Below are 71,456 nucleotides of genomic sequence, written 5' to 3' on the forward strand. Positions count from 1 at the left end.
CCCCACTCTGGATCCAAGGTTTCGCAGATAGAATCAAAGCCAAAGCTGCGGGGTGGACTGCTAGATTGCTGTCATTTCACGGAAGGGTGGTTCATGCTTAATTAATTCTAAGCAGTATACCAGTTCATGATATGTCTGTGTACAAGTGCCCAAAATGCTGTATGAAAAAATCCGAGCAGTTATTAGGAACTTTGTATGGTTCGGCGATCCTGAGAAAAAGAAGGGGCGTGACGTTGGAAGTGGGAAAATGTGTCCAAGCCTATCGAAGAAGGAGGCGTAGGCCTAAGAAGACTAAGTGAGATCAATTAATCTCTACTTATGAAACTTGCTTGGCATCTCATTACTCAAAAGAATGACTGGGGTGCTTTTATGTTGATTTTTTTTACCATGAAGGATGGTTGAGTTCTCACAAATCATTTTCGGACTGGCCTGGGATAAAGTGGGCACTTTCTGAACTCAAGCCTCATTTTGGATGGGTGGTTGGACAAGGTAAAGATATTGACCTATGGAAGGAGTCTTGGGCTGGTAAAGCTGTGTATGATTGTGTAACGCCCCCAAACCCACTATATCCTAGCTGACTAGCCCAAGATATAATGAGTCGAAGGACCCAGTTATTTAACTGTCTCGACAAATGCCAGAGCAGTTAAGCAACCGGTTTACAAAATGAAACCATTACAATAAGTCAAATATGGGTGATAACTATCAAATAAATAAAACAAAGAGTTCAAGCTCTAACCCAATAAAGTCTCAACTCGTCTCTCCGCGTGATCAAGGATCAAACACCTGCAAAATCTGTAAGGGCGTAAAAACCACGCGCCCAGCAAGTAATATCCACAAACTAGTCTTTTCAAATCTAAATAAAATATACCAAGCATATCAACTAAAACCAAGCCAACACCCACTTAGTTCCAAATACTAACCAGTAGAAATATTTATCAACTATATAAGATATATATACGATGTGGAAAACAAGTGAACTCAACAAGTGCAACGTATGCAAATGATCCCAAACACTTATACATAGTATATAGCTCAAAACTCAGAAAGTGCCTCATCGTCATCAAATAATAATTTATGCATCAAAACAAGTCAGGATAAAGAACTAAAAGCACAACAACACAAATAAAACCAATTTCAGTTTAATCATATGAGTTCAACATACCATAAACAAACTCAGCAGGAAAAGGAATTACACGCACTTTAATTATAGTAATCCACGCTTCCAATCTCAATTTAAAATGCACAGTAAAAGTGTCGACATCCAAGTCGAAACTAGACTTGGTCATAATTTATTTAAACGAAAGAAAAGCTTGTAGATATACTTGCCTTCTCGCCGATATAACGTAAACTTCTTGGTACTCGGTATTGGATTTCATCGACCCATCTGTGATGATTGGTTCTTCCTCCAACTTTAGCTAATAGCTCCAAATCAGCAATTTACACATTGAATTGAGTAAGAACGCGTCACAATTAAGCATCCAACAACCTGGTCACAAATTGCCAATTTCATCTCTTTATTTTATCACCAGAAGGTGGCAGAATTTCACTCAAAAAGAACTGAAATTCATAAGCAATCCTAGTAAAATTACCCACTGATCCATATACCTTTATAAAGCTCTTTGAATCTATTTTCCAACGGTCCAAACGGCGACTAAAACCAATCACTATGTGGAAAGATACAACTGTTTTGGTGAAAGGTGCCAAATCTGCTCCAAAACCGATTTTCTTATCATTTCTTTTTCTTGAGTGATAATATATCATATATATTAGAATCACACGATCATGAATTCAGGGTATTTCACCTTCCCATCATCTTCTCCATGATCTCTAATTTATGGCTGGATTTCCCCCAATAGATTCATTCGAAAGGGAGCAAGAAAGCTTATACGTCTCAATATGTGATGAAGAAAGAGTGTAAGCTTTTCCAGTACTAACCTTGATTGTAAATCTGATCTTCCCCCACCACCTCACTATGCACATATATTCCCCAAAGAGAGTTACGAGATGAATCCAGGGGATTCAATCTTCAAACTTATCGGGTTGTAACAGTCGGTTCATGGGTCAAACTAAAACCGTGGGTTGTTCACTAATACCAAACTCTTATTTAATGGGCCTGTTTTAACTATTCAAAGCCCACTCGAAGTTTAATACCAAACCCAAAAATATGGGGTTTTACATATTGCTTGCCATAAAGGAGCTGAGAAGGATTGTAGCAGACATCATCTAAAATAACAATTGGGATATTCCCGAACATATAAAGTCTAGCTCGTCTACACGGTTTATAAAGTAGTAGAGATAATTTGACATTTATAAGTTATAGACACACTACATGCACGTTACTTATACAAATTAGTAACTAAATAGAATTTGCATTACTGGGTTGATCTTTCACTGTACTAGCTTTGTTATTTCACCATCACAATGTTAGTGCGGATGGTTATATAGACATTGTATCGGGCACCTTAAACAAATCGATTATGGAAGGTTTCGTGGACCCAACGCCAAATCAATCATTGCATAAGAAGGTTATTTCTTTGTAGAATAGCCTTGTGAAGAGCTGTTAAAAATTTGCTCTTATATCACGTGTCAGGATATGGAAGGTCGAAGCCAACTCCAAACAAAATGAGAATATAATGTGGCAAACAAAGAAGAAGAGTATGTGTTCGATCTTTGATGGTGTAAACAACGTTTGAATCGATAAGGCAATTCCTTTTTTGGCTTCTCTTAATGTTTCATTGGCCAACCACTACAAATCAACGTCGAGTTTGGAGATGTTGAATCCTCAGCGGCAGATAGTTTGTTTATTACTGTGTTGTTTCGCATTCCACTTATCTACTACACAACATTTTGATATATACTTACATGGTTTTTTTTTGTAGGGCAAGACTAGAAAGGCCACTATAATTGGAGTATAGTGAGGGACATCCTCAACTATATCAAAGACAAGATTACAACGCCTGACAAAGGTCATAAAAATATACAACCTATAAAACATGAGAGGGGAGAATTACTTAGAATCCAGAAATGATAGTGTCCCAGTGAAAGACCAAATCCTGGAATATGATGCAGGCCAGTATACATAAATTTACCTTGGACTTGGCATCCTACCTCAGCCCAACTCCTTTAGGGAGGAGAGGAAAATGTGGACGCATAATGATAAGGAACGCCATATATGAGGCCATCAGAATGAAAGAACAAATTCATCTTAGGAAGTGTGCGTACTAGGATGAGAGATCTTTTAGGGAGCGTTGAACTTTTTTTGCCGAGTTAGGGTGAACACTGATTACTAGTGGTGAATGAAGCTTTCTGATTAGCTTATGTGCGCCTATGGATTTCCATCAGGTTATCTTTTGCACTACCTATTAAATGTCATTTTACGTGTTTGATCTGAAATTGTTAGGTCACTACATTATCATTCTGATTTTGCAAGCATATATGGATTATTTTGATGTCCTCGCTACTAGTTTAGGAAACAAACTGTAAAAGATGTGTCCCCATTTAACAGCGCACCAGCGAGCTCCAATCCTCGCTACTAGTTTAGGAAACACACAACTTTCTTTTCGACTTTTCATCAATTCCATCTTGTGAGTTGTTCTAGATATCTTGTTCATCCCAAAGGTGTCCCTCCAAAGTAATATTGTTTCTTTGATTGAATAGTTGACATTGAATAGTTGACATCAACTTAAAACTGGGGGTAACCATTGGTTGACATTGAATAGTTGGAATATCTATCCAACTGCCGTAGAACATGGTTGTTTCTCCAGTGAAATGCCAACAATTGGGGGCGACTGCAATACGTTTAACGCTCAAAAGTTTCTCCATCTCATTAGTATTGAGTGTTTTCATACCATTGGTGTTGCCTGAACTAAGCAGTGAACAAAAACAACGATCAATTTCATGGTCGAACAAACAGTCTTAGGCATTCATGCCAAGCAAACAACCTTTGGTTGCTTTCTTTTCACAATCTTCACCTCTGTCTATAACTTCCACTGTCGCATCCTTTTTGAACCAGTTTTTGTTATTATTCTTCACCACAAGGAACTAGTTCCATCCGGCAAAGAGGGGGCGGTGTATGTGCCACCATATTTGCACCCTTATAAACAACCATCGTTGGGTACCATTATAGTGTCACTCACTACTAGGCACGATGCCCAAGATTATGGCATGCCAGTGCCGCCCAAAATTATGGCGTGCCTGCGCTGTCCAAAATTATGGCATGCCAGTCCTGCCTAAAATTATGGCGTGCCGGCCCTGCCCAAAATTATGGCGTGCCTGCCCTGTCCAAAATTATGGCGTGCCGGCCCTACCCAAAATTATGGCGTGCCTGCCCTGCCCAAAATTATGGCGCCATAAGCTAGATATAGCAGGTTTAGATTTAGAAAATATATTTGTCAAGATATGCTTCCATATTAAGACTTTACATAATTACATAAGATTTTCTAGCAATTAAGGAAATGATATTTCTCATTATTATCCTATAAATACCCCATTCCTTTGAAACAAAGAACTACGTTCATTTAAGAAACTTGATTCCAGAGAACGATTTGGATACATAGGCAGCCATTGAAGGTACAATCTCAACAATTCTACAACCATCTCCCTAACAAGATCGTTAGTGTGTTCGGGTGAGTTCTTACCCAAACAGCTAGGTCATTGGCAATTGACTATAAGATTGAATATCTTGGTCTTTTTGTTTGATGTATCTGTTAGGAATATACAACTTAATTGTACTTACTCTTTACCAATTACCAAACTATATAAACCTTTTGTCATGTAAGTGTCTTGTACTTCTTAATTAAATCCTAGCCTAGTATAGATACATTATATCCTTAAGACAGATTTTCCCCCTCACGGTGCTTGAAGGTTGATGGGAAACTATCTCCCAAGATAGAATGGATTTCCTTCTATAGAAAGCTAGCACTTCAATTCTATAGAATCAGCGAACACAATATAGTATTTGACTAAGAACAGAGGGAGAAGAGAAAGATCAGAACTTTGTGTGATCTGGTGTGTCTTTCTCTCCAAATTCATCCACTATTTATAGGTTAGTGGTGTCTCTTTGAAACAACAGAGTGATTCTAGGGAAAAAGTAAGCAACTCTTTGAAAAGTCACATGTTTCGAAAAGACACACCATTTTGGTATAAAGCACTGTTTCGAACCAGTGCCTATTTCGAAAGGTCATACCTTTTCGGCATGATGCACTATTTCGAACCAGTGCACATTTTGAAAGGTTGCACCTTTACGGCATAATGCACTATTTCGAACAAGTGCATCCTTTTGAAAATGTTTTTCTCACTTTACGTACTGTTTCAAGAAAAACCCATTTCATCTCAAGTGGGGTAACTTGGGAGACAAATTACTCATTCATATCACAAATCTATTTTTCTAACAATCCCCCACATGAATGAAAATTTGGTTTATTCTATCATAAACATTGGATTTCTGTTCTTTTACAAATGAAAAGATATCGCATCAGGTCAAGTAGCATGGGAGGCCTTGAACTTGCCTTAGTGAAAGACGGTCGGATTTAATTGGATGATCAATAAACCTCAATTAATGTCCTTGAACTGTCAGCCGTTTGTATAAACCTAGACAATCATCTTCACGCAGTACCTTTTCGAATACTGTTGGTTCTCACGTTTGTGTTCATTTTGGCCTTGAACACTTCTTGGTTTCAGAGACTGCTTTTGAGACATTTGCCTTAAAATTCTTATAGAAGCGACCCCACTTCACACTCACATAGGTGATTTCTATAAAGAGTATCCTGCAATACTCCACTTGGATAACATAACTTTCCAAGATATAGTAAATCATTAAAAGCTTGACTTATCCTGATTCTCGCGACAGATATGCACTGTCTTATATAGGAACGGGTTAGAGTATAATATTACTCTCCAGTGTTAACTGAGTCGCAAACATAATTCAGTTGGCCCATTGAACCTAGATCTTGGGATCTCCAGTCAACTAGGTTGGTTTTTCCATTATGAGGACTCTTGGTTGATTATCTCAAAGGCTTTAAGCCCATTCCCGTTGATAATCTTTCCACTTGCTCTCTTGTTAAACATTTTGTAAGCGGATCCGCAATGTTATCTTTTGACCTTACATAGTCGATTGAGATAACTCCATTTGAGAGCAATTATCTAACGGTGTTATGTCTATGATGTATGTGTCGAGATTTTCCGTTATACATGCTACTATGTGCTCTACCAATAACAGATTGGCTGTCACAGTATATACACACTGCTGGCACAGGTTTAGTCCAGTTTGGAATATCCTCTAAGAAATTTTGAAACCACTCTCCTTCTTCTCCAGCCTTGTCCAATGCAATGAATTCTGATTCCATAGTGGACCTCGCTATGCACGTTTGTTTTGAGGATTTCCAAGAAATAGCTGCACCTCCAAGTGTAAAGACATATCCACTTGTGGACTTTGAGTCTTTAGTGTTAGATATCCAATTAGCATCACAGTACCCTTCTGGAACGGCTGGATATCTTGTATAGTTAATTCCTAGAATAACATCAGCGACACCTAAATCTTTTATGTCAAATTTACTAAACAACATTTGTTTGGTAGATTTTATGACATCAATGTTACTACCCAAAATTAGCATATCGTCTACATAGAGACAAACAATGACACATCCATTTTGAGTGCTTTTGACATAGACACACTTGTCACACTCATTTATTTTGAAACCGTTTGACAACATTGCATTGTCAAATTTCTCATGTCATTGCTTAGGTGCTTGCTTTAATCCATATAAGGATTTAACAAGCTTGCAAACTTTCCTTTCTTGTCCAGGAGCAATAAACCCTTCGGGTTGTTCCATGTATATTTCTTCATCTAACTCACCATTCAAGAATGTCGTCTTTACATTCATTTGATGTATCTCAAATCTATGTATTGATGCTATTACTATTAGCATCCTTATGGAAGTTATCCTTGTAACTAGAGAATAAGTGTCAAAATAATTCAATCCTTCCTTTTGTCTAAAGCCCTTAACCACAAGTCTAACTTTATACTTGTCGATTGATCCATCAGTCTTAAATTTCTTTGTGAATATCCACTTATATCCCAAAGTCTTGGAACCTGGTGGTAAATCCACCAATTCCCATGTATGATTTTGCATTATGGATTCAATCTCGCTATTTATTGCTTCTTTCCAATAAGTAGCTTCTGGAGATGACATTGCCTCCTTGAACGTTTGAGGATTATTTTCCAACAAGTATGTTAGAAAATCAGGTTCAAAAGACGTTGACGTCCTTAACCTTTTGCTACGTCTAGGTTCCTCCTCAATTTCACTTTGTGTAGGATGGTTATTAGTTGTAGCGTCTAAAGTTCTCTTTGTTGAACTTGGCTCTATAGATATGTTATACGGAAACGTATTTTCAAAGAATGAAGCATTCCTTGACTCAATAATCGTATTAACATGTATATCTTGAATCTCTGATTTATGAAGGAGAAAACAATATGCACTACTATTGTTTGCATATCAAATGAATACACAATCAATAGTCTTGGGTCCTATCTTCACCTTCTTAAGTTTAGGGACTTCCACTTTAGCAAGATACCCCCACACTTTTAAGAATTCGTAGGAAGTCTGATGACCTTTCCATAATTTGTATGGTGTTTTAAGCGTCTTCTTGTTAGGAATCTTGTTGAGAATGTAATTGGTAGAAAGCAAAGCTTCCCCCCACAAATTCTGTGGTAAACCAAAACTTAACAACATAGCATTCATCATCTCTTTTAGAGTTCGGTTTTTGCGTTCTGCAATACCATTTGATTGAGGTGAATAAGGAGCTATAGTTTGATGAATGATTCCATGTTCAGAATAGAAACCTTCAAAAGGTGATTCATATTCACCTCCTCTATCACTCCTTATTGCCTTAATCTTTTTGCTTAGTTGATTTTCAACTTCATTTTTATAGTGTTTGAATACTTCAATTGCCTCATCTTTACTTCTCAACAAGTAAACATAACTATATCTAGTGCTATCATCAATAAAAGTAATGAAATAGTTTTTACCACCTCTAGTTTGCATGTACTTAAGATCACATATATCTGTGTGTATTAAGTCTAGAGGCTCAGTACTTCTTTCAATGGAATGAAATGATGATCTGGTTAACTTGGATTCTACACAAGTTTCACATTTATGGTGTGGGTCTATTTTTATCTTTGGTATATAGTCCAAATTAATTAATCTACGCAAAGTATCATAATTAACATGTCCTAATCTACCATGTCATACATGTGAAGACTCAATCAAGTTAACAGAAGATTCAACTTTATTGGCGCTCTTTGGCGCAATAGTAAAATAAGACATCCTAAAGAGCCCATTATGAAGATAGCCCTTTCCCACGAATACATCATTCTTAGTTAGTACAAATTTATCATAAACAAAGACTAACTTAAAGCCATTCTTGCTCAGCACCGACCCAGAAACCAAGTTCTTGCGAATGTCAGGCACATAGAGCACCTCATTTAGAGTTAGTTCCTTCCCATAAGTCAACCTCATCACCACCTTTCCTTTGCCTTCAACCTTGGACATAGAAAAGTTTCCTATAAAGAGTTGTTCTTCCTTTTCAATAGTATGATAAGTGGTGAACATCGACTTGTTGGAGCATATGTGGCGAGTAGTACCAGTATCCACCCACCATTCCCTTTCATTTCCAATCATAAGACATTCAGAAACCATGGCAGATAGGTTCATGTCATTAACATTATCAGAAAGTGTGTCCATTGTCACATTTGCTTCAGTCTTTTGCTTTTTGTACTTCTTTGGCTTGCGACATTCACTTGCCTTATGTCCAGCCTTCCCACAGTTGTAGCACTTGCTCTTGAACTTAGTAGGCGTTCTACTCTCTTCACCTTGACCTTTTTCTTGGCGCTTCCTCTTTCCCTTAGCACTTGATCCTTCCACAACATTGGCCTTTGCCACCATGGGATCTTTGCCCTTCTTCTCAGATAGGCGGTTATCTTCCTTTATCCTTAGACGGACAATCAGTTCTTCAAGATTCATATCTTTGCGTTTATGCTTAAGATAGTTCTTAAAATCCTTCCAAGTTGGTGGTAATTTCTCAATCATAGCAGCCACTTAGAAAGATTCTCCTAGGGTCATTCCTTTAGCAATGACATCATGGAGGATTACTTGAAGTTCTTGGACTTGACTTATGACGGTCTTACTATCCGTCATTTTGAAATCAAGAAATCTGCCAACTATGAATTTCTTCATGCCAGCATCTTCACTCTTGTATTTCTTGTCCAACGAATCCCAAAGTTCCTTAGCAGTCTTGAACACACTATACACATTGTATAATGAGTCAGCCAACCCACTACGAACATAATTTTTACACAAGAAATCAACATGAAACCAAGCATCTTTAGCCAAAACCTTCTCCTTGTCGGTTTCATCAGGGCTTACATCAGAAGCCTTATCCCATAGAAACCTTGCCAAGTTAAGGGTGGTCAGATAGAAAAACATCTTCTGTTGCCAGTGCTTGAAATCAGTTCCATTGAACTTTTCAGGATTCTCCCCATGAGGAACAGAATGGGAAATAGCAGTAGAGACAGTAACAACAGGAGTAACTGGTAGTGTTGCCATATTCTGAAATACAACTACACTTTGTTGTTCCCTTAAACCAAAAAAGAAAAGAAAATAGAAACAAATTCTGTTCGGTAAAGAAGAAGAAGAAAAAGAAATCTGTCTTAAGTTGTTAGGAATATACAACTTAATTGTACTTACTCTTTACCAATTACTAAACTATACAAACCTTTTGTCTTGTAAGTGTCTTGTACTTCTTAATTAAATCCGAGCCTAGTGTCTCCCAAGATAGAACGGATTTCCTTCTATCAAAAGCTAGCACTTCAATTCTATAGAATCAGCGAACACAACATAGTATTTAACTAAGAACAGAGGGAGAAGAGAAAGATCAGAACTTTGTGTGATCTGGTGTGTCTATCTCTCCAAATTCATCCACTATTTATAGGTGAGTGGTGCCTCTTTGAAACAACACAGTGACTCTTGGGAAAAAGTAAGCAATTCTTTGAAAAGTCACATGTTTCGAAAAGACACACAATTTCGGCATAAAGCACTGTTTCGAACCAGTGCCTATTTCGAAAGGTCACACCTTTTCGGCATGATGCACTATTTTGAACTAGTGCACATTTCAAAAGGTCACACCTTTTCGGCATAATGCACTATTTCAAACATGTGCATCCTTTTGAAAATGTTTTTCTCACTTTACGTACTATTTCAAGAAAAACCCATTTCATCTCAAGTAGGGTAACTTGGGAGACAAATTACTCATTCATATCACAAATCTATTTTTCTAACAGTATCGTGATGGGAATTTGTATGTTTGCTATGAGTTCTATGCGCATACTACTTAGTCTGTTTTTCATGTGTCTGGGCTGAATGATTTGCTTATATAAGTGTGATGAACAGGTAAAATATCACTTCCATTATGTGGAGATTGCCTTAGTACAGCTGGACGTGTATTTAATTTTTTATATTTATCTGCATTTGTGAAAGTTGTTTACTCAATGTATGCCACTTAGATTAGCTAATTGTAGTACGTCCCATTTTCTATTCACTTTACAGAGGTCCAAGCAAACAATCTCAATATCATATAGGGTTAACGAATATTACCCCCCTAGATGAGAAATTAGGGTCTCCTCCCTAAATACATACAAAAAAAAACACGGTTAACCCTAATTGCCTATCTAGTAAGGGGGAAATCTTAATTGACTCATCTAGAGGGAGGGGGGGGGGGGAGACTAGTACTAGTTAACCCTATCAGATAATGGTACATATGTCAGTGGTATAATCCTACTTTGTATTCCTCGCTCCTTCTGTATGCTCATATCCTCGTCCTTATAGTCTCTCTTGCAGGTCATCCTTGTCCTGGCCAAATGATAAATGATATGACAGCTGCTGAAGAGTTCATATAACACTTAATATGGCAATGCGCCAAGGCTAAATGGAAATAGGACCACGTATTGGTTACTTGAAACATTTAGGTTCACAGTGCATTAATAATTTTGCAGATTACTCGAGACATTTAGCTTCTAGCTAGTTCAAGAATCTGGATTTCTGATAATTCGATTGTCTTATGTTCAAGGTTTTTTGAGTATATGCTTGATTGCTTCTTTGAATGCATGCACACTAGAGGTTTGAATGCGTGAGTGGGGATCGGAAGTGGTGGGCCTTTTGGTGCCAGCAATTTGATGCATTATCCAAGAATCTGTCTAGGTTGCACTTGCACTATGGTATCAGTCTATCAGATCTCATCCGTCTGAGTTGTATTGACTGTCCAGTTGGCAACCATTTTTTTTCTCAGTAAGCAAAAATTTGTATTGATGAAAGGTGGTTGGGGGGGAGTACATGAAGAGTTACTTACTTAGCACTATAAGAACTTAACAAAACCTATAATAAACATGTTCTGGAACCTCTCATTTGGTTATCCATGGGGGTTTTACACTAAAAATAACTTGATCATTGTCTTGCAAACTGATCGCGTACTTTGCCAATTGATTTGCTGTGAAATTGGCTTCTCTCCAAACTGGAGTCAATTTGTAGTAGTCTAAAAGATTTATGCATCTCTGCCATCTCTGCTTCATACACCAAGGTACACTTAAAGTTCCAAAAGCATTAACCGCAGATGTCGAGTCTGACTCCACCTAGACTTTTCTCCAATTTATCTTAATATCATACTCCACCGCCTCTAAAATTGCTAAACATTCAGCTATGAAATTCGTCTGATGTCCAATATTCCTGCAAAGAAACGCTAGAAACACACATTCATAATTTCTAAAGCACACACCATAGCCCAAAGGGCCAGGATTACCACAAGAAGCCCCATCGACATTAACTTTTATGATGTCGCCCTCGGGTGGCGTGGGTACCATTTGCAATCCTTGATCCTAGGTGCCCTCCCTAGCTTATCTTGCAAACCCCAATTCTTCAAGATACGAGACTCACTACCCCCTTTTTCATCTGACCTGTAGCAAGGCAGTAAGAGAAATAGATAATAGTCCTCAATTGTGCTTTTCTTTGACATAGACTCAGCTGTTCCCCTTCAAAGATGGCAACCATTTGAGATCGTATTCATTACAGAATTTGTAACCCTACTATACTATTTTTTTTAAAAAAAATCCTTATTTTCAAAAGAGGACCAGTTTTTCAAAATGTATAGATTCTTAAAAAGTAAATTAAATCTTTTGCCTCTTTAGTGTTCATAATATCCAATGTAATGACAGGAATAAATTGGCTAGCAAGCACCATAGTTTTTTTTTTCACTAAAACAAGTACAAGGAATTGACAAAAGTGGCTCCTGAAACTGAAACATGCATGCATGGACAAGCCTGAAATTCCATTGCTTAAATGTAATATTAACGAACTTTGAATTTCACTGGAAACATGCATGGACAAGCATGAGATTCCTTTGTATAACACCCCTATTTTTATTCTCCTTTTTAATTATATATATATATATATATAAAGTTAAATAATAATAATAATAATAGATAAAAATAAAAATGATAAAGATTAGAAAGAGATAAGGTAAAGAGGATAAACCCCATTTCCTATTTTAAGGGGTTTTTGAAAAAAGGGTGTTTACACAGGAGTTTACAAGGAGAGTTTTAAATAGGGAGAGAGAGAGAGAGAGAGAGTTTTACAAAGAGTGGAAAAAGGAGAGAATGGCGAAGATTATTATGATTGTTTTTCTGATGATTGTTACGTGATGTTTTTCGTTCTCAAGTTTTTAGTCATTCACCTCTCTCGTAAACACAATCGAGGTGAGTAGATATTTTTTTTTATCTTTCACTGAACCTAGATTTTTACTTCTATTTAAAAATGGTCAAATATATATAAGGTTTCTGCTCAGTATTCTTCTACTCATTTCTGCGTTATATGCTGTCAAATTTGAAATACATATTGTTGATCATATGGTCGAATATATGGTTTAACTACTATCCCTATTACCATTTTTGAATTGTTATAAATTATTAATGGAGATATACTGCCCCAAAATGTTTATATTATATGAATTTCGCAGGTTATTATATTGTCTTTAGTTGTGTGAACTAAATTGTTTGGATGATCAAATGGGTTGTTGATTTATGTCGGTTGGTGATTGGTTGTTGATTGAGTTGGGTGTTTTGAATTTTGGTGTGGTGGAACTGTTGAAGCTCTGTAAAGGTGTTAATGGAGTTGACCTAGATTTAGATTTTGTGTAAGTGATGGGAATCAAGTTTTGATTATATTATTGTTATGTCCCATAGGTCAGTTGGGTAATATTTAATGGACTAAATATTATCCAACTGCCCTATGGACTAAATATTACCCAACTTCCCTATGGGACTTAACAATTATAGTGTGGGGTTTTATTAGTCACCCAAAACCGAACTGTTTCGGTGGTGGTTGGTGGTGTGTAGAGGGGTTGCGGGGTTGCGGGGTTGTTGAAGCTCCTAAGGTTTGTTAATGGCGTAAAAAGCTATTTTGGGAGCAGTGAGGGATTTGAGTTTTGATTACACTAATAGGTTGGGTTTTTGAGGGGGAACACAAACAAACCGTTTCATGGTGTTTGGTGGTCGCGTTGTGGTCGTTGATTCGGTGGAGATGAGCTGATGAGATGAGGAAGAAGGAGGAGGTGGTGGTGGTGGTGATTCTGTTTTTTTGCTGTTGGGCTTGGGCCGAAATTTGAATGGTGGGTTTGAGTTGTTTTATAAACTTTTAGGCTTAAGTAATTTATGGTTTTGGGCCTTGAGTTGTTGGGCTGGTTTATATTATTTTTGTGGGCGGGGTCATTTTTATTTTAAGTGGACTGAATTCTATTAATTTAGATGGGCTTTGGGTTAGAGTTTGTTTTTGGACCAAATCTGTGCTTGGTTTGGAATCGAGTTTTCACCTAGTTAGGTTCAGATTCAAACTCTTGCCAAATTAAATATAAAAAAAAGAGTTTTCTGAGTCTTCTTTCCAACCCAATTGGCTTCGTCGCATTCCGAGGTCTGTGGTGGTAGATATGCTATTTGGAAGTTTGGTTGACAGAAAATAGTGCGTCAGAAATCAGTTTCTGTGCACTATGTTCAAGTCCAGTTTTATTTTAGTTAGAGTTTGAACTAGATTTTTACGAAAACATGAAAAAGTAAGATTTGGAAGTCTTCTTTCTATTCCAATTGGCCTCATCACATTTTGAGGCATGTGGAATTAGTTATGGTGTCTGGAAGTTTGTCTGGCAGAAAACAGTGCATCAGAAATCAGTTTCTGCGCATTGTGTTCGAGCTTAGTTTTCGAACATTTAGAATGATATTGAGTATTTTTTTTGTAAAACATAAGAAAGTAAGTTCTGTGTGATAGCTTTTCAACTCAAAAAGTCTCGATGCATTTGCACACCTGTGGAAAGCGTTGTGTCATTCAGAAGATAGTTCGTCAGAGATCTATTTTGCTAAAAATTAGGATTTTTACCAACTTAAAACTATTTTTACTCCTAGATAGAATGTCATTGGGACTTCGAGTTCTACATGAAAAAAGTAAGTATACCTATCCTAGTTTTCAAATAATCAAGTGGGGTATCATTTAGATGGCTATAGGAAAATTTATTATTTTGGCAAGTTACCTAGATAACCTACCATGTTTTCTTTTTAGGGGAGCTCTAGTTAATTTTTATTATTGTAATGAGATAAATGATTTTACTTAGACATATGAGTGTCTTGAATCTTGATTGCTTAATTTCACATTTGTATTATATTCCAAGTACAATTGTTGCATATACACTAAATATTAATATAGATTTATGTTATCTCACGTGACATGTTACCTTAAATTTTGTGTTTAATATATATATAATTGAGGAATGAAAGGAAAATGAAGTGTGCAACCTTAAAACATGAATTCTTATTGTTTTTGGACTTTGACTATGTGACTGATAAGAACTACGAAGGCTTGATTCCAATATTAAAAGATTTGGATACGTAGGCAGCTTTGAGCAAAAGTGCAGTCACTATATTATATATTAGTTATTGTGATAACTATATGTGAACAATGTTAGTACTTAATTGTGTACGTAATTGTGGTTGTTTAAAATGTATTAACGGAACATTTAACTAATGCTTTATTCCTGATTGAACATTTTGATATCTATGATTTATATAATTGATAATGAGGTGAGTTGATTAGTTATTGTATTTGGAATATTTAGTAATGAATTATTGTTTGAGACGATGTTTGTTTTGTAATAAAAATATTATAATAAATGAGAACTCTTGAGTGTTAAAAACTGGTGTAAAAGTATCCGGTGAAAATTTAATGTGTTGCCCACATCTTTAGATCTCTTCATGCCTCTTTGATGAAAAGAAATGTTTATGACTAATGATGTCATATGAAAAGCTGCTTTAAAGAGGAACTAAGGCATTCGCCTTGCGGGTGGACTGTATTCCTTGAGTGTACGGGAATATATAGGTCTGAATTCCTTGAATGTGGCGGGAATAACCTAAGGTATTCATTGAATGTGCCATGAATGACCTATTAGTGTTATGATGAGTATTCCTTGAATGTGGCGGGAATGACCCAAGGTATTCATTGAATGTGCCATGAATGACCTGATATTTTGTTATGCCCAAAAGAGGCTTTGTGTATGTGTATGGAAAGCCCAGAGATGGCTGTGACTCACAAGTTACGAGTTTACAAGATGAAAATATGTTTCCTGGAGGCGATATCCCCGCTTGGGACATATGTCTTGTAGTGGTACTCGGTGTGAGTGAGGCACACAGATATGTGTGATTTGGCAAATGTGTGTAATGCAAATCGTATAGTAGGAACTAAAGGTTGGGTTGTGTCTTTTAATAAATGAGTCAACGAGATAATTAATAAGCAAAGTAAAATATTGATTTTACATGTGACTGAGTTATTACATATGAATATTTATGTATTATGATGTACATGATTTCTTACAAGGAAATGTATACGTGGTTTGTGTGAGTTGATACTCACGAGGGATGAATGTACTCCCTAGTTGTGATATATTTCCTCATTCTCATAAGTAGACGAGTGGTTTTTAAGAAAAATATTGACTTTAAGTATGAGCGAGTTGTTGGATATGATTGGTGATATATTATGATATGATGTATATAATTTCTTACTAAGAAATGTGAATATGGTTAGCGTTATATGATGGATATGGTGGTGTGATATGAATGTTAGTTAATATTGATGATATATTATAATATGATGGATATGGTGGTGTAATATGAATGTTAATTAATATTTGTGATATATTATGATATAATGGATATGGTGGTGTGGCATAAATGTTAATATTCGCGATATATTATTCCAGATTATATATACCCATGATGGTTGTAGTGAGAGTGAAATAGATGTATTCTATAAATGATTATGTTTGGGAAATCTAACTTTGTTTTGCAGGAAGGTAGGACTTATTAACTTTTTATGCAGAGACGTTGTCCTACCCTAAGACGACGTGTTGGCTTAAAGGTAAAGTGTATCAAACTCATATTTAAATAATGTTATCATATGTGTATGTAATAAATTAAATATAAGTAGAAATTATATTGTGAGTTATTTTGAAAAGTGAGTATGATGAATACTGTTAAATGAGATTTCTTGAAAATGTATATTGGGGGTTGAAATTTTACTTGGGAAGAAACTGCATGCCATTTTGAGAATACGGAAATAACTTGTCTACTAAGTTGAAATTATTGAATAGTATATTTCTTTATTCGAAAGATATTAACGTATTGCTATTTTATATTTTTAGTCTTACTCATACCAGCAAATTCAATTTGCTGACCCATGTTTGCTTTGTTTTGCAACGTGAGGTGTGTTCTTGGAAACATAGATGGTGGAGTGCATTGGATGAGGACACGTGAGTTAGAGTTGCTCTTGGATTCTTATGGTTTAAGGTTTTTCTGAAGTGTACGGTTTTATTTTGAGACAGATGTAATAGAGTTGGTTAGTTTCTTTGTAATTTAATAATGTGATTGAAGGATTGTCGCTTTTGGTTTTAAATTTGATCTCAGATTTTAATATCATGGTTGATAATATGTTATTAGAGTTTCGTTCCATCCTGGATTTTCATATGATTGAATAGGGTGACGATTGAGATAATTATATCTTGGATAATTCCCAATTTTAAATTATCAGAAAATTTGGAGTGTGACACTTTGCTTAAACGTAATTGTAATAAACTTTGAATTTCACTAAGAACCATTTACCTTGTGTGACCTACTGCAAAGGAAAATCACTCCAATGCATATGTGAGAAATATGCACCAGAATTGACCACAAAGTACATTATCAATAAATTTCTGCCAAGAAGTAGAACCGGCCTTGTTCTTAAAAAAGAAGAACATACATAACCAAAAAGCCCTAAAATTTCATTTCAATTATAAACCGGCCACATCATATTACATATGCATATTCTACAAATATTCAAGGTCACTTGTAACCGCACATTTCAGACTTTCTTTGTACACAAAATAAAACGACATCCACTACTACCTAGAGTGAACTCAACCACCAAAGCCAGAAGCATCCTGCCCTGCCTCTTAAGAGCATAAACAACATCCATAGTACTCCCCTATCAGTGATAGTAACAACATCACGAATCAAGTTTTCTAGAAAGATCTTGAGGACGCTACGTGCCTCTTCGTAGATCAGAACACTAATACGCTTTTATGTGGCAGTGAACAGATACACCATAAGCATATGTAATCCCTTCAGGCAAGAAAAAAACTAAACCTAACAGCATGCTCAATTTGATTAACCAAATAGTTAGGAATTAATAAAGAACCTCACTGTACCAACATTGTATTAGTATATACAAACGTTCGACTGGTTTAGACCATCAACTCACTGATTAGTTATGGTAAAAACTTTCATGTAACTGTCACTTCAAAAGGCAGCTTCGTAATACAAAACAATCAAGTTGGAGCAGGGCAGTACCATGATACACACTCCTAATAAGTATTTTGTGCTTAACAACAGGCGCATTCAGTTGAAATGTATCAAGGCAAAAACTATCTTTTGCATTACCTACAAATGCTATCCCTCAACAGAAAACTAAAGAGTAACGGCAGCAATTTCACATGTTTGATATGAAATTGTAATCTATCATTGTGATTTTGCAAGGAAATATAGATTGTTTTCAAGTACTCGGTACTAGTTTGGGAAACAACATAGAAAACAATTGTTCGTAATAGATGTGTCCCCATTCAACACAGCACCAGCTCCGATCCCTCACCCAACTCATTACCTTTGAATTTTTCTCTTGTGAGTTGTTCTAGATATCTAGTTCACCCCAAAGTTGTCCCTCCAAAGTAATGTTGTGTTTCAAAAAATAAAGTAATGTCGTGTATTAATTACTTGAGCTGGTGCATGACTACCACGACCTGCAACTCTGAAATAGGTTTAGTCCCACATCGGTTAAGAAATCATCTTAGATCTGGATATATTAGATTGATTAGATTGTTTCCACTTACTAATGTCGAGGCTTATTAAGTGAAAACCCTACACCCACTGTTCTAAAAATCGGTCACTCGCCTAGGCCCAAGTCATTTAAAAAACAGGTGGACCGACTAGGCGGTCCAGTCAATTTTTTTATTTATTAATTTTATTTTTGAATGATTAAATGTTGAAAATTAAAGGCACATGTAGGCTTAAGATTTGAATGAGTTTAAAAGACTAAAGTCTAATGTAAATTATTTGCTACTATAACAAAGAATATGTTTGTATATGAAGTCGATATTCTTCAACTATTACGCATTTTTGTAATAAGTATATTTGTTTGTGTTTATTTTTTGAGTTATGGAAAATGATTTTCTTCATTTCTTGTAGTATAGGTGTGTATTATTATATACTAGTGAATGCCCGTGCCAGTCGGCACTCTAGACACATTGCTTTTGAACAACACCCCAAGATACCATCTCTATGGTAGCATAGAATTGATGATATATATAACAATTTCTAACAGTTTTATACTTCATAATCATTTCATACTCATACTCAAGTGAGCTTAATTATTGCGATTCTATGCATTTCGGTTCTCACAAACCAACTCATTACACATACCCTTACACATTCATTAATTCAATACATATCAGAATGAGAATGATGAAAATAAAGGGAGAAAGTCTTCAATTAAGAGCATCATCATTTTTTTTTTTAAATAAAAAAATCCAGCAGAGTCTCCTTTGTATTTTCAACATTTCAAAAACCTAAATCCTGTCATAACCTGAAAATCAAACAATATAATTCTCATAGATCAACCATACCAAAATATATAACTTCATATTTATACATAACACAAATTACTTCTAAAACTAAAAGACAACTCATTAAACATTAAAGAAGACTTTGCATATATAATTTTTCACCTGGGGCTAATTCTAGTAACGAAAAGGAAAAATAAAATAAAATAAATACTCCACACCTACTGATTGAGTTCCTCATTTATCTCATTCTCCCCTCTATGCATACTGTTCACACCATTCTTCTACCATATGGATAAATGCACCATAGAGCAAAGACTACAATCATATCGCTGAAAAATTATGGCAATTTAACTTGGTACCTGCAAACAAACCACATACACATGATTTTTTTAGATTTGATACATTTAGCATATTGTTTACAAAAGAGATGGTTCTCAAAATAAAATAATCTCTATTCTTATTTTTAAGTATCCACGCTATCATAAAAAATAAAAAAAAAACTATCATAAAAACTTACATAGCATATATATGGATACAACATATTCTTTAATTTCTAAACCAATAAAAGTAGCATTCTTTAATTTCTTACTCACCTTTTCTCATTGGTATCGATGTCCTTAGAGAAGAACTTCTGGGTATACGACATTTGTAGTACAATTTCTTGCATTAGGTGGAAGAAAAACGGATATTCTTTTTGAAGAAGTACATCTGGACATGGCCACATAGAGTTGCCCATGACTGAAAACCGGTGTCCTCAAATCAATGCCAACATATTTCACTGACTGGCCTTGCGATTTATTAATTGTCATGGCATAAGCTAGTCGAACAGGGAATTGTCGCCTTAGTAGTTTGAAAGGCAACTCTGAATTTGAGGGAGCCAGAGATATTCTTGGGATGAGTACCGGATTTCCAGCTTTCTCTCCAGTTAAAATTTTGGCTTGAAGAACTTTACTCGCACATTGAAGCACCATAAGTCGTGTCCCATTGCAAAGGCCATTTTTAGGTGCTATGTTCCTGAGCAACATTATAGGGCATCCAGGTTTTAACTTGAGATTGAAAGGTGGTAAGCTAGAAGGGTCGAGGGAGTTTAGAAACTCGGTGGGATAGTAAGCCCCACTTGGATTATCAATATCATCTTCGATGATTTTATCTGCAGCCAAATACTCGAGCGCTTCACCAAGGAACAAATTCAGTGCAACCTCATTAATTGCACTCACATCATCATTACGGGCAACAAGAATAGTACGATCAGTTAAGACATTTGGAGACAGTGTGTCTATAACATCTAATTGGGGATAGACAGAGAAGATGAGTTCTTGGATATTGGTACACTTGCATATTCCATTCGGCAATTGTACGCATTCTTTAGGATTCGAACCAATCTAAATGAATCAAAGCAAAAAAATGAATTCATTAGTTTCTAAAATAGTTCGTTTATATATGGAACTAATGGAGAAAAAAACATTCTAATTAGAAGGCATTAGTAGCACACCTGCAACAAAAAATCGGCGAATTCGACATTCTCGGACTCTGCCATTTCAAGCTGCATGTTTAGTACCAAGTGCAAAACTTCTAAATAACTCCAAAGGAAAGAGTGTCGTAGTGATGCACCAACAAATTGCTCTCTTTGGCCTAACGGTATAACAGGCAATGTTTGTCGAAAATCACCACCAAGAACTGTAGTGATACCACCAAATATCTTCTTGTTTCTACAAATATCTTGAAGTGTTCTATCCACAGCCTCAACACAGTATCTATGTTGCATGGGCACCTCGTCACAAACAATTAGTTTTGTTTCTTTAAATAGGTCAGCAAGGTCAGAATGTTTAGTGAAGCCGCAAAAAGTGGTATCCATCACATCAATTGGAATTTTAAATGTATAATGAGCAATACGTCTATCAGACAATAACAAAGATGCAATTCCCGGTGATGCCACCATGATGACAATAAGACCCATGCTGCGGCAGGCCTTTGCAATTGTATTATACAAAAAAGTTTTCCCTGTACCAGCTGCTCCATTTAAAAAGAAAAGTTTGCCCTTGTCACCAAATACTGAATCAGTCACAGTAGTGTAAGCATGAAGTTGTTCGTCATTAAGACGACTCACATCAACTGCAACCTCTTCTCCTATGCCTTCATGCTGAAGTTGGCATTGCTCCCAAATGAGCCTATTGCCAACAATTTTACTCCAATCCTCTTTTGGCTTTGGCATGGGTGGGAAATTTTCCAATGTCTTCCCAGATTCTAAAAGGATTTGTTCCACCAGATATAAGTCATAATCTGTTATTTGCTCATCAGTTGGATCTAGGATGTCGTGCTTTGTTCGAAGCCAGTGTCCAAGATCATCACATATACTCGATGCAAATTTGCTCCAAAGTAGATCTGGTCGTAACGGATGACACTCTAAAAGAATTACACAAAACAACCTCCGTAGTTGATATCCAGTTTTCATTATCGCTACCTCTTCTAGGCATTGTATCCACTCATCATCAGCTTCCAACAGCCCACGGGCAATACATGCTTCTTTGTATGTGTTGTTCACGGTATCACCGACTTTATAAAGATATGCAAAGGAGGTAGGCTCTTTTACAACAGTAAGTAGCAAGCGTAGATAAAACCACTCCCCGGCATTAGGGCTTGCAAAATACATCCTACCAATGGAAGGTCCCTGAGTCCTAGGAATCCACTCTTGAGAGTCTTTGTGGAAAACATAGTGTCGTGGAAATTCTTGATAGGTATATGCTCGTGCATCACGGATCTTGACCTGGCGCTTTAAAAGAAAGCCGATCTTTGAAGTTTGGTCTCTGCCTCGGGCAAGAATTGCATCCATAGGCTCTTTGCTATTGAAAATTGAAAACAACCATATGCATACCTTCCAAATGAAGCGCCAATCGTTGGACACTTGGAAACTCTTTATGCATTGGATTTTGAAATAGATGTCATGCAGCTTCTGTTGGTCTAATGTACCTTGCATCGATATATTGTTGAATCTCATCATTTGTTCTTGCCGCCACCACTGTTGCTTTGTCATAGCCTTTGTAAATGTACTTGTTAATATATTTAACAGCTTGACACAATGCACAAACTTTAACATTGATATGGCAGCCAAACATTTCAGACAGATATGCATTGTAGGGAACAACATCTCCATTATCAACTTTAACTATTTTATTCTTCTTCTTCACAAAATATTTCTTGCCAGTGTCGCGCCTTCGACCATTTTTTATCCATAATTGTTTCCTCCACAAACTCTTTTAGATAGCCTTTGGTACATCGACCATTTTCCATACATGAAGCACTCGAATCTCGATCACCACAGGGGCCATGAACCATGCACTTCTTCACTGTTTCAAACAATGCAGGGTGGGTGTCAGGGTCTGGGAATTCAGCACATACAAATTTAACCACTTGCTTAATGTTTCGGATCTTGTCATCATGCGCAAGAAATAAAAGGCAATGCATGTGTGGAAGACCGCGCTTCTGAAATTCAATGGTATAGACATATACAACCACCCATCATTCTTCAAGATTTCTTTCATAATTGCTTTTCGTTTCAGCTCGAATACCCGTGCAACTATTTCAGGCCGAAGTGTCAAAGTTTGGTGTTCCTTGAGCGCATCTTTAATTTCCTGCCAATTAGGGTTTGCAGTCACCGTAAGAAAAATATATGGGTGCTTATAGTGCCGGGTGATAGCCATTAAATCCTGAAAAATCTCGTACATGTGCCTTGGACTTCCAACATGCGAGGAAGGCAAAATGAACCGTTGGCCAATTTGATCAAGACTTAATCCCTCAAGTGCAACATTTGTCAAGCACTTGTACACATCCGAACGGATGGTGTCTTGATTTAGTCTAATGTATCGCAAACGGTTCTGTTTATATACAGCCTAAGCATCAACCAAAAATTCATGCAACAATTTACACCCTAACAAGATGGATGAGTACTATGTGGGTCGTTCAAACAAACGGTAGGCGTAATACAATAATTGGGTGAGTCTTGCATTGCTTGGAGCATTTCTCTTGACGTCCCACAACTTTAAATCAGGTGACCAACCCAAATCCCCAGAAGGAAACAGAAGAACATAATGCAAAGGCAAATAAGCGAGATGATATTCGCTTATCCATTCCAACTCATGCCCTCCTCTCAAGCGAAGTACAATATCACGCATGACATCAACCTTACTCCCATCTCCAGGCAATATTACTGCGATCTCATCAGTTGTCGGAAGATTGTACCTTCGTCTATCCGAATGCGGATCATAGTGTAGATGGACCGGAACATTGTTATTCTCAAAAGCATTTTCAGTTAAAACCTCAAATGCTTGCTTATAGATATCACAAAACTTGTGCGTCTGCAGAAGAGTTTTTTGTATAGTTTTCAACACTTCTCTTGACAAATTCGGGTTGCGATTGTGGCGGTGATCCAAAGCAGCTAGGGGATCATAAATATAAAGTTGCGAAAACTTAGGTTCCATCCCCAGATCAGGCAACAATGAACTGATTTGGTGTTGCAACTCCCCATGAATAGTGATCGAATGAGGTTGGACCACGCCCATGTAACACACGATCGTTAAATTTGCAACCAAGACTGGTAAAGGCATTACACACATTGTATTGTCGAATCTACTCATGGAATAATCTTGCACGTTTATTAGATCCTTCGAATAAAGATTTAAGTGCCGGAGGTAGTGGAGAAAGAAGCGGTAGCTTAACTTTTCCTTGTAAACAGCAAGTTCCGAATAAAGGTCGGTTGCTCCTTGATTTTGATAACTGTTCATCTTTCCAATGAAGGGCCAAACAAAATGGACAGAGAACATCCATCTTTCCCAAAAAGTGGCGGCGATTTGGAACAGGAAGCACATGGCCTCTATGAGGATTAAGAATTTCTTCTTCACTTTCATCAAATCCAGTCATATCATGATCACTGCAAAAATAGACATATGATATATCACGCTTTACGGTATGTTGAAACCTAACAAAAGAGTGAGAATTTAAGCACTTGACTTACATAGTGTTATCCTCACAACTTTGCACTGTGATATCTTCCGTGATAGATGAAGAGGACCCAACTTCGTACGTTGACCTCGTCTTCTTAAAGGAATCTGATATGTAATAAGATATAACGTCTTTTTCCCTCTGTCTCCGATTTTGTTATGCTATAGTCCTTTGATCGATATCTTTTTCTCTTCGAAGACATTGTGTAATAGATCTCCGATTAGGAGGTGCAATAGAGCTTTGACTGGGAGACACAATAGATAAGAGATTGGGAGGCACAGTAGATCTTCGATGATGAGAAATAACAGATAACACATTAGGAGTCACGGGAGATCGTCGATTAGGAGGCACAACAGATAACCTATTAAGAGCCGCGGGAGATCTTCGATTAGAAGGCACGACAGATAACCTATTAAGAGTAGCGGGAGATTTTTTATTAGGATGCACAATAGATAACCTATTAGGAACCGCATTAGATCTTTGATTAGGAGGCACAACAATAGATAACCTATTCGGAGCCGCATTAGATATTCGATTAGGAGGCACAACAAATAAAATATTGGGAGTCACAGTTGATCTTCGATTAGGAGGCACATATAGATTAGGAGGCACAACATTTCTTTGATGTGGAGGCACATATATACCAGATTGGGAGGTTCAATAGGATGACGTGCTATGGAATTGACTGGGTGAAGTAATGATTCCATTTCTCTCTCTTCCATGCGCTCTTTAACCATGATTGCCTAGGAAGCATCAATTCACAAAAATTTGGAAACATGCAAAGTTAAATAATCAAAACAGAGATCTAATCAAAGAGCACGGCGAAGACTCAAAGTAGTAAATTGTTAGATACCTAATTAAAAAACATCGAGATACAGTTATATAATTAAATGCAAACTATTCGAAAGATTAAATTCGACGTAAATATAATGGTATGAAGAAGTTAAGGAAGACATAAAAACTCGAAAGCAGTCCAATATAAAGCAGTCCAAATTGCTCCCCATGACCCATGTTCATTCATAGTACATGATACAACATGAAACTCTAACAATTCAATATTGTTTCGTTGTTGCTTTAACTAATGTATATTTTAACAATAAATGTTGTATCATAAAATACCATTCAAACAACATTTTAACAATGAACAGATTTTTCACGGCGAAATCGATTTTATGATACATTTATATTCAAAGCTACATGATACAACATTTTTAGAATTTGCACTCAGTGTAATTGGGAGAAAGATACTCCAACCCCTGATATGGGATTCACTGCTACTGAATGATCAAAAAGGCCTCTAACATAGGGGGCACGCTGTTTGTGAAAAGTTGAAAGCCACTCTGAGGCAAGCTAAATGGAACTACTGAATGGACTTTGGCACAGTGGACACGCTGATTTGTGAGAAGTTGAGAACCACTGAATGGAACTTGTGCTTGCAAGTCTTGCAAGCAAGTCGAGGAAGGTTTTTTTCGTTGTTGCTAAGGACATGAATGAAAAGAAACTGAGATAGTTGGCACTTGGCAGTATAGCGCAAGCTTATTATTAGGGCTGTTCATTCTACAGGAATCACATACGTAACTTTCCACCATTCACTTAACTCAAGTCTACATTATCAATCGTATCATCATCCTCACCACAGGATATGCCCCGTGTCTTAAACTATGATGAAATAGATCGACCGGTGGACGTAGAAAACATTAAACATAAAAAGATACCAACACAAACAAATAAAAACTGAGAAAAGCTGCATCAGTGCATAAGATGCACAAAGTTCAAAAAAGTGAAAAACCTAAAGTGTGAAAAGAAACATGCATCAGTACATAAGATACACTAGATACACTGTAAGATATGAAATAATATGTTAACTAACAGACGCAACTCATTTGGAACAACAGGATTCCTAATTCCCCACATGACATTAAGGGGAAGAAAAACATAGGTCAAATTGCCTACTCTAATATGCCTACTTACTCCAATAGAATGACTAATATCCTAATATACTCTGCCTCCAACCATTGGACTCCTGTTATCACATACACTTAGTTAATTTTCACATACATTAAGTTAAGCAGGTCACCTTCACTTGAGTTCAGGACTTGGAAGTCAGTATTGTTCAAGTCAGAAGAGAAATGAGAACAACCTTGATCTGCTTCTTCAGTTGTAGCTGATGTTCCTTCTTCAATGGCTACTCAATCAAGAAGACATGATGATTAACTTTTTGGGATTTGGGGATTTTGGAATAAGGGGAGTTCGAGTGCTCGACGATGAGGAGAGAAATGGTATAAAACCCCAGCGATGATGAGGTGAGAAGATGTTTTTTGGTAAAAAAAATGGAAACTAATGTTTTTTGGGCTCAAACCCACGCCGTTAGATCTTGCTCAAAATGATCCCGAACATCCTTTATTATAATTTTGTCTTTTAGTGCTAAAAAAAAATCCTATCTTATTAGATAGATATTAAGAAAAAAAAAACCGCCTAACGCCTAGCCCGTTTAGGCAATGTCTAGAAGGCCTAGGCGCTCTCCCACCGCCCGACTACCGCCTAGTGTTTTTTAGAACACTGCCTACACCTATTACAGAAGGCCTTAGACTTGGGCCTTTAGATGGTATAAGTGGAGACAATATCAACATCTGGTTGCAAGTGGCATCGGGCCCACTTACTTAATGTTGAGGCTTTTTGAATAAAAACCCAACACATAGGCTTTGGGCATGGGCCGAAACAAAATAGTTTTTCTAATTTTGGTAAAGAAAAAAGGCGTCGTGTGTAGCATCTAGAATCAACCGCATGCCCGAAATTCCCACAAAATATCAAAACCGAAAACAAGTAGAACGCACCAGATCAAAACCCAGAGTCAACAAACGCGTTTCGTCCTTTCTGGGTGGGACCCACATAAAACATGCATCGAAATAAGTAATGAGTGATTTTTTGCTCCCAGCGTTGGTTCCTCCAAGCGCTCCAAGGGATATATCAGCCATACACGTTTCATTTTTTCCATCCAAAAAAAGATGTTACAGCTGTATAAAATCTTCAAAATTTTGGATTTTACTTGTTTGTCCCTCATAATTAAAAAGGAAATAAAAAGGAAAAATATAAAGAAAAAAAGAAAGTGGAATAAACCAACGTGTGTTCCTTCTTATACGGCAGTTTCTTCAACTTCTTACTGCAAAAACCAGTTACTCTTTTCAATTAATTAACAACCACACTTATCTAGTGACTAGATGCGTAGGTTCCCTAATCCACAATTATCCAACAGTAACAAAGATCTGATGTTGTTAGGCACCTCATTCAATGCTTGAAAATCACCAGACCTTTGATTCATACTAGCTAATTTATTTCCTTTGTTATTGAAGCTGGTCAAATGAAGCCAAACATGATATAGTACTTGAGGATAAGATTTCAGTAAGTTTCCTTGTCTTCATCCTTGAGCCACGTAGGTTAAAAGCGAAAAAAGAAAAAATATAGTCAATATACTGAAACTACAGTATACCTAAACGTGCTAACCGCAGTTGTTGGTCCTCTGGGTGTGAGTAGAAGATTACAATTTTGTTTATAATTTTGCATACTGTTTCTAATTGTGCTAGTGATGGTGGTTGAGGACTTGGGGTCCATGGGTCTAATGAGTTAGCATATTTGATATGATATTTAGTTTTTATGGGAGTTGATCATCTTCTCAGATATTATTTTTCTATATTAATTACCCTGGGCTTTGTTTTTCCGTCAATTTGTTGCTTTATCTATTTCTTTTTGAATGACGACAGGGTGATGCTGACAGTGCACTTGATCGACTTTGGCAGAAGAAGAAGGTCGAAGTTCAGCAGCAGTAGAGATGCTGTTTAGCATTTGAAGGTCTTCTGTAGGGAGAGTAATTTAGAACTTAGAACCCTTTTGGTATTATTTTTGGTGAACCTAATAGTTTTTAATCGATGTTTGTCTTAACACTTGGGATACCTGAATCTACATGTTAGAATGAACTAATGAAGTGTGTCAACTGCTTTCTACTTCTGCAATGTTAACCAGCTTTACTTAATTTCCATCCTCATTGGGCGACATCTGAGTCTAAATTATTATTTGATGACTTAAAGAGATATTTAGATACTTGTCTGTATGCCCTATGTAGGATTGTATTTGTGTATATATATTTCAAGATGATACCTGCGCTTGTAGATGCTACTGTAAGTTGTACCGTAGTTGTGAAATAATTCCTACACTGTCGTCACTCACAACACTCTGTTTGGTTAAGGCAGTTGGCACATTGGGGTGGGAGACGATTTTTCTTCATCCTCCAAAAAATCAAATACTGATTTTGAGGAAATGAAGTGGTAGGTTTATCAGCTTCAGAGAGATTTATGATCCACTGCCTGCAGTGTTGATTCAGTTGAAAAAGAAGAGCGACTGAATGAGAGTTTTTAACGTAATTATGGCGGGGGTGTAGCCCTCTCTTTGGATCCAAGGTCCAGAAGTCCAAGTTTGCAGTCAGCTAGTTACCATGGCCATAGGAATAGATAGGCAGGGAGTTGTCAACTTCTATGCATTATGTTTTTGATCATGCACATCAAGAAACATGTTCTCTGGTAATGTCTGTTTGACTAATTCCTCAGACACCAAAATTGAGAGGAAATGGTAAAGCCATACCGAATAGATAGAATGCTGCACTTGAAATCCCAAATACTGAAGCAACAGAACTTCCCAATACCTAAAATCCCAAAATTCAGACCCCTCTTCTTTGAATCTGTCTTTGAATTGTAATAATTTAAGAACACAAGTTAGAGTGAAAACACTCCCTTTACATGTTCACTGAATTTTATACAAACGACAAATAAAAACAAAATGTATGTAAGTTTTCTCATTTAACTACAAATCAAGACTTCCTACATAAATCAAATATAAAAACAAGTACTATTTTATTTTTCTTTCCAACAATGATGCACTACTCTAGATAAACGTCTTGTAGCTTTTGCATATTGGTCGGAACCGATCCATCCCACCTCGCCCAATTTTTCTTGCGAACAGATTTCCACATTGCTTTGCTTCGGCAATCTAACAAGCCCAACCTCGCCAAACCGGAGGTAGAGGAGCAATATCTTTTAGCACAACCGGCACAAAATGTGTTCCTTTGTTTATGTGGCAAATGACGATTATCCAAACAATTCTTCTGGACTGTCCTCGGGAAGTACGTAACACATAATTTTGGTGGTGCTATAGTGACAAAAGCAACATTAAAAGCACTTTATGACTAAGGAACCCATGTCCGGTAGATCAAGCCATTCTTTTTCATTCATTGTAAAAGACTTGGTACACTCTAAGTTTCTTTTGTGGTTTTCAAACACGTCATGACCGTACAACTTTGTATAGTAATCCGCATATTGCATCAGCTCTTTCAACATAAGCCCCCTTATGGTCTTCCATGCTAAATCATCTCAGATATCCTAACAAGCTATGGATCTATAACCACAATGCCCATCCGGAGTTACCTCGCCCAATGACTCAATCATATCACAAATCAAAGGATTAAAGTCACCCAAAACATTTTCCCACTTATGCTTGAGGTCTTCATTTTTTAGAATTATTTCCGGCCTAGTATTTTTTTTTCTACTTCTCTTCACCTTAATTTTTTTTGTTGCTTCCCTTTCCATGTCGTCATTTTTGCTGAAATCAAGCCTTCTACGTGGTAATCCCTGCATAAAGTGTACATTTTGTTTATAATTATTATGATTCTATGATATGATAAACTTGTGACCGAAAAAATTGAAGTATCTAAAGCTGTAGTACTAGTTTTTGACATACTAATAGCATGACTCTAACTAGATTATAGTTATTTTAGATGGTACCTGTCTAAACTCAGTATCATTGATCATGGAATTAAAGCTGCTTGATTGTGGTTGTCCTCCATGGTTCATGGAAACCTGCTTTGTGCCATTCAAACTTTAGTATAATTTCATTTGGTACAAAAAAGAGTGTATAAATTAAGTTATGGAATTGAATCACCTGTTGCAATAGTTGTTGAAAACTGAATGTAGAAGTAGTTGCAAAGCGATTTACAGAGCCGACTCCATTTTCTAGAGCACTAATTCCCTATCACAATTCACAAATACGCTTTAGCAAGACAAATAAGAATGTACACATAACCACTTTGTAAATGAAAATTGATCGCTTGCATTATCTACGTGAAAGAAAACCAAGCAGTGCATGGCTATTTAGTTTAACATCACAAGTCAGACTGTCAGAGTCCATAGAATAAAAGAGATTTTTTTTTTTTAAAAACATGGGGGTTACTACTTACTATCACAATGCAGCACATAAACTATTTGTACTATGCTCTATACTTTCTAAACCCATAAAACACCTCCTGATCACAGTTCCTGTACCTACTTTCATACAGTTTCTTCTTTACATCTGTTTAAATTGCACTCGATGACAAATCAAACTCTAGCAAACACAAAAAAATACGGTAACATGTGTGTATTCATTTGGTAAATGTTGTGATGTTTTGATATCAAGTTGTATTTGCTGTTCAAACAATGACTCCGTGGTTGTTTCCATATACAAAACTATTTGAATTACTGGTTATAGCCTTTTGTGCCATGATCAGGATGACCAAGGAACTGATCACGGTGAAGTGTTTCACTGTTTGAAAGGGTAATTTATGGATGTTATATCAGTGTTCATATTTTATCTTTTTTACTTTCTGACTAAAAGAACCACAATAAGATCCAATCAAGGCATAAAACGTCATACGGAAAACCAAGTAGATTAATTCATAGAGAACCAACAAAAAAAACAAAGCTACTGATTTCTTTTGTAAAAGAGAATGTTAATTCAAACTAAACTTCACAAGTAAACCCACCAGCAAACAATAAAATGACAAACCAAATGACATGATGACTTTCAGACAAATAAACCATTTAACTTCTCAAATACTCACCTGGCTCAACGATGCCACAGGAGGTAAAGGGCCGGGGCAGTGTTGCGCCCTGTAGGCAATGTCGAGGCTGACCTCTGAGCGGGGATACTAAGCTGTTCATATAGAGCCATTTTGTTCCTTGGAGGTGCCCTTGGTCCTCCTTTCTCTGTATCATTAACATGAAGCCTAGGAAACCATACTTGAGTGGATTGAAGAGCAACTTCTTCAGCAGTGTTAAAATGTCTATTTTCCTCGTCACTTGTAGCTTGAACAGTATTCTTGTCACCTTGTTGTCATAAAATAAAGAGATGATAAGGCCACTAAATTGTTAATTAATTAAAATATCACATCATTAACCAAATGTAAATAATATTAAGACAAACCTTTCCCGGTTCTTTTACTCTTCTTCGATTTCGTTTCCAACACGCCTTTAATTCGAGCCTTGGGACCAAAACGTTTCTTGCGTACTGGATTCCTTAAGGGTGGAATGTCACCTGATTGGCTTCTAGTAAAGTTTTCCTCAATCTGCTTTGCAACATTATGTGAGCTTCCATGTGTATCTCCTTCACTGTCAGAAAAGAACTCTAGTGTTGAAATTGTGCGAAGCATTTCAGATATTGCAAAATCCCTTCTTCTCTTTGACCTTGCTCCTTGTCCAACCAGTGTTTGTGCACAATGGGATATTTCACTAAACCGTAGTGAGAATTCGGGATCTAAGTCATCTCGAATCACTTCCCCGTTAGAGTCATACACAATATTGGTTGCAGCTTCCATTGTCCATCTCTTTAAATAATATACTGAAGGGAGACTAGACACCTCTAACTCAAGGAATAATTTCAGTATGTGTTTACACAAAATCCCCTGAAATTCAAACTTTTTGCAACTGCAGCTCACTAGTTGTGTAGAATCCGTGTAAGTAACTGTCCGCTTCCTAGTATTTGCTTTTCCAACCAACCTTACTGAGTAAGATCTTGTCTCACCATCAACACCAAGTAGTTCTAACTTTAAAGCTAGACTTTTGATGCATTGCTCCTGAAAGATCTTAAATATATTTCTTGTGTACTTCTCCGATGCTTCACGCTCAACCACCCAAAGAGTAGACAAAGTAGGTTTTGTTTTCTTGTTATTAGTATCAGCTAACCTTTCTTTCAAACGTCTCCTATTCAAAGCCTTGTCAAACTGACTTACAAATTCTCGAAGAATAAGATTTCCCGAGAAAAATTTCTTCAAAAATTTGTTAATGCTCTCACTTCTCTGCGTAGTTGTCATACCAGCACAAAAATGCTCGTGACCATAAACTTGTGCCCATTTAGTCTTCGTCTTATACAAATTCTTCAGCCATTCATTTGCTTGCACGCCATAGTCAGAAAGTAACTTTTTCCAACTTTCTTCAAATTCATCAACTTGTTTCGGGGTTATATATACACCTTCTAAAATCATTTGCAAAACCTGTTGGGTATTTTTCAAGACATACTTTAAGCACTTAGCCGCATTGAGATATATATGCCATAAACAAAATCTATGGTGGGTGTTAGGGAACACTGTGCTAATAGCATTGCCAATTGCAGGCGCTTGATCTGTAAAAATGGTTTCTGGGTGCTTTCCTCCCATTGCTTCTAGAAATGTCTTGAACAACCATTCAAAAGATGGTATTGTTTCATCCGCAAGCAAACCACATCCGAAAAGAACAGTTTGCCCATGATGGTTTACTCCGACCAGTGGTGCACATATCATATTGTAACCATTTGTCCTAAACGTTGTATCGAAAGACATCACATCTCCAAAATTATGGTAGTCCGACCTTGACTTCGCATCAGCAATGAAAACTCTACAAAGCCTATTATGCTCATCCCTTTTAAGCTTGTAGAAAAAGAACTTATTGGCTTCTTCCTTCTTTGACAAGTAATCTAATAGGCATTGTGCATCACCTTCTTTCCACGGACTCAAGGCGTGTTCTTGAAATAACATTATATAAATCTGATTCTAAAAATTCAAATATTCAGCCCCACTAGCCTCGGTTGCTCAAATAACCCATAATATCGTTGGTTCCAATTCACGAGGAGCTCATATTTTGTATGAGGTCTTTTTTGTGAAAGATCTATTCTCTGGGTGAGACCGCAACATGTGTGCATTAGTTGGATCCACAAGAGGATGATTGTGCTCTTCCACAAATTCAGTCACAACATACTTCTTATTATCGTTCAATCTTATCATCATCATTGCCTTGCATCCACTCCTCCTTTCATCTCTTTTTTTAACTGGAGTTGTCTTCTGTTTGTAAAACCCTTCCCAAGAGCAAGTCAAATCTCTTCGCATTATTTCACGAGCCGCATTTCGATACATCGAGTTCTTCCTAACACTAAATCCGACAGTCTTTGCATATCTGTTATAGAAATTATATGCCTCCATATCACTATCCAATAACATCCCAACTACAGGAATTTGATTATCTGAATATTTGTTATACTCTCGAAAGTCCACACCCACTTCCTCATTACTTTCTGCATAATCCATAACACCATCATTTTCCATCGAGTATAAGGATAAACGAGAGAGCTGAGCAATGTGTGTGTGTATTTTTTTTTTTTTTTTAGAGAGTACGTGAAGAAGACTTAAGAGGTTCGAGGGACGGTTTTTTTTTTTGTTCCAATTTCCAACTCTTTCTGTTTTCTCCATCGTGTTTTGCGGTAAGAAGTTGAAGATACTGCCGTATAAGAAGAAACACACGTTGGTTTATTCCACTTTCCTTTTTTCTTTATATTTTTCCTTTTTATTTCCTTTTTAATTATGAGGGACAAACAAGTAAAATCCAAAATTTTGAAGATTTTATACAGCTGTAACATCTTTTTTTGGATGGAAAAAATGAAACGTGTATGGCTGATATATCCCTTGGAGCGCTTGGAGGAACCAACGCTGGGAGCAAAAAATCACTCATAAGTAATAACTCATCCCCACTCTTCCTCGTCACCTTTGTTGACCACTTCCAAAAACCCTTTGGAGGTCTCTCATAACTCATCGAAAACACTTTCCTCTCTTTTGCTTCTTGTTCCAAACGTTACTATTAAAATGGCTCTTCAACTGCTTGTTTCTTCACTTGCTTTACTTGTTTGTATCTGTCCAACTATCTCCACCAACTCAGAAGGTAATCATTCTATCTATATGTCTTATGCCTTTTTGTTTATAAATTTGAGCTTTTTGTTGTTGGTAGGGAATGCTTTGCATACTTTGAGAACAAGACTATCTGATCCAAATAATGTTCTTCAAAGCTGGGATCCTACACTAGTTAATCCTTGCACTTGGTTTCATGTTACCTGTGATTCTAGCAACCATGTTATCAGACTGTATGTGCTTACTTCTCTCTCTCTCGATCAGCTTCATCTTTTTTTTGTTTTTTTATATTTCTCACCATTTCTCATGTTGTTTAGGGACTTGGGTAATGCTAATATCTCTGGTTCTTTGGGTCCCGAGCTTGGAGAACTCAAACATCTCCAATACTTGTAAGTGTCATGTGTAGATAAATTTAGCTTCCGCATTAGTAGTATTGCTTAATTAAATAATTGAAATTTGGGAATTTAATTGGTTTCAGGGAGTTATACAGAAATAATATTAAGGGGAAGATTCCTAAGGAATTGGGTAAATTGAAGAATTTAATTAGCATGGATTTGTATGAAAACGCGCTCCAAGGAACTATTCCGAAATCTTTGGCTAAATTGAAGTCACTCAAGTTTCTGTAAGTTTTAGTTGGAGAAGGGTTTTGATTTGTTGTGTTATTAGATTTTTATGTGCTTGTAAACTTACTGTTATTTTGTATTTTGATGGCATAGGCGGTTGAACAATAACAAACTCACAGGATCAATTCCAAGAGAACTAGCAAAGCTTTCAAACCTCAAAGTCTTGTAAGAATTAAAAATTATGATTAAAATTGATGTAAACTACTTTCGATAGGACTGCCTTGTGAATTTTTTCACTTATTATTATTTTGTTTTAATGTTGCAGTGATGTTTCCAATAACGATCTTTGTGGAACAATTCCAATTGATGGGCCATTTGGAAGCTTTACCCGTGAAAGGTACTCATCCTCTGCTTCTGCTAATTGTTGCTTATTTGCTCTGACCTGTAACATTTTAGTTTGCATTTATCAGTTTGCCCTTCTTATTCTCCTTCAATATGGTAGTCAGTTTAAGGTTAATATCGAAGCCTAGACTTTGATCCCAAAATCTGAATCAATGATATTAAGAAACAATTTAAGATTGCAGAACTATTTAGGAAGAAGAAAATACACCCTGAAGGTTCATAAGATGGTTCTCTCCGGCTAATAACTACATTATCCTATAAGATTATAATTCACGTAAATGTCCTGTATCTGCAATAATATAGGCCAAATGTGGGAGGTTTTAAGATCTCAATGCTCTCATGTCTACCTGAATTCTAACAATTCCATTCTAAATGGAATGAGTAATATAGACCCAAAATCCTGTTAAGTGAGAAAATGCTCTATATGGAAGTGTAGTATGCACTTCAACAAATTTATCATTTGCATATATTTCTGTTATGATTGATTTTTTGGAGCTATCATACATCGATACATGTAGGTATTCACGCATGCTCTCATGTCTACACATAGTTGTTCCTGTATATGTTCTTTTACATATTAGACTTTTTATAATGGTATTAAGAATGCTTATATTCATGTTTTGCCCTGCATCTGAATTTCCTAAGAATGCATCTTCAAGTGCATGTGAACTTCTATTTCAGTCTCTTAAATTATCTTATGGAGATCCAATTGAGCAACGGTTTCTTTGTTTGTAATTCAGTTATGAAAACAATGGCAGACTCAATGGCCCCGAGCTCCAAGGACTTGTACCGTATGATTTTGGATGTTGAAGCAGATTGCATCTGCATCTCCTGCCGGATCATCACATGCTGTGGTGAACTTCATATCCAAGAGGTTTATGTGAGACCTTGAGCTTTACTAGATATATATATGTGTGTGTGTGAAATATAGATATTCAGTACAATAGTCATCTAAACCACTGGGAAAGAAAATAAGACAGTGAAATGAAACCAAGTCATTCTACTTGTAAGTTGTAACAAATCAGACTAATACTAAATGAAAATTCATGAGAATATTTAACATATATATTGTTTCCATGGGTTCGCAGTATTCTTTTGTAGTTTTGTTTATAGTTTTCACGTGGTACTGTAGCAGAGTAGAAGAGGTCCGTGTCCGTATTTCTTCATTTCCAGAAATGAGATCAAGAGAATTATTCCATGAACACAAGACAGAGCTCTAAGGGTCCATTGAGTGGATATCTGATATTCTGGACCCAGCTGTTCCCTGCCTACTTGTCGAAGAAGTCATGTCTTCTGTAAAAAAAACAAAAATCAGCTAAATGATGTATTATTTTTTGCTCTTATTGTGTGTTGCAAAGATCATCTACAAATGTGATATTCATGCCTTTCATGGTGCCAGCAACGATAAATATTAAATAAAATTATTAACTAAACAAAATATTGCTAAATATCTCCAAATATCATAATATATTTTAAAATATCAAAAATATTATTGAAATATTACTGATATTTACAGCTGTATATATCTCTAAATTTATTGTGATATTTATATATTTTTTGTTGAAATCTTGATATTTATCGCGATATTTTGTACGTGAGAGTACCAGAGTCTGCAAACTTGGCAAGCGTTATCTAAAAATGACACATTGACTCTGCAAACTTGGCAAGCGTTATCTAAAAATGACACATTGACTCAGACGGGTTATGAACTCACAATACTCGTAGAACTGTTATGAATTGCAAAAGGGTGACTTCTATAAGCTCAAAGCTCGTTTAGGTTTGATGCAATTTCTGTTTTACTAGTTCCTCGTTCACACGAGTGGCTCGACGATGGATTGATGCAATTTTTGTGTTATTAGTTCCTCATTATGGCTCGAGTGCGAGGTCAATGCAAATGCTTCGAGTAAACAAGTTTACATGCGAGTAACTGCATATTGGCAAGGACAAATTTCAAACAACTAAAAAAACCTACTTTTGGCACTTTTACATCCAACGCACATCCTAACACCTAGAGTGTGGTCTTAAGAAAGTGTGCTCATCTTGTACCAAATTCTCTGCTCCCAAAAATTCCTATTCAAGAAACTGATAACAAGCATACTGCATTACTTGCACAAGTAAAATAAGAGAAGCAGGAAGCTTCTGATACACCTGTTGCAAAGTACTAGCAGTTGCACTTTCTCATTATAATTTCCAAAGTAACGCCTCTGAACATTGCCGCTGGATATAACATGGGACCAAATTGGTAATACAATTGAAGTCAAAAGGATTTAATGTCAAAACGGCTACAATCATCACATAGATGGAAAATGTGCAACAAACTCAATTGTTCCTTCAACCCAACAACTCTTCATTATGTAAAGTACAGTAGGGTTAAATAAGTTACATCTCCAATAAATGACACCAAAGGGTATTTCAACTTTCATGCAAGACGAGTACTTTAGCGTATATGGTGTCCCATGAAAGAATGAGAGACTTATTTGGCCCGCATCCTGCTAATCTCACACCAAAGAATCTTCTAATTTCCATGCAAGCAGGGCACTCCAGTGTGTAAGGTGCTCCTCCTCACTAGCTCCGCATCCTGCTATTCTCTGCAGCCCTAACTTGAAAGAAGTACGGATGGGCCTGCAACAGGAACAGAACAGATCATTACCGGAATTTTGCAAGATTCCGAACAAAAGAGGCGGAATGTCGTCAAAAAAGAAAAGAAAAAGAGAAAGGATTTGCTATATCAACAGCTATATCAACAGCTCTTTTCCAACAGCATTTGGTAGAAAGATACTGGTCAAGGGATGTACTACAGGAGTACAGGCTTAAAAGTTCAAAATGACTGGTTTGCCCATGAAAAATTCAAACAGTTTGATCAATTACTCAATTTACTAGAGATTGCAATAAGATCTTTCCTGACATATGCCATTTTTCTATAATACTAACATTATGGTAATTTAATATAAAACAGCCTAAGAATCTGATTGAAAAAAGTATCGCATTAAGTTCGTGATAACAAAAGCCAATGAGTAATGAAGAAAATTAAATAAAAAGGGGCGGTGGTTTACCATTGCTTCTTTTGCCGTGAGTCTATCCTGATGATCATAGCGTAGAAGTTTATCAAGAAAATCAATGGCCTGCAATGCCAAAATGTAAGTTACTCGTAAGTCGTAACAATCAAGAGTACTGATAAATGACTGAAAGATTGCAGACCCTTAAAAAGTACCATAGCAATAATAGTTCACCAGAATTGTACAAATATATGTAAAATTACAGACCTCTGGAGAAACTAAATGTTGATTATCCGCATTAATGAATTTGGACCATGGCTTCCTGCTGTGCCTGCACATATTAATTTACAATTTAGAGGAAGACTTCCAGCTGATTATTGCGTGCACTTTCTCATCCACAAGAATAAATGTTGACACCAACTGCAGCATTAGTTTTTCAATTTCATAATATCAATAGGGAACATGTCCAACAAATACATTTCTAACAAATTGTTCTTTCTGAGCCAAAAAAAATCATCGTTTTTAAAAGCTTTGACCCATATTTGAGGGTGTTCTTTCAAAATAACTACTAGAGTGTATTCCAATACAGGGAATGATTTCAATGATTAAATCTCATTTTCTAGTAGAGAATGATGAGAACTGACGTCCCACACGCTGCCCATTCAAAATGAGACTTCCCATGAAAAATCTCGCATGAAATTAAACACACCCTAAATATTACAAGAGAAGTTATCACAAGTCATGCCAAGAGTACCTCCCAACAAGGGCATCAAGCTGAGGATCAAGCTCCAAGCGATATTTATTTAAATATGCATTTAACTCATCTGTGCCAAGTACCTGGAGAAAAATCACATGTGCGATTAGATACAAGTCCCGAGCTTTACATTGAACTATCAGAAGCAACCTCTGCACTCATGTAAGCATTACATGAAAAGGATGGGCATTGTGGAAAGTATTTAAACTATCTTTCATAACAAAATAAATGCTTCAGAAAATAACATGTGCAATAGATAGTAACTACTGACAATGGTCCTTCAATGTAACCAGTGTGGGTTTGCCTTAACCCTCTAAATATTTTTAAAAAAAAACTACTGACAATGGACTGAACAATAGGAACCAAAACATGTAGTGGGCAATGCCTCAATACTAGGTTGCTATTCCTGAAATGTTTTAAATTATGCTGCTTAGAAGATGTAAGCTCACTCATCTGTCAACTAACACAGATCTTATTTCTCTTTCCAAGCTGTCAGACTCTACATATATTCCAAATTGGCTCTTCCAAAAATAGGAGCTTATGGTACTTTTTGGTTTCACCTCCTACCGACATCCACCAATACTTTCTCCTCTTCCAAGAATGATAACATTATGAAGCTGAATGAGTCATATCAAGTCAGCCCTAGCTTCTTCTTCAAACCAACTACTCTGTCATCAGAAGTAAGACTAGAAGATAAGGGAACCATTACCACATTACCTCTCCTAGGATCTACTGAATATACCATTTTCAAACATATAAAAACCACGTGAGCTAATGGTGAAAAACCTACCTTTCCATCTCTAATCTGTACCATATCTTAGCAGTCAGCACAAACTACAAACTAGGGCTTTTTTTACTTAACCCCCCAAAGTTTGTACCCCTTTTGTGAAAACCCCCCATTTTCGAAATCACTAGTGATTGCCCCCCACTCCGTCAATTTTTTGTGTAACAGACGTTGGTATTTTGTATATTGGCAAATTTGCCCCTAATTCTTTTTTTTTTTGCTGAAAAAATTTGCCCCTAATTCAAATTTGTAAAAACCCCCCATTCAAATTTTCCCCATTTTTCAATCTCCCCTTCATTTTTCAATCTCTCCATTCAAGCAATGTCAGCTAAACTAATGAGTTCATGCTTAGGGATATATACCCCATTACCTAATGCCCCAATCCATAGCCAAGTGTTCAATGGAATTAGCCTTTTTGTTAAGTTTTCCCATTTCACAGCTAATCAAGCAATACAAGAAGCCTTTACGAGGGAAGATAGAGTTCATATCATTGACCTTGACATAATGCAAGGACTACAATGTCCGGGACTGTTTCACATTCTCGTGTTGCGGCCTGGTGGACCGCCTTTGGTTTGGTTAACTGGGCTTGGGACGAATATTGAAGCATTGGAAGCTACCAGGAAGCGATTGTCTGATTTCGCAAAGACGTTAGGTCTTTTATTTGAGTTCTTTCCTGTGGCTAAAAAGGTCGGTAATTTGGATCCTGAAAGATTGAATGTTAATAGAGTGAGTGTACTAGTGGTGGGGGGTGAGTTAACTGTAGATGGAGGAGAGTGTACAGTGTACTGGTGGTGGAGGTGAATGAATTGGAGGTGGAGGAGAATGTACTGGTGGGGGTGGAGTGTGCTGGTAGTGGGGGTGAGTGAATTGGAGGTGGAGGAGAATATACTGGTGGTGGTGGTGGTGGTGGTGAGTGGACTGAAGGTGGAGGTGAATATATTGGGAGTGGTGGTGAGTGGATTGGAGGTGGAGGGGAATGTACAGGTGGAGGTGAGTGAACTGGAGGTGGAAAATGAAGGAGACTGAAAAATGGGGAAAATTGGATGAGGGGGTTTTTACAAATTTGAATTAGGGGTAAATTTGCCAATATACAAAATACCAACGTCTGTTACACAGAAAATTGACGGAGTGGAGGGCAATCAGTAATGATTTTGAAAATGGGGGGTTTTCACAAAAGGGGGTACAAACTTTGGGGGGTTAAGTTAAAAAAGCCCGAGCCCCACAAACTATACTAATTAGTGAACTTGGAGGGTGGGGGAAACAATCAGGCTCCAGACCCAAGTCCAGCAACCAACAAGAAGTGGTGATGTTAAACTGTTCAAAATGAGTGTTACCACTCAAGGTAAGACCACCAGTGAACACTATAGACCACTAGATTTTCTATGCACAGTTGTTAATAAATTGAACCTTTTTCTGTAGATCTTACTGAGTTCTTTTAGAGCAGAAGCTTAGTAAGTTTCAAGTCTAATTTTGGTTGATATTACTTGATTTCAGCTGGAAAAAAAAAGATCGTAATGGTTGGTTCTAGGGTCAAAAGTTGGTCTACGCTGGCTTGGAGGTGTCAAATCGCACCAAGACATTTTAAAAACATGAAAGTAACATATTCTACAGTCTAAATAATAGACTGACATAACCACAAAAGCAAACAATTCACTTTTCAACAAATATCACAGGGACAGAACACAATTGATGTGAAACAAAGTAGACATTTACCTTGGCAATTTTCACTAGTTGATCATGGTTATCATGACCATAAAAGAAGGGTTCCTTCCGAAATATCTGGAAAAAAAAAAAAAAAAAGTAAGGGCAAGTAAAATGAATACCACAAAAAATCAGTTCATATACCAACACTTGCTATAAACACACTAGTGAAGTAGAAACCCACCATTCCTGCAAACATGCAGCCAAGGCTCCACATGTCCAGTGAATAGTCATAGTTTTGTAAATCAACAAGGAGTTCAGGCCCTTTAAAGTATCTGTTTGAAAAAGTGAATGTTAGTTCCAGCAAAAAAGAATATACTTATGGTGACCTAAACAACTACAAAGGCCTAGAACATAATCGAAGCTCCCAATTGGACATGTAAGAAAATATACAAGATTTGAATGCCTGTAATCTAAATAAAAGGACTAAGATAAAACTTTACATATTTATCGGCCAATCACAACCGTGTTTAATCAATCTCTTTAAGACATCAAGATGTTGTAGGTTCCATTTGTAAGTTGTAACAAATAATGTAGACAAATAGTAAATTTGATGGAAACTGTAATAACCCACAATCCATCAAATGACATGTCAAGTCAAAGAGCATGGACCACTGGATGTGAAGATCCAAACTCCAGATTTTGCGGAGGTCCGGAGATCTTCCAGATTGTTTCAGAAAATTACAAGAACAGTTTCTATGACACCTCTTTTCTTCATCAGCACCTTTCATGACGACTGAATTAAGGTATTAGCTAATTTTGGTAAAGAGTAAATCGGTAGCTTGGTGAGTGCCTACTATGAGCCCAGTTACATGGACACACCACATTCTTAATAGAATCTGTGTCGGATATGTGGACTCAGACACAACAAACGCAGATATTGTATGTGATATACCTTGATTTTTAGTATTTCGCCGTGTCGGACACAAAGTGTCCGTGTCGGAGATGAATACATGAACACGTGTCAATGTAACTTAGATTATGGGGGACCACCTCATATACCGAATTTTTTCCCCTATAAATACAATGGCAAACCATAAAGTATCATATAGAACAAGAAAACTGCATTATCCCCTTTATCTGGTCTCAGCTAACAAAGAATAACATGCCAATGCTTCCCCTTTTCTTCCTTAAAAGGTTTGAAGCTATGTAACGTCAACAAACCATATTTTTAAAACAGACATAAATTTGTTTTACCGATAAAACTCACAGAGACATTGAAGGTTAAATAACTAAAAGTTTGGTATTTCACTGTGTGGGATACTTCTAGTAATGTATCCATGTAGGGTACCGATAAACGTACCCGTGTCAATGTCACTTAGGGTTAAAGAGATCTGCAACGGCTTACCTTGAAGCTACACGCACATTGTATTCCTTGCCGGGATGATAAAATTCAGCAAGACCCCAATCTATCAAACGAAGTTTACGCAGCTCGTGGTCTATCATAACATTGTGAGGCTTGACATCTCTATGCATAATTCCTTGAGAATGGCAGTAATCTAATGCCTGCAATAGTGAACGATGAAGAGTGGTTACTTCACCCACATTCTATGTACTGTTGAAACAAGGAGAAATGTGAAACGAAAGGGAACTCAACATACAACAAATCAGATTAGCCATAAAAATCTGATATAGGAAGAGATGCGCATATAAATACAAGATAAGATTATCACATTATAAATTCGAAGAAAAGAAAGCTGTAAAACTAAACATACAAAAGGTTAACTGTTGTGGCGACAAACTAATTTGATAAAGAGATATACAGCAAGAAGAGAAGGACAATATGTTTTAACTATGTAACATTTAGTCTTCTTGCTCTTGTTTCTTTTTGGCGAGTCACCGTTAATTGATGAAACCTCAAACAGGCTGCAGGAACAACAGAGCAAAAATAGTGTAGAAAACTTTGGGGTCCTCACCCTAAATACATATGCAAAAGGCAAATTGTTGTGGCAACAAATTCATTTGATTAAGACGAAAAGACATCATGGAGTCATGGAAACGAGAGAATGAGGGGGAGATGTTTCAACTATGTACTTTTTCTATTCTTTTTTTGCTTCTTGCTCTTGTTTTCTTTTTTCTTTCTGTTAAGCCAGAATTTATTGATGTAACCTTGAACAAGAAACAGGAACTATGAACCGAATGGTGTAGATATTAGGGACCCCTTCACTGAATTACAGAGGATAACTTAAATATGTAGGATCAACACCACAGTTGAATCTAAATAAAAGCACCATCACCTATATATCAGACAACCTCTAACCTGCTTAGGAATTTGTACCCGTCCCCAGCATCGAGAAGAATAATATCAAGATAACTAAGTTTTAAAGAGAATACTACATCTCCTATTTCCTCATTCTATACATTTTCATAAAGCTCTTTGTATGGTACACAGAAACATCTTAAGGACTTCCGTACAGTAGTACCAATGGAGAACTATGTAAGTCATACAGCATGCGACCAGCAATGATACCATCTGAGACGAAAAATGCAGAAATAAATAAGTGAAAATAATGTGTTTGTGTGTTTGTCGCGGAGGATGAGGGTGGGGGTTAATTGACCAACTTTCTCTAAGTGTGGGGTGGGGTGGGGTGTGGGAGGGGAAGCAATTGACTAATATTATATGAATCTATCTTGTATGGCCTATCCTGTTATCATGCAAAGTATGTGATAGACCTATACTTCCTAGACGTACAATTGTGTCTTGATCAAGTACTATACATTTTGAAACTTCAGAATTTCAGATAATAATACTCGATACAAAGTATATCTACATAATCTCAGAAAGAACATATTTTTACACTGACATTCGAAATAAGTAATATGTGCAATCTATATGCGTTGAATTAAGTTAAAACCTTGAGAAGCTCATATATGTAGTATCGTATGTCATAATCTGTCAGAGTGGGATACAGGATCTTGAAATCTGTACTGTTCACATATTCAAATATCAGGCTAGGAGTTTTTGAGTGTTGGTCTCTGACAATATCCAGCAATTTCACAATATTTGGTCCTCCACAAAGGTTCTGAAGTATTTTTATTTCCCTCTTTATCTGCAAAAAGGAGAATATAAATAATTTGCATCAGTGCCTTAAACTGTTTATTATAATTAGCTTTTACAAAGAGGAGAGAAAATCTCAATATGGTCGCAGTGTAATAAGGTACTTTCACCTTGGATTTGAGAAAAGGAGAGCATCTTAATCTTATACTCTGATATTAAAGATTCTTATCCAAGCAACAGATGTAACATAGTAAGAAAAGATCTTCAAAATACAATTCCCCATCATCAGTATGATCTATAAACTCGTTAAAGTGTAACAAAATCATTAATCTCACCACTCTCACTTTTTGGTTATTGAACAAGCAAAAAAGAAAGCAGCAAATCTGCTATAGATTAGTTTTTGTTTTGTCATCATCAGTGTCATACTCATAAACTGGTGAAAGTATAACCAACTTCCACCATTGTAACCGGTCTTGTCTGAGTCTTGATATGATAGCATAGAAAGCTACGAAAGTGTACCAAACAGAAAGAGTATGGACAAGAACTAACTCATATCTGCGTGTTTTCAGTAAAACTCACCTTCTTTTTCTTGACAGGCTTGAGGATCTTGATAATGCATCGTTCATTGCTGGTGGTGTTTATCCCTTCAAATACTTCACTATATTTTCCCCTCCCAACTTTCCGAACAACCTCGTAGTCATCCTGATCACTGAACAGAAAGGAGAGACTTAGAAGCATGCAGTTTAGCTATTAGCAGTACAATGTCCCATTTAATTTGGATTCCCAGGAAAAAGAACAGTCAACACTAAGCATGTACAAGTAACTTATAAATCCCAATAACAATGGAGGTTACATATAAACTTTTTAATCGGTAAACTGAAGATTTTCATTCTTATGAAATGTAGGTTGAGGCTACAAATACAATAAAAGAAGCAAAAGAAAAAGAACATCCTCAAAGACTCCTGCCCTAGCAAACGTGTGTAACATTTCAAATTCTAGCAGAAATTCGTCTCAGAAGTGGCAAGACCTGTGTGATAAGGAAAGAAAAAGAAAAAAAAATAGTAGTGGTGGGGGGCCTTGATACTGCATCTCTAAGACCTACATAGTGTATTTATTGAATTATTGGGAGGTAAGGGGAACAATAAAAACCCCTGCAATGTCGAATAAATACCGTTCAAATTGTCTATCATAAATACTTGTAAACAACCCTACAGGTACATATAATTATTCTACGCAGCTGGACATATGGAGGCCAAGCGTAATAGAAACCCAATCAGACCTAGAGAGACAGAATAGAAGAGAAGATAAAAAAAAAAACAAAGAGAATGTACACTAACAAGGGCATTAAACACGCAACGACTGGCTCCCCAAAATTAGACAACAAACAAAACTTTCCTCGCATAGAGATTATTAAGCATAAAAATCCTATTCAAAGTTTGGTTTCTTCACTTAATAACATACATAAGAATACAAATTAATCAATAACAATAAATATCCAATGTCCAGTAGCTGCAAAGGTAACTCAGAACAACCAATGTGCAGCATATCAATGTATCTAATTCAGCTTAATCACCTCACAAGGTCTATCAGATTAAATTCATAAACTTAATACACTGTGTACAATAATAGTAACAAAATTACCCAATTCATCAATACAATTTCACATCCAAACCCTAATTAAACAAACCCAAACTCAAAAAGAATCAATCTTTACCAAAAATAAACTGACATAAAATTAGTAAAAAAAAAAAATTACCCCCATTGAACAGCAAGAGATTCATAATCCCAATACTCCTTAGGTCTCAAAACATTCACATCTGTATAAACTTTAGCTTTCGACATAACAACGTTGTCGTTGTTATTGTTAATGAATAAATCACCCCCGATCTGAAGAAGCAAATCGAGCTTGCTCCTCTTTTTATTATTATTTATAGATAAAAAAGAGGTGGTCTCGTTTTTATTATTATTAGAAGTGTAAAGATATGAGCGGCGTAGGATAGGAGGCTGGGCTACTAAGGGTGCGTAGAGCGCCACCAGAGTAGCTACTATTAAGAAACGAAGCAAGTGTTTAGAAACACGGGCATGTCTCATGTACCATGTACCATGTACCAATTTCTAGCTGCTTTCATTCAGTCATTCAGTTAAGTTAATTTTTCGAATGCCAATCTTCAAGTGTCCAGCTAGGTTGATCTGGGACCATGTGACTAGCTATGAGGTGTGAAATTGATAATGACTAAAATTGGGAGATGGTGAGTGAACCCACCCAAACTAATGCATGCTGACGTCACATTATCATGGGCTTAGTCAAAATAAAACAATGGCCACTCCAAAACAAAACTATGGCGTAGATTGTGCGTTACATTAGAAAGGCCAAGTGGACATCTCACATCAGAGTATACAAGTCACAATTGTTTGCAACCTTGCTAACAAAGCAAAGTTTGTAGACTTTAATTTTCTTTGCAGATCATTGACTCTAACAGTGTAACCCTTCGTGCATCAAAGTTGATTAAAGTGAATTACAATGCATTTAAAAGCTAAAAAGTGCAGCAAATCAACATAAGAATCAAATAAAATGTGGAGTAGATGGGGAAAAAGTGGGGGAGATGCTTCTTAATTGTATATTTGTGGAGCTTTGCAATAAATATTTCGTGCACCTTTTGCGTAACATGGTTTCAACGACCTAATATACTTTGTGCACATGTCTGAGTCGAGTGTCCGGCAGATGCGTTAATTGTTGACTATTCTGTTCTGTCTTCAATGAACGAAAGCTCAAATAAATTTCCAAATGAAAAGCACACTATCTCACTCACTTAATTGCAAAAGTAATTGTCGTATAAGTATGTATAGAACCCACCTTATCCACTTATCCTGATAGAGTCTCTCATCCATCTATTTGTGCTACTTTGTCTGGAGAATAACTCGTGGAGAGATTTACAAATGTGAATCTCAAGGGAATCAGAGTCTACTATCTCGAAGCAACTTGGTGAATGTATGGATAACGGTTCTTTGAGCTTTTGGTAGGAGCTTTATAAGAGCAACGTGTTTTAGAGGCAGTGCACAATTTAACAAACCAAATTCTAAAGTACGCAGGTTTTAACTGCGCTATAACATCTGGCCCTCCCATCAGGCGAGGGTGTATTGCATGGGAGAGTCTATAACCAAGGCTCTAGATGACAGCGCACTCATAATCCCGGCGTACTCTAGCAGCTCTAATTTAACAACTTCAATGTCCACTATATGGGCGTATGGAGGTGTTTAAAGAAATATATTTGAAGTTTGAGGTTTACAAGTGCGTGCAAAGGCCGGTTCAGCTGCTGTGAATGTGAAGATATGTTGCGTGACAGAATTTTGATGGAGTTTCATCAATAATTCTACACTGACACAGAAAATTTGACACAGTTGACCGACACAGTGATGTGGCACTGCAACATCAATGTTGCAATATAAAAAACCACCACTGCAACATCAATGTTGCATCGAGAAATACCACTGCAACATTAATGTTGCACTATATATGAAAATCACTATAACGTTAATGTTGCACAAAGAAATATCACTGTAACATCAATGTTGCACCCACCATACCATAATAGGCTATTACTAACAGTCAAAAACTGTTACAAAAAATATTTGTAACGCTTTTTTTTTATCCGTAACAGTTTGGGCGTGGGTAATCTGTTACAAATATTTGTAACGGTTTAAAAGCGTTACAAAGCATTATTTTGCTAACGGTTTTTTCCGTAACTGAAAATATTTGCTAACGGTTTTCTTTGCTCAATTGTATTACTATTTAGTAACGGTTTTATAATGTTAGTAACGCTTTTTTTGTGTTACTCTTTTCTAACATTAGTAACTGTTTTATAAAATTAATAACGTTTTTTTGTGTTACTCTTTTCTAACATTAGTAACGGTTTTATAAAGTTAGTAATGCTTTTTAGTGTTACTGATTTATAAAATTTGTAACGGTTAATTTTCTTTTGGTAACGGTTTTGCTACTTCGTAAGTGTTACTCGGTGCAAAGCTTAGTTATAGTTTTCCACCGTTACAAACTATTTCATATGTAAAAAAATATATATATATCTCCAAAACCACCCTTTTTGGGAGACTACTGAACCTGCATAAAGATGCCCCACTTATTGGGTATTCTACAATAGTCCATAACATAAACAAGAAATTAATCTCACAAGTACATCCAATCACATAATCTTTTATTAAAATAACATCACCAAAACATCTTTCATAAATAGGACTTGCCACAAATGAAATACAAACTATTTTCCAAATCAATGGGACTTATCCTTAAACTCAAACTCTCACGTCATTTGTATAGAACTAGCACCTTCAGTAGTTGCAAGCATCAAGAGATGATTTTAGGATGGTATCATCAGAAAAGTCCCTTTCATCCTATACACCAATAGAAATATATAAAAAGGAGTCAGGCAGTAGAAAACAAATATGTATAGATATATACTTATATCCTATTCTTAAGTAGTAGCTCCTTATATTCAAACTATGTAATTCAGAAAAGAGAATATGGTAGTAGGCTAGTAGCAATAGAAGCATAGTATAGACATGAAAAATTATGTAACGCTCCAAAACCCTATAACCTTGTCAGACACCTTGACGAAAGACACAAAAATTTCTGCAGAATATCCTCTGTATTTTCAACATTTCATATACATAAATCCTGTCATAACCTGAAAATCAAATAATATATTGATTCGTAAAACTAACTACTCAAATATATATTGATTCGTAGAACTAGCTACTTAACCATCTCGACCAATGCCAGTTAAATTAAATAACCAATCCTTGAATCAAAAGGACACTACAAATTATATACCAAAATTAAAATGAAAACAACATATACACCACTTCCACTTATATCAATGTTATACACCTCTATTAGTTCCAACCCGAGATACCACACTTCGAATATATATACACCATACATTCACACTACTCACATGTAAGAACCCATCTTCCAAAACAAAACTCATGAATAGACTGCATGAAGGAATTTAGACAACTTTTAGAACGGAATAGACTACAAATTGAGGGTTTACCGCATTAAAACACCCACACAAAAAAATGAAAAAGTTTTGTTCATTAAGTTAGAGTGTACATGGAGATCCTTAACACTTCCGGCATGCCCAACAAAAGGAGTAGGTTCTACTTTCCATGTTCCACAAGACAAAGGCTCCCACAAATGAATAACCTTCTTACAATCCCCTTAAGACATGAAAAAATAAGAAAGAAAATAGTAGCAGTGTTAGTTTTGAGTATATTGTTTTGCGGCATCGTAATTCAAATACACTAGTATACTACATTGCAATGGGGGCATGAGCGGAGTGGGGAAGATTTTTTTTTTTTTTTGGGGGGGGGGTTTAAGAATATGAAATGTCCATCTTACTTAGGTTTCAACGATTTTTATGCTTTCATACATAGCTTGATTGGACCAAAATCCACAAGTGAAGAAGAATCTACAAGCAAGGAACAATCTACAAACCAGGAAAAGAAAACATATCACCACTAAAATCTTGAACTCTAAGGGGTATTTTGATTTTAATAAATATATATTCTTCCTTTGGAATGTTTCTTCATGTTATGCAACTTAAAATGAAGTGCAAAAGATAAAAGATCAATGGTGATTCCTTTAGTACGTAAGGTTGTTAAGATTTAAGACCATTACCAATGGACCTCATTCAGGTCATCTCCAATCCAAGTTGGTCTAAAACCTTTCAATTGGTGTGAACATATTTAGCCTAGCAATTTAAGCTCTCAACACAGACTATGATAATAGAATATTTATGAATTTCTACCGAAACCTTATCATATGCAAACATCGATCTACTTCCTTTCTTTTCTGTTTCCTCATGAACCCAACCTCAAGAGATTGATTATGTATTTTATTTATGTTCAAAACTAAACAAAATCATGCATCATCACTTAAATACTCAAATTTCAATTTTCAACAAAATAAAAACCTAATTAAAATTGATTTCTCAAAAGAAATTGCTTTGGATTTTTCTAGCAAAGTGGAAAAAAGACTATATAGATACCCAAAGACCTAGATATGCTGCAAGTGGCGAAATTGTTTCATGGATGTTAAAACTTGGAAGCTGGGAGGTTGATTCAAGTGATATAATGAAGATTAGGAGATGTAATAATTAAAGGGTAATGCTGGGAATCACAAAACTTTAGCAATTTAGTTAAGCAATCAACAAGACATTTACGTCGGAATACTTAAACCATTATTTGCCTTTGAATTAACTAGAACATAAAACAAACAACATATATAGGCTCTGAACAATTAAATACTTGATTTCATCGGTGCTTAATGCTAAATATTTATAAAACAAACAACCCCTAGCATTCGCCAAAACATGATACCAAAACAGAAATCTAATTTTTTTCATTGAAGAACACAATATATCAAAACAAAAATCATACATTTGGTTATAACTGAAGTAGCTAGCACCGAAGTTAATATCAGTTGTGAATTAAACACCTAGTAGTGCAAAAATAACGAAAAACTATAAATTAGATAAGTAAAATATTCAAACCCTTGAAGAAGAAAGTGAGAGAAGAAAGGAGTACTACCTACAGATGACGGCGGCGGCAGAAGTATTGAGAGAGAGAGAGAGAGGCGACAGAATTAAAAAAAAAAAATCCCAATATTACTCTATGTATGGGGTGGAGAGAGAGATATAGACTTAGAGTTTTATTTAGTTAGAGTGAGAAGGAGAAATAGAATAGCGGGAGCTTTTATTTTTTTTTCCTCTCGCCCAAAATTCTAATTTAGCAATTAATAGTATTCTTTTCACGTTTTATTTTCTAATATTTTATAAACCTTAACGGTTTGCTGCCAAAACAAAAAAAATTAAATGTGTTACAAATTAATTCTCAATACAGGGGAAATTAACGTAACATTTTATATACAAATATAACGCCTAGAAAAAGTTAGGCATTTTGTTACACCTAAAAAGCTTTAGGAACCAAAAATTTTGTGCATTACTAATATCCTATTTTGGTGTAGTGGAAATCTAATTCAACAGAGTATCTCAAGAGCGTATAAAAATTAACAAAATGATTACTACTACAAATCTACAACACAAGGAAGAATGGGACTAACGAGTAGAGGAGACTTACCTGAGATTTACAACAAGAAAAGATATATTAAAGCATCCAAAATCTTATCCAAAAGCTCCAAAACTCGTCCTGTCATAATACTGGTCTTGTCTTAATATTGACGGGGTTATCACATGGTTTTCACCCCTAAATGAACTGAAATTTTGAATCATCCCAAGAAGAACAACAACCTAACTCATACATCATTTAAAAGTCCTATGAATCATGTTTCAAACGCACCAAACCACATGCAAATACAAGTTTTGTAGAAGAAGTTATGCCTTCATTGGTAACACATGACATATCTGATTTTTAATCCGAAGTGACCCATGACAGATCTGATTTTTAATCCGAATTCACTTCATTTTCTTCTATCTGGAACAAGTTATAATAGTGGTTTCATTGAGACCCATAAACCCTCAACTGAAACCTTTAATTCCCCCCTTCACTCAAATTCTTCCTTTTTGAACTGGTTTTCCTTATCTAAATACAAAAAGAGATGAATTGGATCACCAATCACATATATAATTTTGATGAGAAAGGAAGGGAAATATCTCTCCCATACTCTTAATTCTCCCCATCTTAACACACCCATCCAACACACCGACATTATTATTAGCAACCTCTAGAAGAAGAAGAGAGATCTTCCGATGGGTCTAGGGGTTTCTCACCTTATCTGTTTTGTACTTCGGATTGGGTTCGAAAGATCAAGTTAATCCCCATTAGTGAATTGGGTTGTCCATCACGCAACATTCTATGCTAATGGTGGTCTTTAAACTAAAACCAACTTAAGGCCCCTCAAAGCAACTATGAGCAGTAGACCAATATATTAAGACCCAAGCCTTCTGTACTCGAAAATGAAAATAAATTTCGCACAAGGGGCTAAAGGCTTGTCAGAATTCATCCCTAACAGATATTCCTATTAGCCCGGCTTTTAGCACTATCTATTTATGAAAATTTGATGCACAAAACAAGGAAACACGAAAAATATATATATATATATATATATATATATATATATATATATATATATATATATATATATATATATATATATATATATATATATATATATATATACAAACATTATAGTTCACTCATAACAATGAGAACATATATTTAATTTGTCCAAATGAAGACCAAGTCAGAAGAAATTTTATCAAAGGCAACTGATAGGGAACTTGGAACTATAATTAACAAACAAAGTCTAAAGGACCTCAAAAGAACGTGCTATTTTCAGACAAATGAGAAAGGCTATAGCACCAATCTAATTGATTAACAAGTTTGACTAACTGTAGCACATAAAGATTCAAGGGAACCTAAAACTGGTTTCACTATTAGGGTTGTTTGGTTCAAAAAATTATTTTTTCATTACTTTTTTTTTTACCAAGCAAGCAATATAGTATTAGCACATGCCATTATCAGTCACATTCCAACATCAAAGGCACTAATTTTGTTCCTAATTATTATGAAATCCGAAAGAAACCATAGATCACATACCAAGGACACAAAAGACTAGAACAAAAACCAAGCTAGACTGTCCACTCAATACTCATCACCTTCATCACCATCGTCACCCTCTGCAAATTCGGCCCCAACTTCTTCATAATCCTTCTCCAGTGCAGCCAGATCCTCACGGGCTTCAGAGAACTCTCCCTCACCAACATACCAATGGACAAATGCACGTTTTGTATACATAAGATCAAACTTGTGGTCAATTCGAGAGAACACCTCAGCAACACTGGTGGAGTTAGAGATCATGCAAACAACTCTCTGAACCTTCGCAAGGTCACCCCCAGGCACTATTGTTGGTGGCTGGTAGTTGATACCACACTTGAACCCAGTAGGACACTAGTCAACAAACCTGAATGGTGCGCTTTAGTCTTGATGGTGGCCACAACAAAGATTTACATCCTTGGGCACAACATCACCTCTATACATCAGACAGCAGGCCATGTACTTTCCATGGCGGGGATCACATTTAGCCATCATAGGCGAGGGCTCAAAGGCATTGTTAGTTATCTCAGCCACCGAAAGCTACTCGTGGTATGCCTTCTCAGCCGAGATCACAGGTGCATAAGAGGGAAGCATGAAATGGATCCTAGGATAAGAGACCATATTGGTCTGGAATTCAGTGACATCCACATTAAGCGCACCATCAAACCTCAGAGAGGTAGTCAAATAGAAAGCTAATTACTTTAGGATTAAGGCATGATTGAATACTGATATTTAATTATTTAAAAGCTAGTTTTAAGCTTTTAACGAAAAAATAGAGTTTTCAGAGAAGCATGTTGAGAATTTCAGACGTGAACACAGTTATAAGTCATTAATCAATAAAAAAAAACATATGCAAACAAGAACAATCAGACCACATGACAGTCGCTTCACTAAAAAAAACACAAACCAAAAGTAAAAATCGTACCTTTTGCAGCAACTAGAACCAAACTTGCAACTGAATCAGACCAAGCAAACCCTACATCATAGTGGAGTAAAATAGCGAGAGAGAAGTAATTGAACAGAAGAGGTGGAAGAGGATGAATGACTTACAAACAACAAACAAAGCAGTGAAAGATTGAAAGAGAATAAAGATATTTGAGAGTGAGTGATAGAGATTTGAGAGAGATTTACTTGAGATCAAGAGAGAGAATCGATGAAAGAGAGTTTCTTTCCTTAAGGAGAGTTGTGAATTAGTGAGAGCGCGAGTTTTTTCTTGAATCTCTCTTTCATAAATTCCCAAATTTCTAATTTTTTTGTTTTTTTTTAAACTGTTCACAATTTCACAGTGCATATATGTCGTAAGAAAATAACTAAACACCGTTACAAATTAATTCAATTTTAATAAAAAATCATTGTAACAGTTTATCATCATTCCTTACGGTATTAAAGTGTGAGGGACTCTCTCACGTTAAAAAACTGTTACTAATTAAAAAAAGTTAGCGTTACTAATTTCCTATTTTGGTGTAGTGACCATGAAAACCACTACAACGTCAATGTTGCACCATGAAAACCACTGCAACATCAATGTTGTACTATGAAAAATCAATAGAATGGATGGTTTGCTATGAAGAAAAGATAAGAATGACAAAATAGGAATGGAAAGATGATAATGGAAAGAGAATAAGTGTTTTGAGTGAGAGAAAAAAGATTTTTGGCTATTATTTTCACCACATGCCACGTCACTGTGTCTTGACTGTGTCATTTTTCCTTTGTTAGTGTAGTATTACTCGAGTTTCATAGTATGTTTTATTCCAAAATTTAAACATTTTTGTGACACTTGATATGATCATGGTTTAAGTAATATATTAGCATTTGTGTTGTTAAAAATAGAAAAGTAAAAATTGAGTGCAAGAATGTCACTCGGCATCCAGCAATAAATTTATACTGAAAGAACCCCCCATCCCCAAAAAATAATAATAATAATAAAATACTATCACTTAGAGTATAACACACCTCCTTCGAGTCATTGAACTTAGAATCAGTCTATATATATATATAACCTAGCACCTCACTCATGTCACTGAAAATTATATAATAAGTTCCCATTATTAATTAAAATTAATATCCAAATAACAAAACTACACATACAGTAATAGATGATATATAGATATATATGTTCGAGCGACCAGTTTGAAGACTTATAAAAACCAATACATAGCACAATTCACATACTTGTCTAACGACTGCACGAGTAACACAGTTTGTCCTAAGGCGGAATTTTCCCCGTACACCCAATAAAACTTCGGGTTTTTTTTTGTTGTTGTTTGGGGTAAAAAATAAAACTTGTGTTGTAAAGGTTGTATTTTGTTAACCTTACTGGTGTAGGCAATCTTTGGGGAGAAAGGTGTTTAAGGGATTGAATTGACCGAGTTTGTATGGACGAACTGCCTACGTATCAAGTTCTCTGCTGGGGGGGAGACTTGAATCAAGTCAGACGTAGTTCATCATCCTCTTTATATAGGTAAGATGCTCATGCCTCCAGCTCTCCTGCGTAAGGTCAGGTTCAGGTCTCCTCTTTGTTGGCTAACCATAATGGCAAGTTATGGAGAATCAATGAGATGTGTGCCTGAAGTTGTGGTCATGAAAGTCATAATAATGACATACATTACAGACCGTTATGGAACGGAATGAGCGAGAGTGATAGAGGTCACTTCTGACTTAGATCGTCTATTTGACTTGAGTCACTATGAAGCGAGCTCGTAGGACGAAGTTGAAGATCGCTTGATTTGAACAGGTCGCTTGCCTGAGTTGGTTCACTATGAAACGAGCTCTGAGGACGAGAATCGGAGGTTGGTTGGTTGTTCTATTTATGCTGGACATGTGCTTGATATTCATTGGATGTGAATATTATTTTCTCATATAGCCCCATCTCAGTAGGTCACTATGTGCAAGGGAGGGACCTGCTGAGAGAGATCGATATTGCGTGTTTGGCACATGTGTGGATGTGAACAGTTGTGAGCAGAAATAGCAACTCCCTCATTTTGTGGGATTCGAAAAGACGCTACAGAAGGATACATGGCTGTCTAGGGCTATTGTGTAATGATGGTTTGTTTTGGAGAACTGAACTGGTATCTTACATAAAACGCTTCTTGGGAACTGAAGAGTTGTTGGCATCTTCATTTTTCAGAGTTTGCACAAGGTTTTCAATACTTAGGTTAGTTCTCTGCCATTTTTGTTTTTCTTTCTTGCTTTGAAGGTTCATTGTTTGTAGTCTCATTTAGGTCTTTGATTTGTAACCAAAAGAGAGAGAAAGTAAACATGTCTGATTCAGACGATACTCACTCTGATAAAATGATAGAGGAGTCGTTAAGGTTTGAAAGTGAGGGGGAAGAGGTAAAATACGATTCTGTCATTGCTATAGTGAGTAGTTCTGGTCGTGACAAGGTCTCCGTATCAAATGGGTTGCCCCCTAAGATTATAAATAAGCGTGTTGTTAACAACTTTGTAGATTTAAGGGAGGCTTTTGATATAAACGTAAGCAACCTAGAGATACATGAACTGGGAGAAGATGTGGACGTTTTTAGCAACGTGTTCATGCCACTAGATTTTAGGGTAGTTGTATGTGAGTGGCAGTTGCGAGCTGGCTTGATGATTCCATTCTCGAAGCTTACTTGTGATTGTTTGAACTTCTGTGAGAAATCGCCTTGCTAGTTCGTTGGCAACAGCTGGCGGCTCCTTAAGGTTTTTGACCTGTTGAACGAGAGTGGAGATTATAACATCCAACTCGATAATATTGTTGAGCATTTCGCTGTGAAGCGATCTCGTGCTAACAACTTTAGCCTATAGATGCGGACGAAGAAGTCAAGTGTTATGGACAGTGTAAGCAACGAGCCATGGGAGAAAAGGCCGTTGTTGCTAATTGGGAATTAATGTACATCTGGTTTTAGTGTCCAGACTAGGGTTTGTAATTTTGCTGGTATGTCGTAGTTTTAATTGTTGTGTATTGGGAAATATGCCCTGTGTTTGAACTAATCTTTGAATTGGTTTATTGCATAGGTCGTTATTATGAGAAGGACCATTCGTTTTGTGATCAAAATGTTTGCCTGTCTTAGTCGATTTGAGAAACATAGGAAGCTTCCTGAAGTAGCGAGTTATTTCGTTAAGAGGGGAGGGCAAGAGATAAGGGCGAAGAGGAAGATTTAGAAGAAAAGGGCACGTGGTCAAGCTGATCGGGGGTCGTCAACTGAATCTATGATGGATATGGGACATAGTGGCATTGTTACCAAGGAGGAGAGGAATAGGGGTAGTGGCGGGAACTCAGGATCTGGAGGTGGGTCAGTGAGGCGACCTGTTCAAGGTGAAGGCGGTGATGGCATGGGGGTCATTCCTTTGGATAGGATGAGGGAGGGCTCACCGCTAGACTTGGAGGAGATCGGCTTTGTGGCTCGTCGGCCGAGTAGCCTGGGGAAGCGGATGGCAGATGAGCCTAACCCTAAGGTCGTCAAGCTGGCCAGAAATGTTGAACGATCTGTTGGTAGTTGTTCTAGTCCTGCAATAGAGCGATCTGGAGGGAAAAGGGTTACGAGGTCGACACGGGGGCTCGACTTGAGTGTACCCGATCTTGATAGTTTTGAAAAAAGGTTAAATCTGGCTGGTGATGTAGGGGGTGTAAAGGGAAAGTTGTTACTAGGGACAGTGGTAAGACAGCTTCTGTGAGGAGCAAGGGTGACGACTTAGACCAACACCTCGTCTATGTGAATGAGAAGATAGGGAGGAAACATGCGGTTAAAAGATCAGACTGCAGCTTCAGGTTGGCACCCATTGTTAGTTGTCTTCTAGATGGAATTGTGTTGGATGGGGACAGAAAGGAGCTGGACGCTATAGATTTTGATGAGAACCTGAGGACGATAGATATGGCCCATTACTTGGTAAGCGGTGTGCTTTTTTGTTCCTTCTTTTCTATCTTGAAACTAGGGCTAACATTGATGTCTCTCATGCAGCTGCTCGTTAGGTACTAGAAACTAAAACAAATGGTGTAAATCAGCGAGGGTGAGAAGGGCGAGCTGGAGAGATTGAGGGAAGAATTGAGTAATGTCCAGGTTGTTCAGGAGATCAAGAAAAAGGAATTGGAAGAGCTGAAGAAGGTGTACAACGGGGTGGTTTTAGAGAATACGGCTCTGAACAACTCTGTGGAAGAGCTGAAAGAGAAGCTGGCTACTGTGACATATTATGCCAAGACATGCAAATGGGTTGCTCAGCGAGCTAAGCAGGCATATGATGGCTTGGGCCAAGACTATGATGAGTTGAGCATATGTACTTTCAATTGAAAGAGGAGCATGAAAGTGAGGCTCGAGGTACAAGTGTAATCAACGTACCTGGAGATGCTAGTAATGCTCCATCTGTCAGCGCTGTGGTGCCTTCTAAGTGACCTGAAGAGGTTGATGACGCCCTAGAGCTTCCAGCTAATGTTGAGACTACTGTCCCTGACGACCTGGACCTTTTACAGATTGAGGTTTTGACTACTGTTGCTTGATTTGTTCTACTTCTCTGAGAGGGTTTTGACTAATGTACGTTGCTTGATTTGTTCTACTTCTCTGAGAGTTGCGAGGCTTTTCCATTTTTTCTCTTGATGCTCTATTTTTTCATGTAGTTGTGATACAATAAAGCTGGTTTCCCGAACTTGCCTAGGCAGTTCGCCTTATTATTGGTTGTATGGCATGGGCCAGATACATTAAGAGCTGATAACCTGGGGCGACCTAGGCAGTTCACCTTTATTATATGCTTTGGTTTTGAGATCTGACCAAACTGGTTTCCACATAAGTGGCAGTTCGGCAAACTTTAAATAACTGGTTTCCTGAGTATGTTCAGGCAGTTCGTCTTTTGCACTTTATGAAATGCATGTTTACTTCAAAGTATTAACTTACTTTTATCTGAATGCTTGTTGCATGTTGTTCTGACATCTCAGTAGGGATTTAACCTAGGGATGTATGTTCCATTGTCTAAAAAGACTTAGGATGTTATGAAGCATTGGAGTTCGATTAAGCGTACTGCTCTGGAGAACGTTTTGAGTGTTCGAAGTTGATCCTAGTGAGAACTGTTGGAGCTACGAAGTCCTTGAGCTTGAGTGAGCGTTTTAGCTTAAGTGAGTGTGTTACTCTTAGAGAGTGTTCTATGCTTAGTTGATCCTAGAAGTACAGATCTCCAATTATTGAGAACTGTGTGAGCTATGTAGCCCTTAGCTCGAGTGAGCATTTGATTGTAGAGAACGTTTTAGCTCTAGAGAGTGTTTTAGTTCGCTTGAGCGTTTTGCTCTTAGATAGTGTTCTGTACTGATTTGATCCTAGAGTTGTGGGTTTCCAACTAGTGAGAAGTGGTAAGGCTAAGTAGCTTGTGAGCTTGAGTGAGCGTTTTATTGTGTTGAACATTTAAGCTCCGGAAAGCGTTTAAGTTCAAATAATCGTTTGGCTCTTAGAGAGTGTTCTGCACTGAGTTGACTCTAGAAATGTGGTTATCCAACTAGTGAGAAGTAGGTGAGCTATGTAGCCCTGAGCTCGAATGAGCATTTTAGCACAGAGAACATTTGAGCTCTTGAGAGCATTTTAGTTCAAGTTAGTGTTTTGCTCTTAGAGAGCGAGTTGTGCGACTGTTTAATAACATAGAGAGATTGCAGTGCATTGATGCAAAAATAAAAACTATGTGTACAGTGTTTAGAGTAAGAACTCAATGGAAATGGAATTTTTTATTGATAAAATTTCTTTAATAAGAAAGTATTCCAAGGACGTAGTAATTAATGCTTGTCCATCTTGGGTTTTGATCCATGCTCCATTGCCAACGACTCGTTCCACTATGTAAAGGCTTTCCTATGTTGGTGTCAGTTTCGAGTCATCCTTAGTCTTTTTCAAGACGAGGTCCCTCGGTTGGAAGCTTTGAGGGTTTACTCGCTTATTGTATGTTTTCCTCAGAGTTTGGTGGTAGGATGCCACTCGAATGGCTGCTAGGTCGCGTCATTCTTCAAGTAAGTCGACCTCTCGAGCAAGAATGGAATCGTTCTGCCTGGATTCGACGATCTCAGATTGAGTCATTGTAACTATTAGCTCAGTAGGAATGGCAGCCTCAGTACAGTAACATAGTGAGAACGGTGACTCGCCTGTACTAGAACAAGTTGTTGTTCTATGAGCCTATAGGATGTTTTCTAGCTGCAATGGCCATTGGCTTTTGTTCTTTTCAATCTACTTCTTTAAGTTCTCTAGGATTGCCTTGTTGCTGGCTTATGCTTGACCGTTACTTTGAGCGTACTGGGGGGTGGAGAACGCGTGAACGATCTTTCACTTAGCCAAAAATTTCTTGACTATTTTTCCCTTGAACTGGGAGCCATTGTCCATCACTAATGTGTGGGGTAAGCCAAATCTGATGATAATGTTGGTCTAGATGAAGTTTCTGACATTAGATTCTTTGACACGAGCTAAGGGAATTGCTTCTATCCATTTATTGAAGTAGTCTGTTGCAGTTAGGACAAACTGGAAGCCTGTGCTTTTATGTGGAATGAATGGACCCATGATGTCTAATCCCCACATGTGAAATGGCTAAGGGCTGGCAATATTGATGAGTTTGCGAGCTGGCTGGATGATGTTGTGGCCAAATGTTTGGCACTTAATGCATTTGAGTACATACTTCTTGGCATCGATCTGCATTCTTGGCCAGAAGTATCCTTGTGAGATCGCTTTGTGAGCCAAAGAGCGACCTCCTGCGTGGTTTCCGCATTCTCCCTCGTGGATCTTTGCGAAAATCATCTGACCCTGTTCTGGGCTTATGCACCTCAGATGGGGTCCTCTGTCAGACTTTCTAAAAAGTTTGTCATTTACTAGGCAGTAGCGACCTGACTGGTATTGAACCTATTTGGCCTTGGTTCGATCTGTTTGTGTCTTGCGTAGCTGGATATACTTTATTATAAGTTGCATCCATGTTTGACTCATCTGAGTGTCAGAGAGTGGGCATAGGTCGGTAATTTCTAAGACATGGTCATTTCGGTAAGCAGGTCTATCAACTACTTCGATGAGTAGTTTCCTAGGGTCACAGTTCAGTGTTTAGGTTGCGAGGTACGCCAAGCTATCAGCATGGCGATTCTCTTCCCGTAGGAAATATATGGTGTATGGTGACTTTCTTGAAAGAAGACAGTAATTGATTTACTACTTGAAGGTACTTAGAAAGGTTACCTTCATTGGTGGTATACTCATTGGCGACCTGGTGAACGACCAGTTGTTAATTGCTAAAGACCTTGAGCTTATGAACTTTGAGCTCTAACGCCATACGAAGTCCTATGATCAGGGCTTCGTAATCAGCTTCATTGTTGGAGGTCGCAAAATCGATGCGAACTGATTTTTCCACCATGGAGCCATCTGGTGACACTAGGACTACTCTGACCCTGCTGCCACCTAGATTGCTAGCTCCGTCCACGAAGAGTGACCATACTGATGGGTCATGTTGTTTAGAGGTCGGGGTGTTGTCCTCTGGTTCCTAGTTCAGGTCATCAACTGGAAAATCTGATAAGAAATCAGCAATGACTTGGCCCTTCTGAGAGGTTCTTGGGGTGAACTCAATGTAGTGTTCACCAAGTTCTTCTTCCCATACTGCCATGCGAGTTGTCTTGTTGGCTTTAAGAAGGATCTTCTTTAATGGCAGGTCGGTGAGCACTTTGATTGGATATGTTTGGAAGTAGTGCCTGAACTTTCTTGCTAAATAAAGTAGTGTCAGTACTGCCTTTTCAATGTGGGAGTAGTTCTTCTCAGCTGGCAACAATGTCTTGCTTGTGAAGTAGATCAGTTTCTCTACATTCTGTTCCTTTTTGAAGAGAACTGAATTGATAGCGAAGTCAAACACAACTAAGTACAGCCCCAACATTTCACCATCTATTGGTTTTGCCAACACAGGTGGTGTTGTCAAATAGTCCTTGAGAGTAGAAAACACTTGGTGGCATTGCTCGTTCCATGAGAATTGTTCACCCTTCTTGAGAATTTGTAGGAAAGGTTGGCATTTGTTTGATGCTCTCGATATGAATTGGTTTAGAGTTGCTACCATTCCTGACAGTTTATGTATTTGCTTCTTTGTTTTAGGGTCGGGCATGTCCAAGAAAGCTCGAATCTGATCTGGGTTTGCTTCTATCCCACGTTGTGAGATCTGATAACCCAGAAATTTCCCAGAGGACGCTCCAAAGAGGCATTTTTCGGGGTTAAGTTTTATCTGAGTTCGTCGAAGTCTAGAGAACGCTTGTGTGAGATAATCTAAGTGGTCTCCAACTTTCTTGTTTTTGATGACCATGTCGTCTATGTAGACTTCCATGGTGTCACCTAACATGTCTTAGAACATATTGGTGACGGGTCACTGGTAGGTCGCTCCAGCGTTCTTGAGGTCAAACGGGAAGACGTTGTAACAGTAAATTCCTTGCTCTGTCATGAATGAGGTTTTCTCTTGGTCTTCTTCTGCTAGTGGGATTTGGTTGTAGCCACTGTAGACATCCATGAATGACAAGAGCTCGTGACCACAGGTTTGGTCCACAAGTCGGTCGATTCTTGGTAAGGGGAAGCTATCCTTAGGAGTTTCTAGATTTAGGTTGGTAAAGTCCACGCAAAGGCGAACTGTGCCATTTTTTTTTGGGACTACTACTATGTTAGCGACCCATTCAGGGTAATCAACCTTCCTAATGAAGCCAACTTTTTTGAGATTTTCGACCTCTTCATTGATTGCTTTATGAAATCTAAGAGATAACTTTCGAGGTCGTTGGCGAACTGGTTTAGCGTTTGGGTTAACATTTAACTTATGGCATGCAACATTAGGATCAATTCTAGGCACATTGATGTACGACCAAGTAAAAATATATTTATTTAATATTAAAAAGCTTACAAGTTGTGCCTTGAGAGTAGGATCAAAGTTAGTTCCTACATAAACGAACTTGGGGTCATCCTCGGTTCCTAGGTTAACCTTTTCCTTCATCTCGGTTTGAGCAGCCGTCTCAGTGGGCTGAGCGACCTCTGGGGTCTTGGTATCTTGCGGTGTATCCTTGACCGGAAGGGGTGGGGCGACCTCTGGGGTCTGAGCTTCTGGAGGGGCATTTTTTATTGAGCCCCCAATGTTTTCCTTTGTCAGTTCGCTTTGGGGGGACTTGGTCAGAGTCTTGACCCCAGAGATGAAGTCTTCTACTAGCTTGGTTTTGGCGATCTCTTCCTTATTTTTGAGTGAAGCCCCAGCAAGCTTGTTGACTGACAGGATCTGGTTGCAATTGTAGGCATCGAGCTGGTTGCTTTTGAGCTCCATCATGCCTCTGGGGCCAGGAAAGCGTAAAACCTAATGGAGTGTTGATGGCACTGCTTGCATCTTGTGGTTCCAACGACGTCCTAAAATAACAGTATATGATGAGTTAACATCTAGAATGCTAAAGCGCGTGTTGATGCTGATTTTATCTTCGCGTGACCCGACTGAGACAGGTAGAATTATGTCTCTAATTGGGTCAGCTCGAGATCTATTGAAGCCATAGAGGGGGGCTATTGGATCAATCATAACCGACTTTGGTAAGCTCATCTCTTTGATAGTTTGGTAGAACAAAATATCACATGAGCTGCCTGGGTCGATCAGGGCGCGCTTTACTATCCAGTTACTAATTTTGACATGGACCACCAGAGCGTCGTTATGCGGGAGGCACACCTTGTTGAGGTTGGCCTCAGTGAAAGTGATGTCTCCTGAGTTGCGGGCAGTTACGTGTAGGGCAAGACCCGCTTGTGAGGAGAACTGATAGATCGACTTATTGTAGGGTGCCTACACGTCTCCTTTTCTCCCTTGTGGACGTGATAGAGTCGTCCTGGAAGGTGATCATGTTGATCATTCTGTTGTTATCTATGTTAGATGAGTGTTGACAACGATCATGACGAGATCAGTCCATAGAGCGTCCTCGAGCGTGGGAGCAATCTTGGTTGTGGTTGTATGGAGGAGTTCGGCTTTGCTCTTTGCGGGCTATGAGCTTGTGGCACAGGTCACCATCGGCTATATCAATATAGTGCTTGATATGGCCTGCCTCAATGAGGTCTTGGAGGTAGTGCTTGAGTATGCGGCATTCGTTGGTCTCATGACACTTTGCTTTGTGGAAAGCGCAGTATGGCTTTCCTGGTGTGTCTTATGGCCGTTTTACCTCAAGTCGGTAATAAGCCGCTGTCTTTATCTTCTCCAGTATGTAACTTGGATATCTTGTCAGAACAGCGAACTTGCGCTTCGTGTGCATCCTGGTACCATATCGACTTCTGTCCTTGTGGTTTGGGTCGCTTTTTGGAGGACGAGGCAGAGTCTGAGATTAATGCGAATTCCTCTTGTTCACCTTCGTGATCTAAAGCTTCCTGTAGCTTTATATACTTGTACACGTGAGTGTACAAGTCTTCTAGTTTTGCAGGACGCTCCTTCATGAGCGACTTATATAGCCAGGTATTTTTAGGGATTGCCTTGGTGAATGCCAAGGTTGCAAAGGACTCTTGGAGGTCGCTTTCTATAGACAGCAAGTTTGTCTTGAATCGCCCAAAGAAGGAGTGGATTGACTTGTCTTTCTTCTGAGACAGCAAGAAGAGTGAGTCAACGTCGGTTTTCTTACGTCTGTTGTGGATGTAATGATTAGCGAACTGATCGGTTAGCTTCTCAAAGCTATCGATGGAGTTCGGTTCTAGTGAGTAGAACTAGTCAAGAGCTCTTTCTTTCAGACTTGCATGAAACAAGCGGCATTGCAAGTAGTCGAACTATTGTGCACTATAGAGTGCGAGGCTCTGGATATAGCGAGCAACGTGTTGACCGGGACACATATTGCCATCATATATTGCGAAGCGCGGCTGAATGAAATCGTGCAGGGAGGGTTTACTGAGTACCTCCGGTGTGAATGGGGATGCTCGATAAGTTTTCAGCATCTTCTGGACGATTTGAGTGGCATCCTTCTTCACAGTACTCTGGTCAATTCGCTGGGACAGCTCGTTGATTTGCTGGTTCACTTCGTTAATCCTCAGCGGTGACTCCGTTGTGGTTCTGGGCTGCCACCTGATTTTTCAGTGCGGCGTTTTCCTATCGTAAGAGGGTGATGCTGTCGTTCATGGTTCCCATCTGGGTGGCCATGCTCTTCATTTGTTCTTGTAGGCTGTCCATACTTCGTGGGCTTGAAATTTGTTTGAAGGTTTTTCTAGTTGAATGATTGTGAACTCAAGAAATCGAGCCACAGACGGCGCCAATGTAAATGTTGTATTTTGTTAACCTGACTGGTGTATGCAATCTTTGGGGAGAAAGGTGTTTGAGGGATTGAATTGACCGAGTTCGTATGGACAAACTGCCTACGTATCAAGTTCTCTCTGCTGGGGGGAGACTTGAATCAGGTCAGACGTAGTTCTTCATCCTCTTTATATAGGCAAGATGCTCATGCCTCCAGCTCTCCTGCGTCAGGTCAAGTTTAGGTCTCCTCCTTGTTGGCTAACCATGATGGCGAGTTATGGAGAATCAATGAGATGCATGCCTGAAGTTGTGGTCATGAAAGCCATAATGATGACATACATTACAGATTGTTATGGAGCAGAATGAGGGAGAGTGATGGAGGTCACTTCTGACCTAGAACGTCTTTTTGACTTGAATCACTATGAAGCGAGCTCGTAGGACGAAGTTGAAGATCGCTTGATTTGAACAGGTCGCATGCCTGAGCTAGTTCACTATGAAACGAGCTCTGAGGACGAGGATCGGAGGTTGGTTGGTAGTTCGATCTGTTTATGCTGAACACGTGCTTGATATTCATTGGATGTGAATATTACTCCCTCACATGTGTTATTACCTACTATGCGTTTACAACCACAACATGTATAGTTCCTAATAGCCCACATTTAATCAGACATTAAATCACTTCAGCTTCGGTTACCAAAATTAAAATAGAAAACCCATTTAGCATCCACTAAATTTACAGTGTAGTAGAGAGTTGATCAATTAGTTGGGTTAAACTGCTAAAGGCTTCAAAAGTGGGGTTAAATAAATGCCAAGGATTACCAAAAAATAAAAATAAATACTAATTCAGTGGATCGGCTTGGTTTTGAAGAGTTGGCTTCCCTATGAAAAATGAAAACGCTTTTTGTGTTGTATTAATTGCCGTTTTGCTTTAAAAGTGGGCTTGATCCCTAATACTCGCAATGACCATCAACCCCAAACGTTACCACTATCAAAACCCTCTCTTTCTCTCTTGATACCTTACCACTATCAAAACCCACCTCAAAAAATCATGCACCATCGACTTCTTTGTTCATCTAAATGCTTCACTCCACACCTTCGATGGCAGGTACTGTGTTTGATCTATCTCAAGTATTCGACTAATTTAATTTTGGGATTAAACATGGTTTCCACTTCCTGCTGTTGGATTAATTTTCCTACCAAAGATGCTTTGAATTGGTTCTGCTCCAAGTTTCTATTCTTAGTAGTTGGGTTTTAGTAGCTTATGCAATTCCTCTTATTATGTTTTACCAGTTCAATGATTTTCAATCAGGTAGCTTGAAAGACAAATATGTTACTATGCACAAAATTTCACACTGGCTTGAACTATGTTGTTGTCGAGATCAATTACACTTGAACTATTTTGCTCACGTCGTCAGGTATGTATAATGTTTCTAGACTAGATCAATAACAAACCTCTTTTCTATTGTTTCTTGCTACTTCGAAGTTGCAAATGTCCATGCTGTCAGATCCATATATACATACATACCTATATTTTTTATTGGCCTAACAGATTGCATATTTATTAATTCAAGTGAATTGTTCATGGTTTAACAAATTTTCAATTCATTAAAGTTGGAATAAAAACATAAAATAATTCTTAACTATTGGGTTTAATTGATTAAATGTAATCGGTTGTGAGTTAACACATTAAAACGTTATTAAAGGCCGGGTTTGTAGGCTTGGGCATCTAATAGACTCAAACGGACTTGCATCCAATGGCGTATCCTCTCCCCAATTACTACCTCCGAAGTTTCCTTTTTCTTCACCAAAATTGATTGGATTAATCAAGACACTATTAGTACACCCATTAGAGCACCAGTGATTGTTACCTTACGTTGCTCCACTACAAAAATTTATCAATAGAGTTAAAGTAGAGCATGACTTTTACTAACTTAGCTTCTCTCAACTCCCTGTATAAAACTCTCTATCCCAATTTCTGGCATCAAGGTTCCTCTTCCAATCCAACAAATTTACGTAAAAAAAATGCAATCAAATTGAGGTTTGCAATTTCAAATGTTTTTTTTGGATAAATTTGTTTTGCTGTGATTTAGAAATCCTTACAAACATCTTATTTACATGGTGTCGTCTATTCAGTTTATCAGGAAAATTGGTGTTCTTAGTATGCTTCATATTTTGCCTAATGTATGATAGTTCTGAAGACTTGAGCTGTTGGGATTAGGAAGGCACAGTTAAATGGAACAAGATAGAAAAGCGATTAACAAGCACGAGCGTGAAAGAAATTACACAAAAGTCTTGTTAGGAACTCAATGTTATTACCTTGATTAGATTTGCTAAGGATGAGGAAAAATATTAAACCACGAGAACCATACTCCAGCTAGGTACATTTCCTTTTTCTTCCTTAATAAATTCATGTGATGTGGTGTTAGTCTACTTTAATTTATTTTTCATGCTATTAAAAGTCAGTAGATACAATGTTGGTTCTTGGTATCTCAAGCTGCTATATGCATGTATGCTCGACTTGGTTAGCACGTAACAACATTTAAAAGCTTAAGTTTGTTTGTGTTTTATGTCTTGGCTATTTGTCTTTTGTTTTGAAGTTTTCACTTGCTATGTTTGTTGTTTCTGTTCCCATCCCTTTACACTGGTATGGTACTTTAAAAAATTCCACAACATAGTAGAGTGTCTATTGCTGGCTCCAAATGAAATATGGAGGCACTACAAAGCTACACCTTATTTGGACCATTTTTTTTTTTTGGAAGTAATTAAAAGGGTTAAGACCGGCTACCCCCAAACTATATTAATGAAATCAATCATAAATACAACCTAATGCATCCTCCTCCACTATACATTGTAAGCATTCACTTTCGGTGAAAGGGTGTAAAACATTACATTATTCGGATCCTTTAGTTTTCTTTTCGGTTTGTTTTTTGAATTGAAGGGCATAAATAGAAAGACATAAATAGAAGATGATTGTAATGCCCAGGAAGAAAAAGTGTACTTATAGTGGCTCCAAAAGAAATATGGAGGCACTACAAAGGTACACCTTATTCAGATCCTTTAGTTTCTTTCAGGATTTATTTTTGAATGGACGGGCATAAATAGAAAAGACATAAATAGAAGATGATTGTACCGGCCGGGATGAAAAAGTTGCACTTATAGTGGTATGGCAGAGTGATTCATGATCATTACATGAACCTAGAACATTATTACAAATTTGTATTGATTTGATTGATGCCAAGCCACCAATCTGAGTATACCTAGCATGACTATTTATAAGCATTTCATTGCTCTTTTTGGGAGGCCTATCTTGGCTCATTTACAAAGTTAGAGGTTGTTCACACTTCTAATCCATTAGTTTTCCTTATGGTCAGCATTTTAAAACATGAAGAACCTAAAAGATGATGGAGTGTACGTGTTTGATAAATTGACCAAGATTATATATTGGTTATGATAGAAGATTATGTCTTTGGAGTGTGCGTGTGTAGCCAATGGTTTAAAGAAATTTACTGCTCGGGAAGGCACCGGTATATGAATTTCGGGATGGTGAAATTCCATGTTAGACTTTGGGAAATTTATTGTGTTCATTTAATGTGGGGGTGTTTGTCGACCTACAAAATCCAGGTTTCTAGGTACTTCATCTCATGTAAGTTACCCATTTTGATTTCCATTCTTTAGTTTTTTCTTTTACTTCTTTAGGCCAATTCAGTGATGCACCGCGGTTTTTTTATATGTTTACGATTTGTTTTACTAAATTTTCTATGCAAAGTTCCTTTTTGGGTTGTTGTTTCCCGTTATGTTCTAAATTTTGAGGTTGCTTTGCATCTTCGATACCATTTTGGGATACTTTCTGTTGTGAGTAATTGTCTTCAATCTCATTTGAGCACCTAAACAATTTCAGCATGCATCCCAATTTATTTGTTTGTTTAGTTTGTGCATGTTGAAGTATTGGCCTTCGCGATTTCTCTACCTTTTCAAATCCTTTCTCTTTTGAAAGTGATTCTGAGCTGCTATTTTTTTTAACAAAAAGAGGGCGAGAGGGGTAGCAGATTTAGAACACTTTTGTCTCATATCCTCTACATAAAGGTTAATTTTAGTGCATTATGTTGGTAGACACCCAAAAAATTTAGTTCATAGAGGTTAATTTTAGCCAATTTCCTTTTCCTTCACCAAAAATTAATAGACACCCAATTAATTAGTACACATCGGTTACTCATCTTTTTCCTCTCGCATACTTATTGAGAGTTAGAGCACCACTGATTATTTCCTTCTGATAGTTGCTCTCCATTTTCCTTTCCCATTCAATAAGAGTTAATTTGATTAGTATGCAATTTCTCTACCTACTTTAGTGGTTTGTAACGCTTAATGTGTTGAAGAAAATAAATGGTGTTTAAAGCATACAACGTTATTTGTAACTTCTCTACTGTTTAAAGCATGTTTTAAAGCATCCTTTCTTTCCCAGAATCATGCGTGGATACTATTTTTCTATAAAAAATAAAATCTTATGCATTCTTAACCTTCAAGAATTTAAGCACTCCCCCTTTGTTTGCGGAAATGTCGATTGAAGATATAATTGAGAGTGTGTTTTCATAAATGCTAATTGCAATAAACAAATTTGACTTATAGTGGACCCACTAATGAAGTCTCATTCCCAGTCCTTCATGAAGGTTTGACAACTTATTGGCCCTCTTGGGTCCTTCATTGCAAGATATCAAGAACTAAAGATTCCATTGCCCTCAATCTCCTCTACCAATAACGATTATGATTTCAGTTAGATATTTTTGTTATGACATTTATATATAATGACTAATGACCACATATAGAATTCTCCTCTACCAATAACTGACTACGATTTCAGTTAGATTTCTATTACGACATTTATATTTAATGCCTAAGATTCTTTTATACAAATATCAATGAAAAGTACATGTTAATAGCGCATTGTACAACACAAAAATAGAATTCTTTGGGCTCAAAATAGAGGCATTCTCATAAGCAACTGCGGGTCAAAACCCCAGAAGGGTGACCAACCCTACTTCTGCCTACAGAATACGTCATGTTCCCAAAAGCCGGAGCAAAACCTGATTCTCAGATCTAGGGATTGCCTAAGCCTTATATCTAATAAGGGCATGTGAGGTGAAGAAGTGCTCTATTTCTGTGTTGTACAATATGCGCTACGAACATGTACTTTTCATTGATATTTGTGTAAGGATGTCAGTATGTCACATACCAGTGTGGGCTTCTAAAACCCGTTTTCTTATTGGATTTTCAGCAATTATATATCTTCTTATTGTTGTCAGATTTTAATTTTTTATTTGTTCCCAGCAAAGGTTTTATGCATACTTCCTAATTGTTACCTGCCTATCCATACTAAACCTTTTATTCCTTTTGTTTTTTGATAGATATTAAGGTATATTGCAAGTTTGTAACTACCTTCTGTTCTCCATTAAAAACAAACCAATAAATTTGCAAAAGTGAAAGGGCATTGAATTAGAAGGCAACGTACTTCAAGCCAGGATGTGGGAAATGATCAAGCCACGAGGAAAACATGTACATTTTCTTCATTTCCCTCATCGTTGGATTGAAATTCAAATTAAGGTATTGTTTCTTTCGTATACTTCCATTGGATGATTTAATTAAAATGATGCTTACTAAAAAATTGTTGTTAAGAAATCCAAGTGTCACTTTATTTGTTGAATCTATTACTATATTTGATCATTTTTCTCTACTTTGCTTTTTTTTTTTATATATATAGCAAGGATAGTGTAAACCAAGGTACAATAGTACTTGATGAGACTAGCCTCCCCAAAAAAATATCACCACCCCAACCAAAAAAAAAAGGATATAAAAGTAGTTTTTATGAATGCGCACCAAAGAGGTTTGATCTTTTTCATGTTGTGTTCAAGTGGTGTGAATAGGTAAGAGGGCATAATTTGGTGGAACCAAGTGTTGTTGCTAAAGAATTGTTTAATAGAGCGTGTTGAATTCAGTGTGCATAAATGTATAATATGTATTTGATTTCAGTGATCCCAAAATTATACTTGCTTTTGCAAAGTAAGCTATTCATCTATAGTATTTTTTTTATTACTGTAAGTTCCTTGCACAAATTGATCTTCAATGTCCATTGAAAGTGGTCTAAGAGATGAAGATGCTCGGCTCTAGGAAGCATTCTTGCATTGTATTAGTCAAGTATTTTCAGATACTTAGAAATCTTGCATACTTACTAATACA

At 37.2% G+C, this 71,456-nt stretch overlaps 6 protein-coding genes, 2 long non-coding RNA genes and 1 pseudogene across 52 annotated transcripts in view; 2 read left to right on the forward strand and 7 right to left on the reverse strand.

Annotated features, from left to right (window-relative positions):
* The window catches only part of LOC147517550 (uncharacterized), a 12,668-nt gene extending 10,483 nt beyond the window's left edge, over nucleotides 1-2,185 (reverse strand). For 13 of the 45 annotated variants that reach the window (XM_086589717.1, XM_086589713.1, XM_086589710.1 and 10 more), the window contains exons 1-2: nucleotides 1,606-2,161; nucleotides 737-1,486 (exon numbers count right to left, since the gene is read on the reverse strand). In XM_086589717.1, coding sequence (XP_086445843.1) covers nucleotides 737-875 — 139 coding nt within the window. In that variant the 5' untranslated portion in view covers nucleotides 876-1,486; nucleotides 1,606-2,161. Of the gene's footprint in view, nucleotides 1-736 lie in introns of all 45 variants that reach the window. The other 32 variants (XM_086589732.1, XM_086589733.1, XM_086589735.1 and 29 more) reach the window with 17 other exon arrangements.
* Nucleotides 2,186-20,713: 18,528 nt separating this feature from the next.
* On the reverse strand, nucleotides 20,714-23,843 carry LOC147517551 (uncharacterized). Its single transcript, XM_086593631.1, has 5 exons — nucleotides 23,235-23,843; nucleotides 22,800-23,120; nucleotides 22,571-22,713; nucleotides 22,201-22,443; nucleotides 20,714-22,073 (listed from the first exon to the last, which is right to left on the reverse strand). The coding sequence occupies exons 1-5, from the start codon at nucleotides 23,841-23,843 to the stop codon at nucleotides 20,714-20,716; spliced, it is 2,676 nt and encodes an 891-aa protein (XP_086449757.1).
* Nucleotides 23,844-27,139: 3,296 nt separating this feature from the next.
* On the forward strand, nucleotides 27,140-28,255 carry LOC147517552 (uncharacterized). The gene is made up of 2 exons (XR_015211479.1): nucleotides 27,140-27,627; nucleotides 27,987-28,255. It is a non-coding gene; the product is annotated as an uncharacterized LOC147517552 (long non-coding RNA).
* On the reverse strand, nucleotides 28,170-30,349 carry LOC147517553 (uncharacterized). The gene is made up of 3 exons (XR_015211480.1): nucleotides 30,214-30,349; nucleotides 30,057-30,131; nucleotides 28,170-28,961 (listed from the first exon to the last, which is right to left on the reverse strand). It is a non-coding gene; the product is annotated as an uncharacterized LOC147517553 (long non-coding RNA).
* A 436-nt stretch (nucleotides 30,350-30,785) lies between these two features.
* On the reverse strand, nucleotides 30,786-33,097 carry LOC147517554 (protein FAR1-RELATED SEQUENCE 5-like). The gene is made up of 3 exons (XM_086593632.1): nucleotides 31,513-33,097; nucleotides 31,223-31,415; nucleotides 30,786-30,852 (listed from the first exon to the last, which is right to left on the reverse strand). The coding sequence occupies exons 1-3, from the start codon at nucleotides 33,095-33,097 to the stop codon at nucleotides 30,786-30,788; spliced, it is 1,845 nt and encodes a 614-aa protein (XP_086449758.1).
* Nucleotides 33,098-33,193: 96 nt separating this feature from the next.
* LOC147517555 (protein FAR1-RELATED SEQUENCE 5-like) lies at nucleotides 33,194-33,661 on the reverse strand. Its single transcript, XM_086593633.1, has one exon. The coding sequence runs from the start codon at nucleotides 33,659-33,661 to the stop codon at nucleotides 33,194-33,196; it is 468 nt and encodes a 155-aa protein (XP_086449759.1).
* A 382-nt stretch (nucleotides 33,662-34,043) lies between these two features.
* Nucleotides 34,044-36,266, forward strand: LOC147517556 (leucine-rich repeat protein 2-like). The gene is made up of 7 exons (XM_086589742.1): nucleotides 34,044-34,271; nucleotides 34,338-34,470; nucleotides 34,555-34,626; nucleotides 34,716-34,859; nucleotides 34,954-35,025; nucleotides 35,126-35,197; nucleotides 35,943-36,266. Exons 1-7 carry the CDS (start codon nucleotides 34,196-34,198, stop codon nucleotides 36,010-36,012), a joined length of 639 nt encoding a protein of 212 aa, XP_086445868.1. The 5' UTR covers nucleotides 34,044-34,195; the 3' UTR covers nucleotides 36,013-36,266.
* A 1,167-nt stretch (nucleotides 36,267-37,433) lies between these two features.
* On the reverse strand, nucleotides 37,434-46,600 carry LOC147517557 (casein kinase II subunit alpha-2). The gene is made up of 10 exons (XM_086589743.1): nucleotides 46,192-46,600; nucleotides 45,015-45,144; nucleotides 44,293-44,487; nucleotides 42,786-42,943; nucleotides 41,622-41,712; nucleotides 41,450-41,515; nucleotides 38,953-39,035; nucleotides 38,466-38,529; nucleotides 38,256-38,324; nucleotides 37,434-37,824 (listed from the first exon to the last, which is right to left on the reverse strand). The coding sequence occupies exons 1-10, from the start codon at nucleotides 46,524-46,526 to the stop codon at nucleotides 37,768-37,770; spliced, it is 1,248 nt and encodes a 415-aa protein (XP_086445869.1). The 5' UTR covers nucleotides 46,527-46,600; the 3' UTR covers nucleotides 37,434-37,767.
* Nucleotides 46,601-53,017: 6,417 nt separating this feature from the next.
* On the reverse strand, nucleotides 53,018-57,082 carry LOC147517558 (tubulin alpha-1 chain-like; annotated as a pseudogene).
* Between the last annotated feature and the right edge of the window lie 14,374 nt (nucleotides 57,083-71,456).

The sequence above is a fragment of the Coptis chinensis genome, chromosome 2 (assembly GCF_015680905.1).
Source record: "Coptis chinensis isolate HL-2020 chromosome 2, ASM1568090v1, whole genome shotgun sequence".
NCBI lineage: Eukaryota > Viridiplantae > Streptophyta > Magnoliopsida > Ranunculales > Ranunculaceae > Coptis > Coptis chinensis.

Coding starts and splice junctions, on each gene's coding strand:
- LOC147517557 (XM_086589743.1), bottom strand. CDS start 46,526: ATGAGACATGCCCGTGTTTCTAAACACTTGCTTCGTTTCTTAATAGTA. Junction 45,145..46,191: donor TCTCTTGCTGTTCAATGGGG/GTAATTTTTTTT, acceptor CTTTCTGTTCAG/TGATCAGGATGACTACGAGG. Junction 39,036..41,449: donor AACTAGTGAAAATTGCCAAG/GTAAATGTCTAC, acceptor ATTTTTCTCCAG/GTACTTGGCACAGATGAGTT.
- LOC147517551 (XM_086593631.1), bottom strand. CDS start 23,843: ATGTGTGTAATGCCTTTACCAGTCTTGGTTGCAAATTTAACGATCGTG. Junction 23,121..23,234: donor AGAGAAATGCTCCAAGCAAT/GCAAGACTCACC, acceptor GTTGATGCTTAG/GCTGTATATAAACAGAACCG. Junction 22,074..22,200: donor CAACAATATATCGATGCAAG/GTACATTAGACC, acceptor AATTTTCAATAG/CAAAGAGCCTATGGATGCAA.
- LOC147517556 (XM_086589742.1), top strand. CDS start 34,196: ATGGCTCTTCAACTGCTTGTTTCTTCACTTGCTTTACTTGTTTGTATC. Junction 34,627..34,715: donor CTCAAACATCTCCAATACTT/GTAAGTGTCATG, acceptor AATTGGTTTCAG/GGAGTTATACAGAAATAATA. Junction 35,026..35,125: donor CTTTCAAACCTCAAAGTCTT/GTAAGAATTAAA, acceptor TTAATGTTGCAG/TGATGTTTCCAATAACGATC.
- LOC147517555 (XM_086593633.1), bottom strand. CDS start 33,661: ATGGAAAATGATGGTGTTATGGATTATGCAGAAAGTAATGAGGAAGTG.
- LOC147517554 (XM_086593632.1), bottom strand. CDS start 33,097: ATGTTATTTCAAGAACACGCCTTGAGTCCGTGGAAAGAAGGTGATGCA. Junction 31,416..31,512: donor GAGTAAAAGAACCGGGAAAG/GTTTGTCTTAAT, acceptor TATGACAACAAG/GTGACAAGAATACTGTTCAA. Junction 30,853..31,222: donor CTTAGTATCCCCGCTCAGAG/GTCAGCCTCGAC, acceptor CCTTTCAAACAG/TGAAACACTTCACCGTGATC.